Consider the following 60,948-nt stretch of genomic DNA (forward strand, 5'->3'; position numbering starts at 1 on the left):
ACGCCGAAGAGAAGAAACTGGGCACATGTGATATGATCAGAGTCCTGCTTTATGTCCATTATACATGAGAATAAGAAAATATAGAAAATACTAAACAGAGATGAAGAATGAAAAGCAACATAAAGTAAAGGGGGTAGCAGCTGCTCAGCTCCAGCCCCCACCCCACCACCCTCAAGGGAACATAGCCCAGTGACACAAGATCACGTCAACATGCCTGGCTGCTGGGCAGGCAGGGCTCAGCCACATCTAGGATGTGCTCTGACCGGGGCACCATTTCCACGCTCACAGATTAGAGTAGAGGAGGTGCTGGTGGGAAACTCAGGCAAACCTGTTGCTTTACAGGTGGAGGTATTGCAGCCCAGAGAGGGCACATGCCTTACCCAGGGCCACACAGCTGGAGCCCCCATGCCTCTCTTTCTCCACGTTCTGCTTCTGTGGCATTAAACTGATCCAAAGTTGTCATTTAGCTTTAAGTGTAATCGCACAGTCACTTTGTGGAGGTAAGTTGGGAACAAATTCGGGGACAGACAGCATGACACCCCCAGCTTCCCTCAGAGCCAGTGCCCCTCCCCCCACCCCTGGCAGTGCCCACTGGAAGGCCAGCAGGCTCCAGAGCTCCACTGGCAACTGGGGCTGAAGGAGCCTTGTGAGTCCAGGTAAGTTCTCGGGGTTTGCTCTGTGTTTCTCTTTCCAGCCTCAGCTTTTTCCAGGGTTTATTATCAGCAAAGGTGACAAGGCCCCTGATGGCAGGAAGCTGGCTGCGGGCTCAGGGTGCTGACCCTTAAGCCCTGGGGGCACCTCTTGGCCAGTAGTCCCTTTGAAACAGGGCAGCTGTCCCTGAGGAGGGAGCAGGCTGGGGAGGAGCTCTCAGTCCCCCACACCCTGGGACCCTTGCAGGAGGCCCTGTGTGAGGCAGGACTGCAGCCCTGCTGGCGGGACCGTCTTGGGCAGGTGACCTGGGCAATTCCCTGGTCTCCATGGTCCCTGCCATGCTCGCCACGTGTCCCCTGTCCCAACCCTGAAACCCCTTTAGGCCCCCGTCCTCCCTCCCTCAGTTCCATTCCAGCCCCTCCTCCACGGGGAAGGTGGGCTCCATGCCTGCATCCCTTCTGGGTCAGAAGACACCCACTGGGCTGCCTCGGGGCCACTCGGACCCCGGAATCCTCCCCAGCTCATCTCCACTCTGCCGCCCCCGCCCCAGTCCCAAGTGCATCCTCAGGGCTGTCAACACCCAGAGGGCCAGCAGGTGCCTCCTCTTTCAGCTCCTGCCCTTAAGAGGGGGCTTATCATCCGTCCATCCTCCACCCCCTCCCTGGGATGCCCTGAAAGGCTCCGCATCAGCATCCAGACACAACATCCTTGTCCATTTCCAATCCCTTCTTCCCAGCTTGGAAGCTGCTAACCACTCTCCCAGGCCAGAAAAATCCTCGCTCAGGTAGGACTATTGCTAGATCCTTCCAGACTCGCACCTGGATGGCAGCTTTAGAGTTTAAAAGCCAAATATATGTTAATTTATTCTGTGGTTCCCCCAGAATGCTCCACCTTGGAGTAATGCTGGGTTGGTGTCTTTTTTCCCAAATGGAGAAGAGTCACATGTTAAGGCAAAACTGGGGGGTGACGGGTGGGATTCAAACAGTTCTTATTTCCCATATCATCTTGTCCCCGCTGCCTTGCTCTTACGCCATGGCTTATCTCTGTTCACCCCTGAAGCTGCTGGGTCACCGGGTGGGGCTGGGTCACCTCAGATGGCAGCTCCTTCTAGTGATGGCTGCAGGGAGGAAAGGCCGGGACACATGTCTCTTCAGGTTGCTGTGGAAGGAGGCCATGGCCCTGAAGGTGTGTCCTGGGTCCCAGAGCCTGAGTTTTGGTCCTGGGCTCCCACCCACATGCCCTGCTGAAATGCTGGGCTGTAGAGCAAAGGGTTCAAACTCACAGCTGTGGCACTTTTATCTGGGGCTCCCACTTTCTAGCCATGCAATCTTAGGGAAGTGCTGAAGTCCCTGAGCCTTAGTTTTCTCATCTGTAAAACGTGGTTAGCAGTACAATCCACGATCCTTTTTCTGAAACACTTCAGGTCAGATATGATCCAGAATTCAGAATTTTTCAGCTTCAATCATGCAACATGGTGTATCTACTCTATAGGATATAACACCCCACCGGAGCCTAAAAGCACCTTGTAATCAAACACATTAGTGTTTCTGCCACCGAGCTTTTGAGCATGCATACTACGTGAAATAAATAAAAAACATAAATTATCTCACGTCTGTGCAGGTCAAATTTTGTTACCAAATGAATTTTTAAAAAATTCTTGTTCCATTTTCAGAGCCTTGAAGGGTTGGGACTGAAGATAAGGACCATCCTAAGCATCCTGTCTGCGTAGATAATGGCCCACAGCTCAATGAGATTAAACAAATGTTCATGGTTTGAGGCCAGACCAAACATGGCTGTGAGCTTTGGGATAAGACAAGTCTCCTGAGAAGGCCAAGGGTGATGGGTGGGGAGAATCATTCTGGAGTAGCTGTGCTGTTACCCAAGTGTCTGGGCCATTGGTTCAAACTCCACTGATCCTGAGCCTCAGCCGTCACAGGCCCCTGAGCCTTTTCCAGGAGTCTGACTCCAGAGCTGGATTTTTCACTGGCGGGTCCTCAGCAAAGACCACTGCCATATCGGGGACATAGACCTGCACGACCATCACGACCTCCACGTGATCGTCCGCAGCTCTTTGACCATCATGGGCTACTTTCTCAGCCTGCTGCAGCTGCTCTCCACCTGTGTGGCCGTCTCCCTGGTGGCCAGTGTGGGCACCTGGAGGTTGGGCCATGGGTGACTGGTCCATGTTTGGTGCTTCTGCTTCGTCGTGACCTTAACATCTTCATAGTTGGGTTACGTGGGCTCCAGTCCCGCCTCCACCTCTTCTGGGACAGCCTTCTCGTCACCTGTGCCTGCCATGCCACCCTCTTACGCCTCTTGGCCTCCATCGTCTTTGCCATCACCTACATCCAGTTCTTGCCTCACAGCCCCTTTTGGGACCACGCCATCGCTGCCACTGCATTCTCTTGGGCGGTTTCTGTGGCTCATGCCACCCAAGCGGCCTGGACCTGTGCCCTGACTGGTGAGTTCTCCTGCTATACGCTCACCTTGCCAGGCCTGCTCAACAGGCTGGAGATCTTCACGGCCTGTGTCATCTTCGCTTTCATCAGCAGCCCCCACCTGTATCGGCAGCAGCCGGCCCTGGTGTGATGCGTGGCCGTGTACCCCATCTGCTTCCTCCTGGCAGCCACGGCCATCTTGCTGAACTGGTGCAACTGGAACAACAGGCTTCCTATCCCCTCCCCCATTTTCCATTTGGGGCTGACCCTGCTCTCCGTCCTCCTCTACACCTCCGCTGTGGTCCTCTGGCCGCTCTACCAGTTCATCGAGAAGTTCGGCAGGCAGCCCCAGAGATCCAGTGATGTGAGTTGCCGTGATAGACTCACCTCCTATGTGTGCGTCTGGGAACCATGACTGCCTATGGCCATCTTGACAGCCATCAACCTGCTGATTTATGTGGTTGCCCTGGTGGATTTGGCCCGCCGGTTTTTTTATCAGGTTCTGAGGCTCTGCACAGGGCTTCCCGATTCCCTCTTGTCAATGGAAGTTTCTACACCGAGCTCTGACGTCCTCTGATATCATCTTCCTGGCTCCCTCTCTCCCTGCTCGCATCCTTCCCCATTCATCTCGCTCTCTTTTCTGTTTCCTCCCCTCCTTCCGCTCTGTCTCCATCCTGTTTTGTGTGGTTGCCCAGATCCTGTTTTGCCTTTTTCTCTTGCTGCTCTCATCTTTTCTACATTTTCTACTTTGGGGCCCCTTTTGGTCATCTTTGTTTTCTCGTCTCCTGTGTCCTGACCGCCTCTTCCCCTTTTCCTTCTTCTGACCCATCGGGACCCTGAACTTCTTCTTCCTCTGCCCACCGCCCCCCTCCCACCTCCTAAGGTGCTGACTCCACATCACACAGCCCTCTGTGCAGCTGTTCACACCCCGGGCCTCCGGAGGGGCCTCACAGCCAAAGCATGCCTGTGCCCCTGGCGGTGCCTTTGTTGGGGTGTGTGTGTGAAGATTTGGGGTGTGGGGTGGGCAGCTAGGCACTGGGCCTCCTTTCTTCCAGTGGAGGGGGGTGTACAGTGCACCTCCCCTTTAAGTTAAAAAAAAAAAAAAAAAAACCTCTGGAGGTCAATAATTTCCAGTGGGCGGGAGACTTAAAGCAGAGACTTGGACCACTAGGCCCCGCCTCGTGCTCAGCGCCACATGAGATTGGCTCCAGAATTTTTGCAGGCTTACTAAAACCCACTGCCTAGAGGCCATTTAGAGGAAGCAAAGGGTGGATGCCTTTCATTCCAGCTACTCTCAGAGGAATCAAAAAAGGAGCTAGTGAAGAACCGCAGGGTCTTGAAGACAACTGTCTGAAGTATTTGTGAGGGCCAGTGTTCAAAACACTGCTCTCCTGCCTCAGTGTTCAAAACAGCATGTCCGGGGCTTCCCTGGTGGCGCAGTAGTTAAGAATCCACCTGCCAATGCAGGGGACACGGGTTCGAGCCCTGGTCTGGGAAGATTCCACATGCCATGAAGCAACTAAGCCCGTGCACCACAACTACTGAAGCCCATGCGCCTAGAGCCCGCGAGCCACAACTACTGAGCCCGTGTGCCACAACTACTGAAGCCCACGTGCTTAGAGCCCGTGCTCCGCAACAAGAGAAGCCACTGCAATGAGAAGCCTGCGCACCGCAACAAAGAGTAGCCCCCGCTCACCACAACTAGTGAAAGCCCATGCGCAGCACCGAAGACCCAACACAGCCAAAAATAAAAACAAATAAATAAATAAATTTATTTTAAAAACACAAACAGCATGTCCTGCCTCTGCAGGGAAAAGAAAATGGCCACTGCCAGCCTTAAAGGTGATGTTAGGTTGGTTTTTTGCTGTTGTTTTACTTTTCTTTTCTTTTTTCTGGTCAGGAGGGCAAAAATTTGTGAATAGCCCTATTCCTAAAGGGGAAGTTTCTTTTCATTTTTTGGTTTTTTCAGAGGGGTGGCTTTGGAGAGTGGGGATCGCTTCTGCCGTAGTGAAAGGAATTGCATCGCTTGACTGGGTGGCGCACACAGAGGTGTGCTTTTGTGTGCCAGTTGCTTTCTCTGCTGCTTTGTGCTTCTCTGGGACTCGAATAAGGTGATCTATATGAATGTATAAATGTATATATATATATATCTTATTTCCAGGAGCTTCTGGTTTGCATCAGCCCCTGCTGTCAATCATAGAGAAAAGCCTCGTCCCTTCTCACATACGTAATGTAATTTTTTTTAACCTCAATATAAAGATGAACAAAACAAAACAAAAAAACCCCCAAATCAACAGATTCTAATTGACCCAAATTTGCCTAGATCTCACAAGAGGCCCAACAGATTTCCCTCCTCCCCCAAACCACCTTCTGTGGGAGCCCCTCCCACTGTCTCCACACCCGCACCTGAGCCAGAGCTTAGGGAGTGGCCCATCCCTGGGAAACTAGAGGTTGGGCCCCATCCCAATGCCCAACATCCTGTCCGCTAACTCTTCAAAGGCCTCTGTCAGCCCCTGGATGCCTCTCTTTAAAGGCGTGTGCCTGTCTGCCTGCTCAGTGTGCGTGTTTGCCTGTGTATGTGCATGTATATCTGTGTGCACGCCGGCATTGGCACCATCAGCCCTTTACAGTAACTGGTGGTTGTGACAACACCAAAGCCTTCTTCCTCTCCTGTTCTCAGCTGCAAAGCCTCAGCATCTTTTGAGTCACCAGGCCCAGAGGGGCCAGGCAAGCAGAGCTGTTGGGGGAGGGGCAGGGGAAGGACCCCCACTGCTGCCACTCACTCCTGTACTGGGGTGAAGCATGTGATCTTCACCTAGTGGCAGGTTAGGTGGAGGGGGAGGGCTCCCAGGAGGGGGTCCCCATGACAGGCAAATCTTAAGAAGCAATGCAATAAAATTCATATTTTAAGGCAAGACAAGAAAAATTTCAACATAAAAATTTTCTCTGCCCATTTGGGCCTCCTCCCTCCCTTCTGGTGTGCATTGTGCATCTGCATTATGTGTTAACCAAACCTCCCTGTGGGCAGAAATACCTGCTCCACCATAAAGAGCAATTTTCTTCTTCTGGCCTCAGCCATGTAACTCCTTAGAAGATAACACTACTTACTTATGAACTCATTAATGTCACTAGCTATATTATTTGCACTCTGCCTTTTTTACAAGATAATTGTTTCTTGCATTAACAAATGTGTGATTGAGCCTCTGATAAAAATAATGATGACCAGGTGAGTTGAAACGATTGACCTGATGTATAGTCTATAAGATCCATGATTGTAGTATTGTGACTCTAGATATGGGAAGAAGCAACAGGAGGGAACCATTTCCTGGAGCTAACAGACTAGTAAGACAGCTGGTCCAGAGGATTTTGGCTACTGTTACCAGGACTAGGTGAGTAACAACACCTTGAGTGCCCTGAAATGGGCATTCCTAGCGCCTTGGGACAAATTTGCGATGAAATGCCTCCCAAACCCTGGTCAAAATTAAGGCCGAAAGGGAGAGGATTGTGAAATAAAAAATGTTGCCCACCACCCAGTTCTACAAGAATCAAGTCATTAGCCACTGCAGTCGCTGACCTACAATCCACCCTGAAGGGAATTTAGGTCGGACATCAGGATGAGACACAGTGATCTGGGAATGCTGGCAGAACTGGCCGTCAGATAGCCAGAGTTTTTCAGGAGATATTCTTAATGAACCCAGTTTCTTGCATCTTCCCATACTTAGAAAAGCACTAAAACCATTAATTATGGTCTCTGGTCCTTTCGAAGAGCAATAACTTTGCCAAGATGTGTGACTGGTTGCATGTACTCCTTCCCCCAAATCACATACATGCTGGGCTCCTGCCTTACCTGTTCAGAACAGTTCTCAGAGCTTTCTGAAAGACTGTCTCTTGGGTCATATTCCTCAGGTTGGCTCAAATAAAATTTTCCGTTTCTTTCTTAGATTGACTATTGATTAATTTTTCAACAAAAGCTAGTATGCATTGACCTCCCCCTAGTCTGTGTGCAGGAATATCATATTCTTCTATTTTCCTGAATCAAATTGAACATAGCCCTGGGACCTCACTGCCCAGGAGGATGGAAAGGTCTCTGTGGTTTAGTAAAAGAATTGCCAAGATGGGCTTCCCTGGTGGCGCAGTGGTTGAGAATCTGCCTGCCAATGCAGGGGATACGGGTTCGAGCCCTGGTCTGGGAAGATCCCACATGCCACGGAGCAACTGGGCCCGTGAGCCACAACTACTGAGCCTGCGCATCTGGAGCCTGTGCTCCGCAACAAGAGAGGCCGCGATAGTGAGAGGCCCGCGCACTGCGATGAAGAGTGGCCCCCGCTTGCCACAACTAGAGAAAGCCCCCGCATAGAAACGAAGACCCAACACAGCCATAAATAAATAAATTAATTAATTAAAAAAAAAAAAAGAATTGCCAAGGATGTGCTCACCCGAGGCTCTCATTGTCCAAGCCTCGTGGTTCATGAGGGCAGCTACTCCATCCCTCTTATTTGGTGGGGGTTAAGGGTCATCTGTCACAATTCCAAGGCAAGGTCCAGTCTTCTCACTATGGACCTCAAAAGAAAATTTAAAGGTCCTCTGCTTACTTCAACCCTCTTGTCACAGAGATGGTGCAGCTGGACCCCAGGGAGGGGGCAGGATTTGTCCAGAGTCACCCCGTGTATGGCAGAGTCAAAGACAGGACCCAGGTTTCCTGGTTCCCAGGCCGGCTGCCTTTCCACTGCCCCACGCTGCCTCTTACAAGTGTGGCAGCAGCGTCCTCCAGGCTGGGCTTATGCCCCATCCACCCTAGTTCTGCCACAAACCTGCCACGTCACCCTGAGGAGGTCACTCACTGCTGGGTGAGTCAGTTTCCTCATCTCCAAGATGGGGGAGGGGGTTCCAGAGACCCCTGGTCCCCTCCCAACCCTGCCTCTTCCCGGTGCCCCTGGACTGTGCCAGTCTCGGAGACTCAGACGTGGAGGTGGAAGCCGGCTCCCTCCCCTCTGTCCACCATCTCTACTTGTTTCCCTCTTGGCTGCTGCATCCTGTTTATTGGTTACGTCCTTCCTGATTAGACAGACCCTCCTTCACCACCTCCTGCTTGGCAGTAAACATACTTCTCTTTCACAACATGAGTTTCCTCAGTACTTACCGGTGGTCAGACTGTCCAGTGATTCTTTTCAAAAACACAAACTGTTTCCAGGTGCCTCCACAGTCTGAGGTCCCCCAGATGCCCTTGTTCCTGCACATTGTTGACTTTCCACTTCTTCAGAGTCCAGCTCAGCAACCCAAACGCTCTCACCCTGTTTGGGGAGCTTGCGTTTCCTTTAGAGAACGCTAAGTCCTTTCTGCTGGGATACAGAGGGGCTGATCCCAAGCAGGGCAAGAGGAAACGGAAGTCCAGATTGAGAGAGAGGCAGATCCAGGGTCCTTAGCTGGGTCCACAGTCACACGTGGTCCTGCCTCTGGTGAAGTGGCACCACTGCCCTGGTCTGGTCCCCCTGGGGATGAACCGTGAGTAGTCTGGAGGGCAGAGCCCAAGAGATCTGGTTTCTAGTTCCAATTCTGCCCCAGGGTAACTCATGACCACAGATGAGTCTAGTCCCTGCTCTGAGCCTCAGTTTCCCACTCATGAGGTGAGCAGATTGGGCTAAAATCGTGGTCTGGAGTGCTAGGGTTCTGGTGAGGCAGTGGGGTAGCAAGTAGGGTGTTGGCCTCACCCAGCACCTTCTCTACCCTGAGCAGCCTGGCGCGAATCAAGCTCAGCCCAAGATCTCATTTCAAAATAAGATTGGACACAACCATTGCTCATCTTTAGGATGCTGGTTCATAAACCATGGTACAGACAGAAGAGGGAGTACTATACAGCTGGAAAAAATGAGGCTGCTCTCCAAATATTGATAAGGAAATATCTCCAGGATATACTGAGTAAGAACATTAAGACTCAGAATGATGTATAGTATGCTATTTTTATGTAACAAAATGGGGAGAAAAAAAATTAACCTATATAAACTTGACCTGCATCAAGGAGCACGGGAAGGACTCCCCTGAGTGCCGTGGAGCAGTTACCTGGTACTGATGGGAGAGGGGAGCTGAGGGGAGAGTGGATGGAGCCCCACGTAGAAGCCAGATTTCTCACTGTACGGCTTTTTAGAGCATTTTGATTTTGAAACATGTAAGGAAATTACTTTTTAAGACAACAAATTTTAAGTTTGAAAAATATACCATGTGGAGAAGAAGGGTCAGGGAAAGGATAGTTGGCCAGATGGTCTCCATATTCCCTGCAGCCTTGATGGACAGGCTGGGGGAGGAGCTGAAGGATACCCACACATGCCTGTCTGCAAAGGCAGAGGGATGGGAGGCCCCTTAGGTCCAGGGGTCTGGGGCAGGGGAGCTGTGGCACCCAAGCCCACCTGCTGGGTGGTCAGGGCCTCCTCCAGCCCTTTAGCACACACAGCTGATGGACAAGCCCCCCGGTTCCAAGGCTTAGGCCCTCTCCTAGCTCTCTGCCTGGCCTGGACTCCCTGTCTGCGGGGCAGCGGCCAGAGCCGCCCCACCCAGTGGGTAGAGCCTCCTCCACACAGGGATGACTCCAGCTGACGCCAGCCCCAGACTGTGGCCTGAGCCACGTCCAAAACAGAGTCCAGGGCACAGATGTTCCCATTTTCTGGCTCTGGACCAGCTTCTTGGAAAAATCACGGAGCCGGCCTTCCTCAATTTACCTTTGAGTGGAGAAAAGAGGGACCCTTTTCTCCTGCGGCCTCGGGCACCTGGCTCTCTGCCCTGGTTGGGGGCAGCAGTGCTGGCTGCCAACCCACGTGGCCCTTGTCTGTGTGGCTGGCTCCTGTCTGAAGGTCCCTGTGCAGAAGCGTGTGGGTGGAAAGAGGATGGCGAGGTTCCAATCAGCCCCTGCCTAAAGTCTCCACACTCCTTCTGGCATTTTCTGGCCGGCTTGCCAATAGGAAGTGGTCTGGCTGAGATGGGAGCGCTGCTGCAGGACCTCTGGGTGGGACACTGCAGTCACAGCAGGACACACAGGAGCAAGGAGATGACTCCTGGAACCAAGAGAAGAGGGAAAGGGCTCAGCATTTACCGAGGTTCTATTACCTGCTGAGCTTTGCAAGGAGACAGACCTGTATTCAAACCCAGGCTCTGTCAGGGAGTAGCTGTGTGACCTTGTTTAAATTACATAATGTACTCTCTGAGCCTCAGTTTCATCACCTATAAAATGGGGATGACAATAATAGTATCCCTGAAGATGAAATGAAATAGAGGTAATAAGTCACCTAATCAGACATTCTGTACGAAAAAGTATTGGCTACTCTATCCCTTTGGGTATAAATTTCAAGGTCAATGCCAAGCAGAGTTTAAGATCCAAACCCACATGATTGGGTTCAAATCCCAGCTCTGCCACTTACTACCTGTGTGATCTTCGGCCAGCTAACCTCTCTGTGCCTGTGAAAATGGGGACAGTGAGTACATAGTTCATAGGGCTGCTGGGAGGAAAAAATGAATCCAGAGCAGTGCTTGACCTGCAGCGAGCACAACACGTGTGACCTCATAATTGTGTCAACAACAGCCCAGCTGCAGCCCAAGTCCTGATGGACCCTTTCTTAGCTGACAAAACGTGCGAACTGTAATCTGAGGTCTCTTCCAGAGACAGCTGGGCTGGTGAGGGTTCATCCTAGTTGGCCTTTTCTGGGTCTGCTTCTGACCAGGGGTGGGGAAATGGGGGGTGGATGCTCAGGCCAAGCCCATCCCCTCACCTCCACTCCAACCAGCATCTGTGTCCCATAAACGGTCCAGCGCTTTGCCTGGAAGGAGAGTGAGCTTCCTCAGGAAACAAAGTTCTCCAAAACCACCCATCTGGGCAACCAGGCTGCTCATGGGGTGGGAGTGTGGGTCTCTCTGGGCCTCCTTCCCTCCTTACATTGGCCCTGACAAGACTTAGGGCCAATGACACCCTCTTAGCACTACTGCCAAGGGAAGTCACTCCCCTTGTCCCGGCTGCAGCCCGCCTGTCCCTTGGGCTCCCGGCTGCCCACTGCTACCAGCAGCACGGCATCCCTCAGGCCACCTGGTGACCGCAGTGGTCCAAGTCCGTGCTGAGCTGGGGCCAGCTGCCCATCAGCCCAGACCACTGCCTCCAGTAACACTCTTGTTGCTTGTCTGGGACCACTCCTTATGCAAAAAGAAAGAGCTTGTGGTTCTTTCTGGTGCTTTGGGCAGAAGGAGGCACTTCCAGAATATTCTGTTCCTGCACCCTGGCAGAGGCTGGCAGGGCCCCAGATCCCTCCATCATTTCTTTCACCCTCTGCCCCCTACAACAGCACCCTGGCACCCCAGCTTTCTTCTTCCCCCCAAACTCAGTTTAAGCTTTGTTCCTGTTGTCACCCGGAACTTGCTCGAATATAGGCACATAAAGACACCGTTTTCTATATCTTCAAGTAAATAGGGCAGGTCAGCCAGCAGCCCATTATTAGGAAGCCATAACTTTTGTCTTGAAGTAAGCCTGATATGTTATGAGTATATTATCATGGCCCTCTTATAAAATAGAATGCAAAACTCTACATTTACTTTCAAGTAAAACAGGAGACTTCAAAGATAAACACTAGAATATAGATCCACCAAGTAGGGGTATTGTCTCTTTTGTTCATTAATATAGTCTCAGTGCTGAGAAGAGGGCCTGGAACATGGCAGATGTTTGCTGACTGTATATAGCACAAGAGCACAGCCTGAGGATCCAGGCTGGACCTCCTGACCTATACATTCCAGCCCTTCTGCCTTTAGGGAAAATGTTTGAGAATCAGTGATTTGTGTGTTATTTCATTTCATCCTCCTAACAATTCCAAGGTACTGTGTGATGCACAGCTCCCTGCATGGACCCATTGAGAACCTGAATTCCCCACCGTATTTGAGGATGCCTCCCTCTTGTGAGTCTTGGTGAGAGACTGGGCCTCACCCTAATAAGAAACTTAAAAGGCCAGACAAATATTTGACCTGACCCGCAAGTGGGGCCTGGACACACACCTAAGGAACAGGCGACACACAGACACCAAGTCACATCAGAATTCCTTCTGCTGGGGCTTGAAGTAGCTAGCATCCAGTGTGTGCTTCCAATGGCCAAGGTGCCTGGACCAGCCTGCCCAGCACCACTCCTTCCTGCTCTGCGCCTGTTCTCAGGCTGGTCCCTCCTTAATAATTCTCCAAGCTACCCAGCATCCTTCTAGTATAGTTGTTCTCTGCTTAAGTTGCCAGAGAGGTTTTCTGCAGGGAGTAATCAAGAATCTTCATGTCTAAAAGCAAGTGCTATTATTTCCATTTTCTGGATGAGGAAACTGAGGCTTACAGTAGCATTGCTTGAGCTCAGTACTAATTGTGCCAGGCTGTGCTCTGGTCTCAGTTCAGGGATGGGGGGCAGGTTAGGCATGTAAGGGGAAAGGCCCTGAGATGACAAAGAGGAATTGGAAGAGTTCTCAGTGGCTGAAGGGAGGGAAGTGATTAGGCTGTAGAAGTAGAAAGGGCTCGGAGCGTACTGGGCTTTGGAGGTGACGCTTTGGAGTTTGTGTTTCATCCTAAGAGAAGCCGTCAAAGGTATCTTAGTTTTTCAGTCCAAAGAGAAATTGAGGGAAAGGATGGAAATAGAGGCATCAGCTGGAAGCTTATGGTAGGTGTCCAGGTGAGAGGGATGAGTGGATCACAAGTGCATCTTTGTTCAAGGCTACCTTTCACTGGGCAAGCCTCTGTGACCGCCCCTCCACATCATTGTCTCTGACCCTCACACTAACACTAGAAGGGTTATCATTACCCCCAGTCTACAGATCAGGAACCAGAACCTCAGCAGGGCTAGCGCTCAGGACCTCCCAGTCCGGAAACCACTGAGCAGGGCCTGGCCTCCAGCCCTCTGCCCACCAGGTCCCGCCCTTCCCTCGGCTGCACCTCGGGCCAGGCTCCTGGGGCTTCCAAATGGCAGGGGAGCTTCAGCCGTGGTCGCTGTCTTCCAGCCTTTTCCTTCCCTTAGAAGAAAGATGCCAGCTCACATAGAAAGAATTTTTATTAAAAGTCAGCCCCTCCTTTCCATAGACTCCAATGAGTCCCGAATGCAGTTAGCTCTGAACCACCAGGCCCTGCCAGCTCCCCATCAGCGCGAGTTCTTCCTCCAGACAGAGGGTCTTGGGTGGGGGTCCATCAAGCAGAACTGCTCCCGCCTCCACTGGAGGACACCTCGGGAGCAGGGCTGGGTCTGGCTGGCAGGGAGGGGTCTGTATCCCTCTCCCTCTGTCTGAGCCCTAAACACTGGGGGATGGGCAGGGCAATGAAGAGGTGAGGATGTCCAGTCTTGAGCGAGGGACCAGCTTAGTGCCCTAAACTCAGGTCCCCACCTGCATCCCCTGGGCTCCCCAGCACCTGGGAACAGAGGCCAGAGGTTCTGCCAGGAAACACAGCACATCGCTTGAACTCAGGGTGCTGGGCCCAGACCAGCGTTTGCCTTTTCCTCCACATCTCAGCAAAGCTACTCAAACCCTCTCAACCCCCAGCAGGAAAAGCATATGTTCTTTCCATATAGAGAAGAAATTGTTCCACGAGTGAGTAAGGTTCTTGGGCGCAGAGCCAGGCTCAGCCCGCAGCACGCTGGGCAGGAAGCAGGCAGCATTCGTACCACTCCTGGAACCAGACTGGGCTGCATCCTCACCTTGCAAGATCTTTGGATGCAGCCGGGCTCTGGGGAGCAGGGGTGGGACGTGTACCTGAAAACAGTTAGCAGGTCAGGGTAGAGAATTCTTTCCCTGCATAGAAGCTCTTTTCTCCATTCGGGCTGGGCTGTGGGCGGAGGAGAGAGGGAAGGAGGGAAGGAGGGAAGGAGGGAAGGCTACGGGGTTTGAGAGAGGCGGGCGCCCTTTCCAATCCCTTCCTCATTCCAGCTGCAAACAGGTCTGAGTCAGAGGTGACCCAGGTGAGCTCAGAGAGGCAGGGCCACTTTAGACTGTCCTTTCCAAACACCCCAGATTCCCCTTGATGCCTTCAGGGTGAGGGGCCAGGAGGTGATCGCGTCCCTGTGGCGTAGTTCATTCTGCCAGAGCCCCGTGAACGTACAGGTCTTTCCAAAGCCAGCCCTGGGCTGGAGGGCACTGCTGGTTCCCTGGGCTCAACTGAGTCCTGGTGTCTATTGGACTCATTTGTTAAGCATCCACTGAGAATGGGGCTGGGGAATTGGGCAGAGAAGGGACAGGGAGGCCAGTGTTGGGGTGGGTGGAGGGGCCGAGGGGAAATTGGTCAGGCTCCACATAAGGGAAAACATTGAAGAAATTGGGGATGTTTAACCTGGAAAGTCAGAGACTCAGGGTTGAGATGGGAGACATGAAGATGATGTGAAGATGGGTGACAGGTCACCATGTAGAAGTGACACTGGATTTATCCTGGTTGGAAGCTTCAGTGGGGAAGCCCTGCGTGTATAGATCAGGGACCTCAACCCTCCCTCTGAGCAGTGCTTAGGAGACAGTGAATCATCTGTCCTTGGACATATCCAGGCCAAGGGTCCATGGCCCCCAGGTGAAAGGAGTCAGGTGGAAGGTGGGAGGTGGAGTAGGGCTCAGGCCTCAACCTGGTGGCCTGTGGTCCAGAGACAGCCCTGAAGATGTTCCCATGGGCCAGGGTTTCTGCACAGCCAAGGTCAGCTGGGCCGAGTGGCAACCGCCCAGTGCAGCCGGGCCTGCGTTCTTAGTTCTGACAAATATCAGGCCTGAGTCACTTACTTGTTCCCAGAGGGGCCCCTTAGGCATTTGGGTTGTGAGCCCTGACCACACTCATCACCCTCCGTGTCTCTAGGTTCACCCGCAGGCCCACCTGGGGCAGGAAGGGAGGCGGCAGGACCTTCCCACGGGCTCAGGTGGGAGCACATGGCATGAGTGCCCAGCCATGACTATGATGCCAGATGGACCCCACCCGGCTCGAGACCCCCCACTGCCCGCTCCTCCTACCCATCCCCATGCTGCCATCCTGCCAGGGTCTATCATGATCTCAGGGATTGGTTGTTTCCACCCAGGACAGCAGAGTCACACATGGGGCCTCCTGCCCTGGAGCAGAGACAGTCCCCAGGGTGTTGAGGGACCAGAAAGGGCACCAGGGCAGGTGCTGTGTGAGCTGAGATGAGGGACAACATAAGGACGTGTGTCCTCCCCCTGGCCCAGGAGGACGGCCCAGGGCAGGATGCCAGCAGCAGTGGGGCAGAGGGAAGGTGAGGGGTGGATCGGGGGGCAAAGGGGACTGGACACTAACCGGGGGAAGCACAGTGGGGCAGCTAAAGGGATTGGGAAGAAGAGACCAGAAAGCAAGGTGGTGCTGAGAAGCACAGCTCTCCCTTCTCCCTCTTGACTGGGATGGACCCTGATCTGCGCTTTTCAGAACTGAGGGCAGAAGACCAGGAGGGAGTGGTCTTCATGGGGAGGAGATTCCAGCTGATGCCTGACCAGACTGGGGCAGATTTCACTGTGGCCCCATTTGTTTCCATGACAGCTATGGGAGTTGGGACTAATATCCCCATTTTACAGAGGAGGAGACTGAGGTGGGACTTGCCCAAGGATGAGTAGAGCCGCTAGGTAACAGCAGGGCTCCTGGGTGTGTCCCAGGTCTGCTCTCTGAGGCGCTGCTCTGGGCCACTGGGAGTAGGTCTGCTGAGCTCATAGAGGGAGACACTCAAGCCAGGTCAGCTGACTTAAGCTGGGGTCCCTCTGGAGCATCAACCCATGTGCTTCCCACGTGACTGTGCTTCCCTCCACCGAGAAGCTGGCTGTGCAGGAGGCAGGGAGCTCGTGCTTTGAGAAGCAACAGGTGACTATAATGTGCAGCCACGGATGAGCCACCGGCCTAGGGACTGAGCACCACCAGGCGGACACCTATCACCGGCCCAGCCTCGCCCCTTGGGAAGTGGTGTACAGCCATCTCCCTTGGCTGCCTGTTCATACAGAGAGAGGCCACAGCCTTGCAGGATGTGTCCTAAATAGCCCACTGCATGGAAGGGGGCTCCAGGTGAGGTTAAGAGCCCAAGGGATTCAAATCCAGGCCCATCCGATCCCAAACTCCAGTGCTTTACACTCAGACATCTTTACAATGGCAGCCTCCCATTTGCAACACTGACCTCTGGGCACCTGGTCTGGGAGGGCAGGGAGGTGCAGCCTGACCTCTCCGGTCTCTCTCCTGCCCTGGGTCTAGGGTTTAGGGTCTTGACTTCTGCTCTTATTATTTTTATGAACTTTGGAAGCTGGTGGAGGGGGGTGGTAGGGAGGACTGGCTGCCTGTCTGGCTGTGCGTGGCCACCAGGTGGAGCCCTTGGGCTGTCTCTCCCCCAGGCTGCCTTGCAGTCAGAACCAGTGGGAGGGACACTGGCAAGAGGTGTGAGGCGCTGGGTCTTTAACATGGTTAGGCGGCTGCTCCAAGGACCCTCTAGATGCCCTCGCTCAGCCACTGAGCTGAGGCTCAGAGGGGGCTGGGGGCTGTGGTACAGCCTGGCCTGGAAGGTGACCCCAGGCTCCCTGACTCCCAGCCCAAGGTTCCTTCCAGGGCTTCAGGCTTCCTTGAAAGGAGAGGCACCAGGATTCCCAGAGGAAAAGTTTTCCCAAAGGAAATCCCTAACCTGACTTCTTGCTTCTGGCTCTGGGGTGTGGATGCCCCCAGGGGAGAGAAAAGCTGGGGAGGCCCCCCTACCTCCCAGGTGGGCCCCCAAGGTGAGGGTCAGTCCCCAGAGGGCAGCGTGTGCTGTGGCCCTGGCCCCTCTCCCGGGCTCCCTGCCTCCTGCCCAGCCAGCTTCTCAGTGGAGGGAAGCACAGTCACGTGGGAAGCACATGGGTTGATGCTCTAGAGAGACCCCAGCTTCAGTCAGCCGACCTGGCTTGAGTGTCTCCCTCTGTGGGCTCAGGGCCCCCTGCCATCAAGGGGGCTGAGAAGGGGACTGAGATCCCATAGGCAGGGTGTCCAGCCCGGGGCTGGGGGTGGTGGGGGCCCATAAACAGCAGCATCACCACTGATCCTAATAAAACAGATGCTCCTGCTGCCCCTCTAGACTCCTGGCTTACCTGGGTCCCCACACACCTGGGGTTGATGCCTGCAAATGCTGGCTTTATTCACCGAGGTTCTGAAGGAGGGAAGCAGGGAAGGTGATGTTTGTTGAGTACCTGCTTTGTGACTAGTTCTGTGATCGGTGCTTCAAACACATCATCTTACACTGTCCTCCAGTGACCCTGCCTGGGGCTGCTTTATTTCCCATATTACCTTTAGGAAACCAAGCCTGGCTCCTGAGCTCAAGCTCTGTCCTCCCCAGCAGACCCGCTCCTGGTGGCCCAGAGCAGCGCCTCAGAGAGCAGACCTGGGACACACCCAGGAGCCCTGCTGTTACCTAGCGGCTCTACTCATCCCTGGGCAAGTCCCACCTCAGTCTCCTCCTCTGTAAAATGGGGATATTAGTCCCAACTCCCATAGCTGTCATGGAAACAAATGGGGCCATGGTGAAATCTGCCCCAGTCTGGTCAGGCATCAGCTGGAATCTCCTCCCCATGAAGACCACTCCCTCCTGGTCTTCTGCCCTCAGATTGAAAAGCGTAGGTCAGGGTCCATCCCAGGCAAGAAGGAGAAGGGATAGCTGGGCTTCTCAGCACCACCTTGCTTTCTGGTCTCTTCTTCCCAATCCCTTTAGCTGCCCCACTGTGCTTCCCCCGGTTAGTGTCCAGTCCCCTTTGCCCCCAGATCCACCCCTCACCTTCCCTCTGCCCCACTGCTGCTGGCATCCTGCCCTGGGCCATCTTCCTGGGCCAGGGGGAGGGCACACATCCTTATGTTGTCCCTCATCTCAGCTCACAGAGCACCTGTCCTGGTGCCCTTCCTGGTCCCTCAACACCCTGGGGACTGTCTCTGCTCCAGGGCAGGAGGCCCCATGTGTGACTCTGCTGTCCTGGGTGGAAACAACCAATCCCTGAGACCATGAGAGACCCTGGCAGGATGGCAGCGTGGGGATGGGTAGGAGGAGCGGGCAGTGGGGTGTCTCCAGCCGAGTGGGGTCCATCTGGCATCACAGTCATGGCCGGGCACTCATGCCATGTGCTCCCACCTGAGCCCGTGGGAAGGTCCTGCCGCCTCCCCTCCTGCCCCAGGTGGGCCTGCGGGTGAACCTAGAGAGGCGGAGGGTGATGAGTGTGGTCAGGGCTCACAACCCAAATGCCTAAGGAGCCCATCTGGGAACAAGTAAGTGACTCAGGCCTGATATTTGTCAGAACTAGGAACGCAGGCCCGGCTGCACTGGGCGGTTGCCACTCGGCCCAGCTGACCTTGGCTGTGCAGAAACCCTGGCCCATGGAAACATCTTCAGGGCTGTCTCTGGACCACAGGCCACCAGGTTGAGGCCTGAGCCCTACTCCACCTCCCACCTTCCACCTGACTCCTTTCACCTGGGGGCCATGGACCCTTGGCCTGGATATGTCCAAGGACAGATGATTCACTGTCTCCTAAGCATGCTCAGAGGGAGGGTTGAGGTCCCTAATCTATACACGCAAGGCTTCCCCACTGAAGCTTCCAACCAGGATAAATCCAGTGTCACTTCTACATGGTGACCTGTCACCCATCTTCACATCATCTTCATGTCTCCCATCTCAACCCTGAGTCTCCGACTTTCCAGGTTAAACATCCCCAATTTGTTCAATGTTTTCCCTTATGTGGAGCCTGACCAATTTCCCCTCGGCCCCTCCACCCACCCCAACACTGGCCTCCCCGTCCCTTCTCTGCCCAATTCCCCAGCCCCATTCTCAGTGGATGCTTAACAAATGAGTCCAATAGACACCAGGGCTCAGTTGAGCCCAGGGAACCAGCAGTGCCCTCCAGTCCAGGGCTGGCTTTGGAAAGACCTGTACGTTCACGGGGCTCTGGCAGAATGAACTACGCCACAGGGACATGATCACCTCCTGCCCCGTCACCCTGAAGGCATCAAGGGGAATCTGGGGTGTTTGGAAAGGACAGTCTAAAGTGGCCCTGCCTCTCTGAGCTCACCTGGGTCACCTCTGACTCAGACCTGTTTGCAGCTGGAATGAGGAAGGGATTGGAAAGGGCGCCCGCCTCTCTCAAACCCCGTAGCCTTCCCTCCTTCCCTCCTTCCCTCCTTCCCTCTCTCCTCCGCCCACAGCCCAGCCCGAATGGAGAAAAGAGCTTCTATGCAGGGAAAGAATTCTCTACCCTGACCTGCTAACTGTTTTCAGGTACACGTCCCACCCCTGCTCCCCAGAGCCCGGCCGCATCCAAAGATCTTGGGAGGTGAGGATGCAGCCCAGTCTGGTTCCAGGAGTGGTACGAATGCTGCCTGCTTCCTGCCCAGCGTGCTGCGGGCTGAGCCTGGCTCTGCGCCCAAGAACCTTACTCTCTCGTGGAACAATTTCTCCTCTATATGGAAAGAACATATGCTTTTCCTGCTGGGGGCTGAGAGGGTTTGAGTAGTTTTGCTGAGACGTGGAGGAAAAGGCAAACGCTGGTCTGGGCCCAGCACCCTGAGTTCAAGCGATGTGCTGTGTTTCCTGGCAGAACCTCTGGCCTCTGTTCCCAGGTGCTGGGGAGCCCAGGGGATGCAGGTGGGGACCTGAGTTTAGGGCACTAAGCTGGTCCCTCGCTCAAGACTGGACATCCTCACCTCTTCATTGCCCTGCCCATCCCCCAGTGTTCAGGGCTCGGACAGAGGGAGAGGGATACAGACCCCGCCCTGCCAGCCAGTCCCAACCCTGCTCCCGAGGTGTCCTCCAGTGGAGGCGGGAGCAGTTCTGCTTGACGGACCCCCACCCAAGACCCTCTGTCTGGAGGAAGAACTCGCGCTGATGGGGAGCTGGCAGGGCCTGGTGGTTCAGAGCTAACTGCATTCGGGACTCAACTAGAGTCTACCGAAAGGAGCGGTAGATTTTTAATAATTGGAAGCCCAGGAGACCATTTGGAAGGATACCAGAGACTGGCCGGAGGTGCAGCTGAGGGAAAGGCAAGACCTGGCTGGCCAAGGGCTGGAGGCCAGGCCCCAGTGCAATGGTTTCTGGGCTGGGAGGTCCTGAGTACTAGCCCTGCTGAGGTTCTGGTTCCTGATCTGTAGACTGGGGATAATAATAACCCTCTCAGGGTTAGTGTGAGGGTCAGAGACAATGAAGTGAAGGGCCAGGCAGAGAGGGGCGCCCAGTGAAAGGCAGCCTTGAACGAAGATGCACCACGGCTTTGCTTGGGGTGGGGGTGGGGATGGGGGCTGAGGACTGGTGGCCAGTGAGGGTGGGGGAGGGCACCAGGCCTGGAAATGCTTGGTGGAAGATGACACCTTTATCCCAGCTCTTTCATGCCTGTCCCTGAGGCTGTGATTGGAAAAAAACACTCCAACTACACAAATTGTGCCTCCTGGTGTATTGCTAGGACCCCGGGTTTTGCCAGTTTGGGCTGCTATAACAGAACACCCTAGGCTGGGCAGCTTAAATAACAGACATTTTCTTCTCACAGTTCTGGAGTCTGGGAAGTTCAAGATCAAAATGCCAGCAGATCCAGTGTGTGGGGAGGGCTGTCTGCCTGGTTTACAAGCAGCTGTCTTCCTGCTGTGTCCTCCCCGTGGTGGAGACAGAGAGATCATCTCTCCTATTTCTTCTTATAAGGGCACTAATCCCATTCATGTGGGCTCCACCCTCATGACCTAATTTCCTCCTAAAAGCCCCACCTCCAAATATCCTCACATTGGGAAGTTAGGCTTGAATGTATGAATTTTGGAGGGACACAAACATTCAGTTCACAGCACTCAGCATTAGGATAAAGTCACTACTGAGTTTGAAATTCTGGTGGAAAATCATTTCAACTCGGGTCCAGAGGCCAGGCCAAGAACCAAAAGGATCAGAATTTTTGGTCAGATTCTGCCAATAAAAAGCTCTTTGTCCTTAGGTAAAGCTCTTTGTCCTTTGGCATCTGCTATATGCCAGGCATACTGTAGCATCTCTCAGTTTAAAACAAAACAAGAGGCTCTGAGGTGGGAGCAGGAGAGGGGGCGTCAGCGTCGGGCCCAGAGGCTGGAGGCCAGACTCACCACACACACCGCTCTCTTTTGAAAGGGTAAGAAAAAGAAGAGGAAGAGAGAGAAACTACAGGAATCTACATCAGTTTTATGACGGCAGACATCCAGCTTCATTTGATGACACATCCAGCACCAAGCAGTCTTTCTGTCACATGATACTGAAACTCCCGCCAGGTGGAAGAGGTTATCTGTCTGCTGCTCACAAGCACGGAGACCCCAGACCGGTTGGAACCTAAAGTTTGATGATCTTGACTCCTGATTACCTCACCACCAGCCTATCAGAAGAATGTCCATGAGCGGATCACACACCCCCAAACCCCCCTCCCTCACCCTGTCTTTAAAAACTTTTCCCTGAAAGCCTTCGGGGAATTTGGGTCTTTTAAGCACTAGCTGTCCTGGCCTCCTTGCTTCATGCGCTTCAGTGAATGCTGCACTTTCCTTCATCGGAACCCAGGGTCAGTAGATTGGCTTTACAGCGCGTGGGCTGGCAGACCCAAGTTTGGTTCGGTAACATCTTCAGGTGAGAGCAGTTGATGTGCCGCGGTTTGGAATCATTAGCCTGGATCAGAATCACCTGAAGGGCTTGTTAAGTCCCAGAGTAATGGGTGTCACGTGCAGAGCCTTTGATTCAAAATAAATAGGTTGGGGGCGGAGCATTTGCTCTTCTAACAAGTTCCGCAGGGAGGACGGTGCTGCTGGTGCAAGGACCACGCTTAGAGAACAGCGGAACAAGAGAGGTTAGTGCTTATAAAGATTTCTATATTATCCAACTTCAGCTACTAGCAACCTAGGACCAATCTTGCTTTATGTATATCCCTACCCCATCCTCCTCAGCAAATTGTTTTGAAATGAATATCAGAAATTGTTATTTTGTTTGTAAATATATCAGTACTTATCTCTAAAATATAAGAACGTTATTTTCTTCATTGTTTTATGTTAATATATAGAAATGCGATTGATTTTTTGTGTTTATCTTGTATTGTGTGACCTCACAGGGCTCGCTTACTTGTTCTTGTTGTTTTCTTTTGGTGATTACTTGGGTTGGTCTACATAGATAATCATGGACACCTGCAAAGAGAGAGTTTTATTTTTTCCTTTGCTATCTTTGTGCCTTTTATGTCTTTTTTCTTGCCTATTGTAGTAGCTGGAACTTCCTGTAGTGAGGCGAATGAGAGTTGTGAGAGCCCGTCCTTGCCTTGCTTCCAGTTTTAGAGGGAAAGCTTTGTGTCTTTTGCTATTAAGTAGGATGTTGGTTTTTTTTTTTTTTTTTTTAAAGTGATTCTTTTTTTTTTTTTTTTTAGGATATCTTTTTTTTTTAATTTTTTATTATTATTATTATTTATTTTATTTTATTTATTTATGGCTGTGTTGGGTCTTCATTTCTGTGCGAGGGCTTTCTCTAGTTGTGGCAAGCGGAGACCACTCTTCATCGCCGTGTGCGGGTCCCTCACTATCGCGGCCTCTCGTTGCGGAGCACAGGTTCCAGACGCACAGGCTCAGCAATTGTGGCTCACGGGCCCAGTTGCTCCGTGGCATGTGGGATCTTCCCAGACCAGGGCTCGAACCCGTGTCCCCTGCATTGGCAGGCAGATTCTCAACCACTGCGCCACCAGGGAAGCCCAGGATGTTGGTTTTAGTGGGTTTTTTTGTTTGTTTTTTGTAGATTTTCTTTATCAAGTTGAGGTAATTCCTCTAACTTTCTGAGAGTTTTTATCATGCTGGATTTTCTCAAATAATTTTCTTTAGCATGTTGGAATTGTGGATTTAATTTGATTTTCAAATGTTAAATCAACTTTCCATAGTGGTTTTTTGCAGAGGGGTCCGTTTGTTTTTTTGTACTGTCTTTGGTGTCAGGATAATACTGGTCTCATAAAATGAGTTGGGAAAACTGCAAAGGAACCTTCAAATTTGGCCATGGCATGGTAATTAGTGACCGGAGAGCAATGTAAATGATTAGAACAAAACTTTCACTAAGCTTTGGAATTAACATGAGGTTGAATATTGTCACTGTCAATATTATGAAAATTATTTTTGTTAAAATGAGCCTAAGCTGGGACTGAGTGAGAGATTTTAGTAAATATAAGTGAGTTTGTATTGAAGAGAAGCAGCCAGTAAAGATGGAGACTGTGGAGTAACCCAGATTAAAGACAAGCACCTGGGAGTGCTAAGTGGAAAAGAACCAGATTTGTAGGTAGAAAGATGTTTGTGGTTTTTTATTGGTGTTGTGGGTTTGGCTCACGCTGGCTCAGGAGGGCCCACTGTTAAAATTTCAGGAAGTTTGCAAGACAGTTAACTTCACGTTGGTAGTTTAAAATTAACCAGAGTAGAAGTATTTACTCTATGGAAATTGGAAAATAGTACAAATCAGGATTTGAACTTCCCGTCACTGCCAGAGCCTGTTTTAAATATTTCCCAACATATCTCTGATTAGAAGACTCAGCTGATGGAAACACTATCAAATTAGATAAAACATTTAACATGAAGTTTACAACTGTAATTGTCTCTATATGATGGTAAATAAGTCTCTAAAATTTCACCTTTAAAAGCAACAAACTGGGGCTTCCCTGGTGGCGCAGTGGTTGAGAGTCTGCCTGCCAATGCAGGGGACACGGGTTCGAGTCCTGGTCTGGGAAGATCCCACATGCCGCGGAGCAACTGGGCCCGTGAGCCACAACTACTGAGCCTGCGCGTCTGGAGCCTGTTCTCCGCAACAAGAGAGGCCGCGATAGTGAGAGGCCCGCGCACCGCGATGAAGAGTGGCCCCTGCTTGCCACAACTAGAGGAAGCCCTCGCACAGAAACGAAGACCCAACACAGCCAAAAATAAATAAATAAATAAAATAAAATAAATTTTAAAAAATTAAAAAAAAAAAAAAAAAAAGCAACAAACTGATGTGTATGTACCAAACACATGCCAACTAAGTACTGGGAGGCTTGGGGAACTGGTATAAATTTTAGTGACATTTAGATATGTGGTTTAGGATTTGATTTCTTTGTGAAAGCATCATAAGGAAACAGAGCTATATGTATATTTTTAAATGCAAAAACTGTGTTAGATGATGCAAAAATTGGCTGTATGATTGATGCCAGTACTGCAAGTCAAAGAGCCTAGATAAAATTGTTTAATACAAGAAAGGAAAACAAATGTGGTATTTCTAAATAAAAATGTTTTATGTAATGTTATTTAAGATAGTTGTATATAATTGTACTAACAATTATCAGTTTTTTTTTTAAAGATTGATTGATTGATTGATTGCTATGTTGGGTCTTCGTTTCTGTGCTAGGGCTTTCTCTAGTTGCGGCAAGCGGGGGCCACTCTTCATCGCAGTGCGCGGGTCTCTCACTATCGTGGCCTTGTTGCGGAGCACAGGCTCCAGATGCGCAGGCTAAGTAGTTGTGGCTCACGGGCCTAGTTGCTCCGCGGCATGTGGGATCTTCCCAGACCAGGGCTCGAACCCATGTCCCCTGCATTGGAAGGCGGATTCTCAACCACTGCGCCACCAGGGAAGCCCTATCAGTAGATTTTTATTTCGTCTAAGTTCCTCAGTGTTCATATATTCAAACTAATGCAAAGACTTTTTAAAAAAATATTTAGATTTGGAAAATAAAGTATCACATTATTTTCAAGTTTCCTTTATAATTAGGAATGCATGCTGTATTGTACAAAAAGGATCATGAATAAATTGTATTTTTAAACCTGAAAAACAAAAAAACAAAAAAACAAGAGAAAACTCTCGATTCTACGCCCTCCCAGCTATTGTCCTTTGCACGCTTTCTCCACAAGCATCCTGAACACCATCTACACCCCCCCCCTCCATTTTCTCTCCTCTCATTTGCTCTAACCCCGACTCTGACTTCTGTTCCCACCTCTCCCACCTCTTCACCTCTCTGAGCCTGTCTCAGGCAAGCAGAATCTCGGAGACACTCTCCAGGCTTTACACCCCTCCAGCATGGCACTCTCAGGGGCCTCCTCAGAGAGTCGTTGTGGGGATGAAGTGACTTACCAGTGCCTGGCTCACAGCAAGTGCTCGAGAGACAGTAGCCAAAGTGTGATGATGAAGCTGTTCTTCACTCAGTACTTATTTGTGGAGCATCTCCTGTGTGCTGAGGGCTAGCTTGGGCCCTGGGGAGTCAAGGCGGAAGAAGAGCTGGCTGTCCCCCAGGCTGCTGGCTGGGTTTCCCTCTCTCCTCCTCACTCTCCTGTGAGATCCTTGAGGTCAGGGCTGCTCCACCACTCATCTCATTATTCCCAGAACTTGCCACAGGCCCTGGTGCTCTGCCAGGGAGTGAGGAGATGGATGGAGTGATGGAAGGGAGGAAGGACGGAGGGAAGAATCCATTCTCACCTGGCGCTGGAATAAGAGGTCTCGTGTCTGACCTAAACATCCTTTCCTCCTTAAGCTCCCCCACCTGACAGAGCTCCTCTCCTTCCCTCAGCGAGCACACATCACACAGCCCAGCGCAGCATGAGGACCAAGTAACACAGTGGCTGACATTTTTCAAGGGCTTGCTCGACACCAGGCACAGTTCTAGGTGCTTCACACGTATGATCTCATGTATAGAAGATGCTATTATTCTGCTCATTTATGACGAGGAAGCTGAGGTACAGGGAGGTTGAGTAACCTGACCAAAGTCATACAGAGATTAAGTGTTACGTCTGGGCCTGGAATCACATTAGGGGAGAAGATGCTTGGGAATTCCTCACCGTGGAGGGGAACTGACAAATCCAATCTCCTTCTGTAGCAGCCCAAGTCCCATCCCTGGCTTGGAGAGGAAAGTATCCCAGGACAATGGGTGAGTGCGGGTCAGCACTCAGGGAGCCTGGCTTTCAGCCCCAGACACTGGAAAAGGGAATTTAACCAATATTTATTGGCATCTGCTATGTGCAGTGCATTTTGTAGCTTCTCCTAGTTTAAAACAAAACAAAAGCAAACCCTCGATTCTACATCCTCCCAGCTATTGTCCTTTGCATGCTTTCTCCACAAGCATCCTGAACATGATCTACACACCCCTCTCTCCATTTCCCCTCCTCTCATTTGCTCTAAGCCCGGCTCTGACTTCTGTTCCCACCTCTCCATGGAAACCGCTCTCACCAGGTCACCAGTGAGCACCATGCTGGCAACTCAAGATGTACTTCCCTTCTCATCACTAGACCTCTCAGCATCATTCACCTGAGTCAGGAAACCCTTCTCTGGAGTAATTTTCCTCCTGCTGCTCAGCCTCTCCTCTGTCTTTCTCCTCCTCCTCCTCCTCCTCCTCCTCCTCTCCCATCGTCTGAGTGTCTCAGGTCCTCAGGACTTGGGCCCAGGCCACCTCTTCTTTGTGTGCCTTCTTGTCCTCGTCCAGTCCAGTGGCTTTAAGAGTCCACTCAGTCGACAAATGTTATTGTGCCCCGAGTGTGTGCCAGGCACTGTTCTAGGCACTGGACAGAGAGCAGAACAGAGCCAATAGTTCTGCCCTCATGGAGCTTACACTCTAGTACAGGAGATGGAGAATATGCAAACCATATATATTATATCAGGTCTCTGCGTGATAAATGCCATGAAAAAGGGAAAACAGGTGAAGAGAGGGTCATTGGAGTGTGGAGGGTGGGCAAGGCGGCTATTTATGTGGGTGGACAGGGCAGGCTGCTCTACTGATGTGACATTTAAGAAGATACTGAATGAAGTGAGTATGATGACAGTTCCCCTATTTGTGCTTCCAGAGCTGATCTCTGTTGAGATCCAGAGTCATATCCAGCTGCCTCCTGATCTCTGCCCCGGGATGTCTCAGGACACCTCACACTCACCATGTCCTATCCCATCTCTTGAATCGCCCTGCCCCCGACAACACACACTGATCCTTCCTCACCTTCCATCTCGGTCAGTGGCACCACTTTCACAGATGCTCTTCACAACACACTTGTGAATCCACCCACTCTTCTTCCTCTCTAGAGCCGCCACCTGGTCCAGATCCATCCATCCCCTCACCTGCACTCCTGCCATAAGCTTCTAGCTGATTCCTCTGTTTCCATTCTTTCCCTCAATGTCTGCTTTGGAATGAACTCAATCTAAGATAGTTGGACGGCTTCTCTTAGGATGAAACACAAACTCCGAAACATCACCGCCAAAGCCCTGCCAGCTCCGAGCCCTTTCTACCTCTACAGCCTAATCACTTCCCTCTCTCCAGCCACTGAGAGCTCTTCCAATTCCTCTTTGTTATCTCAGGGCCTTTCCCCTTACATGCCTAACCTGCCCCCCATCCCTGAACTGAGACCAGAGAACAGCCTGGCACATGGTAGTACTCTGCTCAGTCAATGCCACTCTAGACCTCAGTTTCCTCATCCAGAAAATGGAGATAATAGCATCTACTTTCAGACATGAAGGCTCTTGATTTCACGCTGCAGAAAACATCTCTGGTAACTTATGCAGAGAACAACTGTACGAGAAGGATGCTGCGTAGCTTGAAAAATTATTAGGGAGGGACCAGGCTCAGAACAGGCTCAGACCAGGAAGGAGGGCTGCTGGGCAGCCAGGGCACAGCCAAGGGCAGCTGGTTCAGGCACCGTGGCCATGGAAGCACACACTGGATGCCACTGCGGGCCCCAGCAGAAGGAATTCTGACCTGACCTGGTGTCTGTCTATCACTTCCTCCTTAGGTGTGTGTCCAGGTCCCACTTGTGTGGCAGGTCAAATATTTACCTGGCCTTTTAAGTTTCTTATTGAGGGTGAGGCCCAGTCTCTCACCAAGACTCACACGGTGGGGACATCCTCAAATATGGTGGGAAGTTCAGGTTCTCAGTGGTTCCGCTCCATGGAGGTGTCCATCACACAAGGCCATGGAGTGTTAGGGGGAGTAAATAGTATATAACATGACCCAGTGATTCTCAAGTGTTTCCCCTAAAGGCAGAAGGGATGGAATGTATCCAGGTCAGGAGGTCCAGCCTGGATCTTGAGACTGTAGGCTCGTGTAATGTTCATTCAGCAAACACCTCAATGTGACAGGCCCTCTTCTCAGCACTGGGAATATATCAGTGAACAAGGGAGAAGATACCTCTGCTTGGTGGATCTGTATTCTAGTGTTTATCTTTGAAGCCTCATGTTTTACTTGAAAGTGAATGTAGAGTTTTGCATTTTATTTTGTAACATGGACATAATAGTATACCCATAACATATCAGGGTTTGTTTCAATACGATAGTAATGGCTTCCTACTCATGGGCTACTGGCTGTGCTGCCCCATTTGCCTGAAGATACAGAAAACTGTATCTTTATGTGTCTATGTCTGAGCAAGTTCTGGTTGACACCCAGAACAAAGCTTCAAATGAGTGTGTGGGAGGGGAGAAGAGAAAGCTGGGGTGCCAGGGCCCTGTGGTAGGGGGGCAGAGAGTGAGAGAGATGATGAAGGACCTGGGGCCCTGCCAGCCTCTGCCAGTGTCCAGGAACAGAATATTCTGGAAGTGCCTCCTTCTGCCTGCTGCAGCAGAAAGAACCACAGGCTTTCTTTTAAGGGATTCGAACAAGGAATGATCCCAGACTAGCAGCAATGTGTTACTGGGGGCAGTGGTCTGGGCTGATGGGCAGCTGGCCCCAGCTCAGCACGGACTTGGACCACTGAGGTCACCAGGTGGCCTGAGGGATGCCATGCTGCTGGTAGCAGTGGGCAGCTGGGAGCCCAAGGGACAGGTGGGCTGCAGCCGGGACAAGGGGAGTGACTTCCCTTGGCAGTAGTGCTAAGAGGGTGTCATTGGCCCTGAGGCTTGTCAGGGCCAATGTAAGGAGGGAAGGAGGCCCAGAGAGACCCACACTCCCACCCCATGAGCAGCCTGGTTGCCCAGATGGGTGGTTTTGGAGAACTTTGTTTCCTGAGGAAGCTCACTCTCCTTCCAGGCAAAGCACTGGACCGTTTTATGGGAAACAAATGCTGGTTGGAGTGGAGGTGAGGGGATGGGCTTGGCCTGAGCATCCGCCCCCCATCTCCCCACCCCTGGTCAGAAGCAGACCCAGAAAAGACCAACTAGGACGAACCCTCACCAGCCCAGCCTGGTCCAGAAGAGACCTCAGATTACAGCTCGCACGTTTTGTCAGCTAAGAAAGGGGGTCCATCAGGACTTGGGCTGCAGCTGGGCTGTCGTTGACACAATTATAAGAGGTCACATGTGTCGTGCTCACTGCAGTCAAGCATTGCTCTAGATTCATTTGTTCCTCCCAGCAGCCCTATGAACTATGTACTTGCTGTCCCCATTTTCACAGGCACAGAGAGGTTAACTGGCCCAAGATCACACAGGTAGTAAGTGATCGAGCTGGGATTTGAACCCAGGCATGTGGCTTCAGGATCTTAAACCCTACTTGGTATTGACTTTGTACCTTATACCCAAGAAGAAGAGAGCAGCCAATATTGTTTCAGCACCAGCTATCTTACCATGTGATTTAATACCTAATTTCATTTCATCTTCAGGGATATTATTATTGTCATTCACATTTTATAGATGACGAAACTGAGACTCAGAGACTACATTGTGTATTCTGCTCACGGTCACAGAGCAACACCTGACAGAGCCTGGATATGAATACAAGTCTGTCTCACTACAAATCTCAGCACATAATAAAACCTCAGTAAATGCTGAGCCCTTTCCCTCTTCTCTTGGGTCCAGGAGTCATCTCCTGGCTCCTGTGTGTCCTGGTCTGGCTGCAGTGCCCCACCCAGAGGTCCTGCAGCAGCGATCCCATCTCAACCAGACCACTTCCTGTTGGCAAGCCAGCCAGAAAACTCCAGAGTGTGGAGACCTCAGACGGGCTGATGAAGCATGGCCGACTCTCCTCTGACCACATGCATCTCTACAGGCACCTTCGGACAGAAGCCAGCTGCACAGACAGGGCGACATGGATTGTCAGCCGGCAGCTGGTCCTGAGGAGGGCAGCCAGGAGCCCAAGGCCACAGGACAGAACAGACCCTCTTCTCTCCACTCAGAGGTGGATTGAGGAAAGCCAACTCCGTGATTTTTCCAAGAAGCTGTTCCAGAGCCAGAGAATGGGAACCTCTCCATCCTGGTCCTGTTCAGCAGCTCAGGCCACAGTCTAGGGCTGGCATCAGCTGGAGTCGTCCCTGCATAGAGCAGGTTCTGGCTGGCCAGCTGTTGAGGGCTGCCTCTGGCCGCTGCCCCAGGAGACAGCAAGCCCAGGCCAGGCAGGGTGCAAGGAAAGGGCTTGAGGCTTGGGCACTGGGGGGCTTCTCCAACAACTGTGTATGCTAAAAGGCAGCGGGAGGCCCTGGCCACTCAGCATGTGGGCTTGGGTGCCACAGAACCCCCTCCCCAGACCCCTGGGCCCAAGTCACCTCCCATCCCTCTGCCTTTGGAGATAGGCATATGCGGGCATCTCTTAGCTCCTCCCCCAGCCTGTCCATCAAGGTTGCAGGGAATATGGAGACCAACTGGCCAACTCTCCTTCCCCTGACCCTTCTTCTCCTAGTGGTATATTTTTCAAACTTAAATTTTATTTTCTTATAATGGTAATATATTTACGTGGCTCAAAATTAAAATGTCCTAAAAAGCCACACATTGAGAAACCTGGCCTCTGCCTGGGGCTCCATCCACTCTCCCCTCAGCTCCCCTCCCCGCCCAGGACCAGGTAACTCCCCACTGCATTCATGGGAGTCCTTCCCGCACTTCCTGATGCAAATCAAGCATATACAGGTATATTTACTTTTATTTCTCCCCCTTTTATTACATAAAAATAGCATACTAGACATTGTTTTGTATCTTACTGTTTTGAGTAAATATATCCTGGAGATATTTCCTTATCAATATTTGGAGAGCAGCCTCTTTTTTCCAGCTGTATAGTACTGCCTCTTCTGTCTGTACCTTTGTTTATGAACCAGCATCCTAAAGATGAGCACATCGTTGTATCCAATCTTATTTTCAAATGAGATCTTGGGCGGAGCTTGATTCGCGCCAGGCTGCTCGGGGTAGAGAAGGTGCTGGGTGAGGCCAACACCCTACTTGATACCCCACTGCCTCACCAGAACCCTAGCGCTCCAGACCACGATTTTAGCCCAATCTGCTCACCTCATGAGTGGGAAACTGAGGCTCAGAGCAGGGACTAGACTCATCTGTGGTCATGAGTTACGCTGGGGCAGAATTGGAACTAGAAACCAGATCTCTTGGGCTCTGCCCTCCAGACTACTCACGGTTCATCCCCAGGGGGACCAGACCAGGGCAGTGGCGCCACTTGACTGGAGTCAGAGCAGATGTGACTGTGGACCCAGCTGTGAACCCCAGATCTGCCTCTCTCTCGCTCTGGCCTTCCAACTCCTCTTTCATTATTTGCAATCAGCCCCTTTGTACTCCCAGCAGGAAAGAGCTCAGGGAAGAGGCAGGGTTGGGAGGGGACCAGGGGTCTCTGGCAGCCCCTCCCCCATCTTGGAGATGAGGAAACTGACTCACCCATCAGTGAGTGACCTCCTCAGGGTGACGTGGCAGGTTTGTGGCAGAACTAGGGTGGATGGGGCACAAGCCCAGCCTGGAGGACGCTGCTGCCGCACTTGTAACAGGCAGCGTGGGGCAGTGGAAAGGCCGCCAGCCTGGGAACCAGGAAACCTGTGTCCTGTCCTTGATTCTGCCAGACACAGGGTGACTCTGGACAAGTCCTGCCCTCTCCCTGGGGTCCAGCCGCACCTCCTCTATGGCAAGAGGGTTGCACTAAGCAGAGGACCTTTAAGCTTTCTTTTGAACGCCAAAGTGAGTGGACTCGACCTTGCCTTGGAATTGTGACAAATGACCCTTAACTTCCACCAAAAAGGAAGGATGGAGTGGCCACCCTCATGAACCGTGAGGCTTGAGTAATGGGCACCTCAGGTGAGCCCTTTCCTTGGCAATTCTTTTACTAAACCACAGAGGCATTGCCAACCTCCTGGGAAATGAGCTCCCAGGGTTGAGTTCAATTTCATTCAGGAAAATATAAGAATATGAGATTCTTGCACCCAGACTTGGGGAGGTCAATGCATACTTGCTTTTGTGGATTAAAAATTAGTCAATAGTCAACCTAAGAAAGAAATGGAAAATTTTATTCTAGCTAACCTGAGGATTGTAAATGGGGAGACAGTCTCTCAGGAAGCTCTGAGAACTGTTCTGAAGAGGTAAGGGGGGAGGCCAGTATGTATGTGACTTGGGGGAAGGGTTACACGCAACCAAGCACACAGCTTGGTAGAAGGTTACTGTTGTTTGCAAGGAGCAGATATCTTAGTTAACGGTTTTAGTGTTTTTCTAAGTATGGGAAGATGCAAGAAACTAGGTTCATAAAAATATCTGATGAAGGGCTTCCCTGGTGGCGCAGTGGTTGAGAATCTGCCTGCCAACGCAGGGGACACGGGTTCGAGCCCTGGTCTGGGAAGATCCCACATGCCGCGGAGCAACTAGGCCCGTGAGCCACAACTACTGAGCCTGCGCGTCTGGAGCCTGTGCTCCGCAACGAGAGGCCGCGATAGTGAGAGGCCCGCGCACCGCGATGAAGAGTGGCCCTCACTTGCCGCAACTAGAGAAAGCCCTCGCACAGAAACGAAGACCCAACACAGCCATAAATAAATAAACAAAATAAAAAAAAAAAAAAAAAAAAAAATATCTGATGAAAATGTCTAACTATCTGAGGGCCAGTTCTGCCAGTTTTCCCAGATCACAAAGTGTTTGATTCTGATACTTGTCCTGAATTCCCTTTAGGGTGGATTGTAGGTCAGTGACTGCAGTGGCAAATGACTTGATTCTTGTAGAGCTGGGAGGTGGGCAACACTCCTTTTTTTTTTTTTTTAATTAATTTAATTAATTTATTTTTTATACAGCAGGTTCTTATTAGTTATCTATTTTATACATATTAGTGTGTATATGTCAATCCCAACCTCCCAATTCATTCCACCACCCCCACCCCTCCACTGCTTTCCCCCCTTGGTGTCCATACATTTGTTCTCTACATCTGTGTCTCTATTTCTGCCTTGCAAACCAGTTCATCTGTACCATTTTTCTAGATTCCACATATATGCAGTAATATACGATATTTGTTTTTCTCTTTCTGACTTACTTCACTCTGTATGACAGTCTCTAGGTCCATCCACGTCACTACAAATGACCCAATTTCATTCCTTTTTATGGCTGAATAATATTCCATTGTGTATATGTACCACATCTTCTTTATCCATTCGTCTGTCGATGGGCATTTAGGTTGCTTCCATGACCTGGCTATTGTAAATAGTGCTGCAATGAACATTGGGGTGCATGTGTCTTTTTGAATTATGGTTTTCTCTGGGTATATGCCCAGTAGTGGGATTGCTGGGTCATATGGTAATTCTATTTTTAGTTTTTTAAGGGACATCCATAGTGTTCTCCATAGTGGCTGTATCAAATTACATTCGGTGGGCAACATTCTTTATTACACAATCCCCTCCATTTTGGTCTTAATTTTGACCAAGGTTTGAGAGGCATTTCCTGACCATTTTGTCCCAGGAATGCTGATTCCCAGGTCAGCTGAGGATTTCATTGATAGACCAGTCAATGTGCTATTACTCATCTAGTCCTGGTAACAGTAGCCAAGTGCCTCTGGACCACGTGTCTTACTAGTCTGTCAGCTCCAGGAAATGGTTCCCTCCTGTTGCTTCTTCCCATATCTAGAGTCACACTATTACAGTCATGGCTCTTATAGACTATACATCAGGTCAATCGTTTCAACTCACCTGGTCATCATTATTTTTATCGGAGGCTCAGTCACACATTTGTTAATGCGAGAAAAAATAATCTTGTAAAAAAGGCAGAGTGCAAATAATATAGCCTGTGACATTAATCAGATCATAAGTAAGTAGTGTTATCTTCTAAGGAGTTATGTGGCTGGGGCCAGAAAAAGAAAAATTCATCTTTACGGTGGAGCAGGTATTTCTGCCCTTGGGGAGGTCTGGTTAAGGCACAATGCAGATGCACAATGCACACCAGAAGGGAGGGAGGAGGCCCAAATGGGCAGAGAAAATTTTTATGTTGAAATTTTTCTTGTCTTGCCTTAAAATATGAATTTTATTTCATTGCTTCTTAAGATTTTTCTGCCATAGGTATCGCCTCCTGGGAGCCCTCCCCCTCCACCTAACCTGCCACTGGGTGAAGATCACATGCTTCACCCCAGGACTGGAGTGAGTGGCAGCAGTGAGGGTCCTTCCCCTGTTTCTCCCCCAGAGCTCTGCTTGCCTGGCCCCTCGGGCCCTGGTGACACAAGGATGCTGGGCTCTGAGCCTTTGTGGCTGAGCTTAATCGAGGACGAAGTCTTGGTGTGACTTCCAGGTCACCAGTTACTGCAAAGGGCTGCTGGTCTCAATGCACGCATGCACACAGACACATGCACGTGTGCCCACACACACACAGCATGCACACAGACACACACCTTTAAACAGAGGCATCCAGGAGCTGGCAGGGCCCCTTTAAGAGCTAGGGGACAGGATATTGGACATTGGGGTGGGGCCCGACCTCTCCTTTCCTAAGGCTGGGCCACTCCATAGGCTCTGGCTGAGGTGAGGGCAGGAGATGGTGGAATGATGGTGGCACAGAAAGGGCGGTTTGGGCGAGGAGGGAAATCAGCTGGGCTGCCTCTGAGCTCTAGGCAAATTTGAGGCAATTAGGATTTGGTGATTTTGTGGGGTTTGTGTTTTTTCTTTCTTTTTATTTAAAAGTTAAAAAAAAAAAAGAACATTATGGATTTGGGATAAGGGACAAGATTTTTTTCTATTACTGGAAGAAGGAGCTGATGGGAAACGGAAGTCCTGGGGAATTTTTTAAAAATTATATACATTTTATAGGTCACATTATTCATGAGTCCCAGAGGAGCAGAAAGCAAGAGGCACAGAGAAACACATTCAAGCAGTGCAGTTTGACTGTGGCCGCAGCAACGCCCACCCCCCAGCCCACCTGCCCAAGAAAATTTGAAAAGAAGCTTCCCCGTTACAAAAAGGATCACCCAGTAATTTTTGCCCTCCTGACCCTCATTTGCCCTCCTGGTCATCATTATTTTTTATCAGAGGCTCAGTCACACATTTGTTAATGCAAGAAACAATAATCTTGTAAAAAAGGCTGAGTACAAATAATAGAGCCTGTGACGTTAATCAGGTCATAAGTAAATAGTGTTATCTTCACCATTTTTCTGAAAAAAAGAAAAGAAGAATAAAACACCCAGGCTAATATCACTGTTAAGGCTGGCAGTGCCCGTTTTCTTCTCCCTGCAGAGGCAGGACATGCTGTTTTGAACACCGAGGCAGGAGGGTCACATTGCTGCCCCTCACAAACACTGCAGACATTTGTCTCCAAGACCCTGTGATTTTTTGCCAGGTCCTTTTTTTGATTCCCCATGAGAGTAGCTGGGTTGGAAGGCATACCAACTACCTTTAAGGTGACCTCTAGGCAGTGGGTTTTTATAAGCCTGGAAGAATTCTGGAGCCAGTCTCAGGTGGGGCTGAGCACCAGGTGGGGCCTTAGAATCTAAGGTCACTGCTTTAATCCTCCCGCCCACTGGAAATTACTGACATCCAGAGGGGTTTTTTTTTTAACTTAAAGGGGAGGTGCACTGTACACCCCCCTCTACTGGAAGAAAGGAGGCCCAGTGCCTAGCTGCCCACCCCACACCCCAAACCCGCACACACACACCCCAACGAAGGCACCGCCAGGGGCACAGGCATGCTTTGGCTGTGAGGCCCCTCCGGAGGCCCAGGGTGTGAACAGCTGCACAGAGGGCTGTGTGATGTGGAGTCAGCACCTTAGGAGGTGGGAGGGGGGCGGTGGGCAGAGGAGGAAGAAGCTCAGGGTCCCGATGGATCAGAAGAAGGAAAAGGGGAAGAGGCGGTCAGGACACAGGAGACGAGAAAACAAAGATGACCAAAAGGGGCCCCAAAGTAGAAAATGTAGAAAAGATGAGAGCAGCAAGAGAAAGAGGCAAAACAGGATCTGGGCAACCACACAAAACAGGACGGAGACAGAGCGGAAGGAGGGGAGGAAACAGCAAAGAGAGCGAGATGAATGGGGAAGGATGCGAGCAGGGAGAGAGGGGAGCCAGGAAGATGACATCAGAGCTCCGTGTAGAAACTTCCAGTTAGAAGAGGAATCTGGAGCCCCTGGGTTGATCCTTAGTCCCTACAAAAGCCTCTTGGGCCAAGTATGCCATGTCGGCTGCATAAATCAGCAGGTTGATGGCTGTCAAGATGGTCACAGCCAGTCGTTGGTCCCACATGCACACCAAGGAGGTGAGTCTGTCTCTGCAGCTCCCATTGCTGGACCGCTGGGGCTGGACACCAAACTTCTCATTGAACTTGTAGAGAAGCCAGAGGACCAGGCGGTGGTGTAGAAGAAGATGGAGAGCACAGTCTGCCCCGACAGGAAACGGGGAAAGCGGACAGGCAGCTTTTTATCTTCGTCGCAGTCAGACCCCTTCAACATGAAGTTCATGGCCCCCAGGAGGAAGCAGATGGGGTACACGGCCACATACCACACCAGGGCCGGCTGGGACTGGTACAGGTAGGGACTGCTGATGAAGACAAAAATGACACAGGCCACATAGTTCTCCAGCCTCCTGAGCATGCCTGGCAACGTGGGCACACAGTTAGATATATCGCCAGGCCAGACACAGACCCAGGCCACTTCAGTGGTGTAAAGCACAGCAGCCATGAAGGCGAATGTAGTGGCGGCGATGGTGTGGTCCCGGCTGGGCCTGGAGACAAGAACTGGATGTAGGTGATGCGGAAGATGATAGAGGCTGAGAGGCAGACGACGGCGAAGTAAACGGCGCGGGAATAGAGAAGCCGTCCCAGGAGCAAGGGAGGCGGGACCGGAGCCCACCAAACTCCACCATGAAGACGACGTGGGACATCTCGGTGTCTCGGTGAAGCAGAAGCACCGATGAACGTGCACCAGTTAATTACGTCACCCTTCAGAGTGTCCTCATTGGCCACCAGCAAGAAGGGCATGCAAGTGGAGAGCAGCTGCAGCAGGTGGAAGGGGAAACCCACGATGGGCACGGAGCCCAGGTCTGAGGATGAGCACGTGGTAATGGTGATGGTCAGGCAGGTCACCGTCACTGGTGGTGTAACCTTGCTTGTTTTACAGCCAAAGCCTTGTGAATAGTTAAACACAGCTCCGGGGTTTGATGGACTGCTTCCTGTTTTGCTTTGCCTGCTTTGCTCTGTCTTTGTTCTTCTTTCTCCAGAAATATATGACCACTGACCCCTAGAACACTGACCCTCTGATCTGGACAATGTAAGGACCAGACTCAAGTTTAAAAGCCAGCAAGGCGCCTCGTGGTTAATGTAAAGGTCTCCAAAAGAGAAGAGCAGGGCACCCCCAGCGCGCAGCCTGCAGCGTTTCCTGCTTCCCTTCTTGTATAAATCCGGCTGAAACTTGCATGTAAGGAGTTGGTTCTTTTGCGCAGTAAACCCCCTTCTACCCTGGCTGCCGGCTTCCTTAAGATAAAGCTACTTTTCTTCTACCCAACACTTATCTCTCAGTGTTGGCTTCTTCAGCGACAGCTGAGCCTGAGCTGGGTGACAATGTCGTGCAGCCGGGCAGGCGTCAGGTCCCCGAGGCTCCAGCCCCTCCACCTCGTCCTGGGGTGAGGAGGGGAGTGCAGCTGGGAAGGTCGGGGCGCCAGCTGCTTCTGGCCAGGATCTACAGGCATCTGCCAGCAGCTGCCGAACTTGTTCGTTTCCGGAACTTTCTCTGTCTTTCCCCACTCCTTGCCGACAGCCTGCTCCTGCTTTCTGTTGAGAGAAGGAAGCTGGCCTCTGAAGGAGCAGCCGAGCTCTTGAGTGAGTGCAGGGCTGTGCACCCCGGAGCCCCCTTCCCACCCATTTGGGCATATTCTTTGCCCTTTGGGACTTTGGAATCAGTTTGGACACTGCAGGAGTGGGTAGTGGCTTGTTTATGACTCTGCACCAGTATCTCCCCGAGGGAGAATTTGTTTGTTTTGAAATCTGTTCTGGGGAGCGAGTGAAGTGGGGTCTACATCCGTCCCTTCTAGAAGTCCACTAGGACATATCTTGGCAGCCTGGCAAAACTGTAGCTATGACCTTATAACCAAGAAAAAAAAATGTTTTTTTTTATTTTTTATTTTAATGCAGCCTGGCCCATGTATGTTTTCGATTCTGAAGAACAGTGACCCCTGAATGGGTCTCTAAATGACTCCACTATTTTGCAGTTAGAACTGTTTTGTCAAAGATCTGGTAAGTGGGAGGAAATTCCATGTGCAGGCCTTCCTGTTACTCCATAATAAGGGTTCTTCCAACAAGGGCACTAAATTAATGCCCTTAAAAAAAAGGGAAAGCTGCCCTTAAAAAAGGGAAACTACACTGTGAAAAGCCCACCCCCTTTACAGATGGGTCTTTGCAGGCAAGGGAGGAAGAAGACAGGGTCAGCTTCTTAGGGAACTGAATCCACCCCAGCTGCTATGGTTCCTATCCTGATGCCTGAAGCAGGGGCTGCCCGGGGTCCCTCCCCCCGGTCTCTGGAAGGAGGAAGAGTTCTAGTGCACCGGGCAGGGCCTCAGCGCCCTCACAGCATGCGGAAGAAACGAGGTCTGGAGTAGTCTCTCCCTTTAAGACCCCACAGGGCGCTCAGTTTGGCCAGAGTGTGTCCCCTACAGGGGGAAGCGGAGGGGTAGGGGGGTGGATTTCCACTAAGACAGTTCCCTGCAGGAGGTCTGAATGCACAAGGACAGCCAGTTGGCTGTTATTGGACTTATACTCCGTTTTCCACCTCAGACCTACTAAACTGTAAAAACGCCAATCCTCCATACTGAGATGATCCACAAAAGATGGTGGAGACGTTCATTAGTATTTTTTCAACTCACTGCCCAACATGGGCTGATGCACAGGCGTTGGTGACGATTATGTTGACAGCGATGAACGGCACCTTGTTCAAGGCAAAGCCCAACACTTGTCTCTCAGTATTTGGCTTCTTGATTGACGAGCCGCCGAGCCTGAGTTCGGTAACAGTGCCACAAGCTAAGGGGCCTCCAGAAGCTAAAAGAGGAAAGGAAGGACCTTCCCCTGGGGCGTCAGAGACAGCAAAGCCCTGCTGACAACTTGATTTCAAAATTCTGGCCTCCAAAGCTGTGAGAGAATAAATTTCTGTTGTTTTAAGCCACCAGGCTTGTGATAATTTGTTGCAGTAGCCCTAGGAGAACAAGATTAATTTCCAGAAATGAAAAATACAATCTTTGTCATATTTTTTTAAAAGTTTCCAGAAAAGCTTGCCGACCTCCTGCTCTAGAGCATATGGGCACATTGATCCAAGGGACCCCTTGTCATAATCCTGTGGTCACCCAGTGTCTGAGACTCACAGAGTATGATTCCCTGATTAGAGAAGGGTGGTCAGTCCAAATGCCCACAGGAGCTGGGAGGGAAGGAGATAAGTAAAGGAGATGGAGAGGACCAAGGGCCAGTGGAGAGGACCAGCTGCATCTGTCGGGGGATGGTAGAAAAGCACAATGCAGTGTGCATGACATGGTCTCATGATTATAATCGGGGGAAAAAAAATCTACAGATACGCCCTACAAACGTATGCATATATGTACACACATGTCTAAATATGGTTTCAGAGCACGTGAAATGTGTTGAAGGTTTTATCTGAGGTTGAGGATGTGGATGCTCCCTGGGTGGGGGGGTGGACGCGCCTGTGAGCAGGCAGGAAGCCTGGCCACGCCGAAGGGGGGAAACCAGGCATGTGAGATATGATCAGAGTCCTGCTTTATGTCACTTATACATGAGAATAAGAAAATATAGAAAATACTAAACAGAGATGAAGAATGAAAAACATTATAACGTAAAGGGCGTAGAAGCTGCTCAGCTCCAGCTACCCCCCGTCCTAGGAAACGCAGCGCAGTGACACCAGATCTCCTGACGCTTCAAAAGGAGCTGAAAATCTGGATTTTCATGTGACATTAAAACCTGCAGCTACCAAACACTTAGAGAAGAAATAATACCGATTTTACACCATCTCTTCCTGAAAACACTGGGAAGGAAAAACAAACACATCCCTGGGCCACCTCCAGTACGAATTGGCTTGCAACCCCTGATCTGAAGCAAATCAAGCCTGCGTGTGCTAATGTCCAGAGTGGGGTCAGGGCCTTCTGGGTCCTGTTTGAGGGGAACAGGCAGCTGGCATGAACTGAGCGGGCCATGTGCCAGGCCCTCTGATAAGCCCTTCTCATTCTTTCAGACATTTAATTGACACAAAGTCGGTATTAAGCCCAGTGCACAGATAGGGAAACTGAGACTCTGTGAAGTAACTTGCCCAGGATCATCCAGCTACGAAGTATCTCCTCCAGGCCCCACAGGCTCCCTGTAACTCTGAGTGTCCATCTCCCCTCCTCCTTCCTTCCTTTCTCCCAGCCATGACTTTCCCGGCTCACTGTCTTTCGAGTCCAGCATGCCCGGCTGCTGGGCAGGCAGGGCTCAGCCACATCTAGGATGTGCTCTGACCGGGGCACCATTTCCACGCTCACAGATTAGAGTGGAGGAGGGGCTTTTGGGGAAACTCAGGCAAACCTCTTGCTTTACAGGTGGGGAAACTGAGGCCCAGAGAGGGCACATGCCTTACCCAGGGCCACACAGCTGGAACCCCCATGCCTCTCCTTCTCCAAGCCCTCCCTCTGTGGCGTTAAATGCATCCAAAGCTGTCATTTAGCCTTAGGTGTAAATCGCAGGGTCAGTTTGGGAAGTAGTTGGGAAGAAACTCAGGGACAGAGTGACACCCCCAGCCTCCCTTAAATCCAGTGCCTCTTGCCCACACCCCACCTCTGGCAGTGCCCACTGGAAGGCCAGCAGGTTCCAGGGCTCCACTGGCAACTGGGGCTGAAGGAGCCTTGTGAGTCCAGGTAGGTTCTCGGGTTTGCTCTGTGTTTCTCTTTCCAGCCTCAGCTTTTTCCAGGGTTTATTATCAGCAAAGGTGACAAGGCCCCTGATGGCAGGAAGCTGGCTGCGGGCTCAGGGTGCTGACACTTAAACCCTGGGGGCGCCTCTCGGCCAATAGTCCCTTTGAAATAGGGCAGCTGTCCCTGAGGAGGGAGCAGGCTGGGGAGGAGCTCTCAGTCCCCCACACCCTGGGACCCTTGCAGGAGGCCCCTGTGTGAGGCAGGACTGCAGCCCTACTGGCGGGACCGTCTTGGGCAGGTGACCTGGGCAATTCCCTGGTCTCCATGGTCCCTGCCACGCTCGCCATGTGTCCCCTGTCCCAACCCTGAAACCCCTTTAGGCCCCCGTCCTCCCTCCCTCAGTTCCATTCCAGCCCCTCCTCCATGGGGAAGGTGGGCTCCATGCCTGCATCCCTTCTGGGTCAGAAGACACTTACTGGGCTGCCTCGGGGCCACTCGGACCCCGGAATCCTCCCCAGCTCATCTCCACTCTGCCGCCCCCGCCCCAGTCCCAAGTGCATCCTCAGGGCTGTCAACACCCAGAGGGCCAGCAGGTGCCTCCTCTTTCAGCTCCTGCCCTTAAGAGGGGGCTTATCATCCGTCCATCCTCCACCCCCTCCCTGGGATGCCCTGAAAGGCTCCGCATCAGCATCCAGACACAACATCCTTGTTCATTTCCAATCCCTCCTTCCCACCTTTGGAGCTGCTAACCAGTCTCCCAGGCCAGAAAAATCCTCGCTCAGGTAGGACTATTGCTAGATCCTTCCAGACTCGCACCTGGATGGCAGCTTTGGAACTTAACAGCCAAACCTATTATTTTGTTGTTTGGTTCCCCCGTGATGCTCCTTCTTGGAGTAATGCTGGGTTGGTGTCTTCTTTCCCAAATAGGGAAGAGTCACATGTTAAAGCAAAATTTGGGGGGAGGGGATTCAAAACAGTTCCTACTTCACATATCATCTTGTCCCCACTGCCTTGCTCTCACCCCATGGCTAATCCCTGTTCACCCCTGAAGCTGCCCTCCTCCAGGCGGGGCTGTGTCTCCTCAGATGGCAGCTCCTTCTAGTGATGGCTGCAGGGAGGAAAGGCCGGGACACATGTCTCTTCAGGTTGCAGTGGAAGGAGCCCATGGCCCTGAAGGCATGTCCTGGGTTCCCAGAGCCCAAGCTTTGGTCCTGGGCTCCCACCAACGGGCCCTGCTGAAATGCTGGGCTGTAGAGCAAAGGGTTCAAACCCATGGCTTTGGCATTTTTATCTGGGGTTCCCACTTCCTAACCATGCCACCTTAGAGAAGGGACTTAATTCCCTAAGCCTTAGTTTTGTCTCCTGTAAAATCGGGTTAAGTGGTACAATCCACAATCCATTTCTGAAACCCTTCGGATCAGATATGCTACAGAATTCACAATTTTGCAGCTTCAGACAGGTGACTTGGTACATATACTCTATATGACATAACATCCCACTGGGGTCTGAAAGCGCCTTGTAATCAAACACGTTAGTGTTTCTGCAACTGAACTTTTGAACATTCACACTAATGAATTAAACAAAGACCATAAATTGTCTCAGGTCCTTTCTGGTTAAACCTTGTTATCAAACAATTTTTTAAGTATTCTTTTCTATTTTCATTGACTTGGAGGGGTGGGATTGCAGATAAGGACCATTGTACCCTTTGTCTCTGAAGATAATGGCCCACAGCTCAAAGAGATAAAAAAAAATGTTCATGGGTTTGAGGCCAGACCCAGCCCAGCTGTGAGCTTTGTGATAAGACAGTCTCCTGACAAGGCCAAGGATGATGTGTGGGGAGAATCACTCTGGAGCGGCTGTGCTGTTACCCAAGTGTCTGAGCCATTGGTTCAAACTGCACACATCCTGAGCCTCAGCCACCACAGGCCCCCGAGCCTTCTCCAGGCGTGTGACTTAATCCCCTCCAGAGCCAGATCTTTCTCTGATGGGTCCTCAGCGAAGACCACTGCCATGCCTTTGAGGAGACCCTCTTGACCATGTCCACTACCACGCCCTCCGAATCACCGTCCTCCAGTCTGGGCTCCCCGTTTTGGATCCTGAGACTCTTCCGCTTCCTGCAGCTGCTCTCCACCTGTGTGGCCTTCTCCCTGGTGGCCCGCGTGGGCACCTGGAGCGAGGCCATAAGTAATTGGTACCTGTTCATCTGGTGCTTCTGCTTCGTCCTGACCCTCATCATCCTCATAGTTGAGTTATGTGGGCTCCAGTCCTGCTTCCCCCTCTGCTGGTACAACTTTTCCATCAACCATGCCTGCCACGCCACCCTCTTCTGCCTCTCGGCCTCCATCGTCTTTGCCATCACCTACGTCCAGTTCTTGCCTCAGGGCCCCACCCGGGACCACGCCATCGCTGCCACCGCATTCTCCTGCATCGCTGCTGTGGCTTATGCCACCGAAGTGGTCTGGACCTGGGCCTGTTACCTGCCAGGTGAGCTCACCAGTTTAATGGGTACCATGCATAGCCTGCTCAAGCTTCTGCAGAATTTCGTGGCCAGTGTCATCTTCGCCTTCATCTGCAGCCCCCACCTGTGCCAGCCCCAGCCGGCCCTGGTGTGGTGCGTGGCCGTGTACCCCATCTGCTTCCTCCTGGGGACCATAGCCCTCCTGCTGGGCTTGGTTGACTGCGACAATAGGCAGCCCATCTTCTGCATTTTCCTGTTGGGGCTGAGTCTGCTCTCCGTCCTCCTCTACGCCAGTGCCCTGGTCCTCTGGCCGCTGTACCAGTTCAGCAAGAAGTTCGATGGCCAGCCCCAGTGGTCCAGCGATGTGAGCTGCAGTGATGAGCTCCCCTCCACGATGTGCATCTACAACCAACAACTGGCTGTGGCCATCCTGACAGCCAGCAACCTCCTGACTTATGTGGCCGACACAGCGTACTGGGCCCGCCTCGTTTTTGTCAGGCACTGAGGATCATCCCAGGGGCTCCCAATTCCCACTTTTCTCTGAGTTCTTCTGTCCCCTGGTGTCCTCATCCTGTCACCTCTCTCCCTGCTCACATCCTTCCCCATTCATCTCACTCTCTTTCCTGTTTCCTTCCCTCCTTCCGCTCTGTCTCCTTCCTGTTTTGCGTGGTTGCCCAGATCCTGTTTTGCCTCTTTCTCTTGCTGCCCTCATCTTTTCTACATTTTCTGCTTTTTGGCCCTTTACTGGTCATCTTTGTTTTCTCGTCTCCTGTGTGCTGACTGCCTCTTCCCCTTTTCCTTCTTCTGATCCATCAGGACCCTGAGCTTCTTCCTCCTCTGCCCACCGCCCCCCTCCCACCTCCTAAGGTGCTGACTCCACATCACACAGCCCTCTGTGCAGCTGTTCACACCCCAGGCCTCCAGAGGGGCCTCACAGCCAAAGCATGCCTGTGCCCCTGGCAGTGCCTTCGTTGGTGTATGTGTATAGGTTTAGGGGGGGTGGCGTGGGTAGCTAGGGATTTGAACCCCTTTCTCCCAGTGGAGAAAAAAAAAAAATCTCTGGAGGCCAGTGATTTCCAGTGACAGGAGGATTAAAGCAGAGACCCTGGATCCCTAGGCCCTAGCTGTTACTCAGCCCCAGCTGAAATTGGCTCCAGAATTTTTGCAGGCTTACTTAAACCCACTGCCTAGAGACCTTCTTAGAGGAAGCCAGGGGTGGATGCCTTCCATCCCGACTACGCTCTGCGGAATCAAAAGAGGAGCTGGCAGAGAACTGCACGGTCTTGAAGACAACCGTCTACAGTGTTTGTGAGGGGCGGCGATGTGGCCCTCCTGCCTCAGAGTTCAAAACAGCACGTCCTGCCTCTGCGGGGAGAAGAACATGGCCACTGCCAGCCTTAAAGCTGATGTTAGCCTGGGTTTGTTTTTTTTTTCCTGGTTAGGAGGTCACAAATTACTGGGTGGCCTTATTCTGAAGGAAAGTTTCTTCTCATTTTATTTTTGGTGGAGTGGTTTGAATGGGGTGGAGACTGCTGCTGCCGTAGTCAAAGACGCTGCAGTGACTGCGTGTGGTGCACACACGTGTGTTTCTGTGTGCCAGTTGCTTCTTGCTGCTGCATCCTGCTTCTCTGGGACTCATGGATAATGGCATCTATATAAATGTGCATAATTTTTTAAAAGCTCCTGGAGTTTCTGGTCCCCATCAGCCCCTGCTGTCAATCACAGAGAGAAGCTTTGTCCCTTCTACCACATCTATAATGTTAGTTTTTAAACCTTTTAAAGATAAAAGTAAGAAAACCCACAAAATCCACAGATCCTAATCGCGCCAAATTTACCTAGAACTCAGACGCTGCCAAGCAGGTTTCCCTCCTCACCCAAAGCACCCTCTCAAGGCACCCCTCCCTCAGTCTCTCCCCCACCACGCCCCACCCCTCCAGCCTGCCCACCACCACCACCACCACAGCCAAATCCTAGGGAATGGCCCAGCCTTAGGAAAGGAGAGGTGCGCCCCACCCCAGTGCCCCGTATCTGGTCCCCTAGCTCTTAAAGGAGCCCTGCCAGCTCCTGGTGCCTCTCTTTAAAGGTGTGTGTTTGTGTGCATGCTGAGTGTGTGTGTGTGTGTGTGTGTGTGTGTGTGTGCCTCTGTGCTCCTGTGCATTCAGACCAGCAGCCCCTTACAGTAACTGGTGGTCAGAAACGCATCATAAGCCTTTTTCCTCTCTTACTCCCAGCCAGGATGTTCAGAGCCCAGCATCCTTGTGTCACCAGGGCCAGAGGGGCCAGGCAAGCAGAGATCTGGGGTAGAGGCAGGGGAAGGACCCCCCCACCACCAAGGCTGCCACTCACTCCAGTCCTGGGGTGAAGCATGAGTTCTTCACCCAGTGGCAGGTTGGGTGGATGGGGAGGGCTCCCAGGAGGTGGTCCCCATGGCAAGAAAATCTTAAGAAGTAATGAAGTAATATTGCTATTTTTAGGCAAGACCAGAAAAATTTAACATAAAAATTTTCTCTGCCCATTTGGCCTCCTCCCTCCCCTCTAGTGTGCATTGTGCATCTGCATTCTGTGTTAACCCGACCTCCCCAAGGGAAGAAATACCTGCTCCACCATAAAGATGAATTTTTCTTCTTCTGGTGCCAACCATGAACTCCTTAGAAGATAACAATGCTTACTTATGACTTTATTAATATCACTGGCTGTATTACCTGTATTCTGCCTATTTTACAAGGTTATTATTTCTTGCATTACCAAATGTGTAACTGAGCCTATGAGAAAAATAATGATGACCAAGTGAGTTGAAATGATTGACCTGATGTATAGTCTATAAGATCCATGATTGTAATAGTGTGACTCTAGATATGGGAAGAAGCAACAGGAGGGAACCATTTCCTGGAGCTAACAGACTAGTAAGACAGCTGGTCCAGAGGATTTTGGCTACTGTTAGCAGGACTAGGTGAGTAACAGCACCTTGAGTGCCTTGAAATGGGCATTCCTAGCGCCTTGGGACAAATCTGCAATGAAATGCTTCCCAAACCCTGGTCAAAATTAAGGCCGAAAGGGAGAGGATTGTGAAATAAAAATGTTGCCCACCACCCAGTTCTGCAAGAATCAAGTCATTAGCCACTGCAGTCGCTGACCTGCAATCCACCCTGAAAGGAATTCAGGGCTAAGATCGGGATGAGGCACTCTATGCTCTGGAAAAACTAGCAGAACTGGCCCTCAGTTAGATATTCGCAGGAGAAATTTTTTATGAACCCAGTTTCCTGCATCTTCCCATAGTTAGAAAAACAGGAACGCCAGTAACTAATGTATCTGTTCCTAGCAAATAACAGCGACCTTCTAACAAAATGTGTGCTTGATTGCATGCACCCCTCACCAAAATCAAATGCATACTGGCTACCTACCCCGTACCTCTTCGGAACAGTTCTTAGAGCTTTCTGAAAGACTGTGTCCCAAGTTATAATCCTCAGGTTGGTGGGAATAAAATTTCCATTTCTTTCTTAGATTGACTATTGATTAATTTTTTTTCATTGGGAAAGCAAGTGTACATTGATCCACAAGTCTTGGTGCAAGTAATTTCATATTCTTATATTTCCCAAATCAAATTGAACACAACCCTGGGACTTCACTTCCCAGGAGGATGGAAATGCCTCTGTGGTTTAGTACAAGAATTGCCCAGAATGGGCTCAGCTGAAGCACTCATTGTCCAAGTCTCATGGTTCATGAAAGCAGCTGCCCCATCCTTCCTCTTTGGTAGGGATTAAAGGTTACAATTTAATTTGTCACAGTTCCAAGGCAAGGTCCAGTACCCTCACTATGGAGCTCAAAAGAAAGTGTAAATGTCCTCTGCTTAGTCCAACCCTGTTGTCATAGAGGAAGTGCAGCTGGACCCCAGGGAGAGGGCAGGACTTGTCCAGAGTCACCCTGTGTCTGGCAGAATCAAAGACAGGACCCAGGTTTCCTGGTTCCCAGGCCTGCTGCCTTTCCACTGCCCCACGCTGCCTGTTACAAGTGCGGCAGCAGCGTCCTCCAGGCTGGGCTTGTGCCCCATCCACCCTAGTTCTGCCACAAACCTGCCACGTCACCCCGAGGAGGTCACTCACTGCTGGGTGAGTCAGTTTCCTCATCTCCAAGATGGGGGAGGGGCTGCCAGAGACCCCTGGTCCCCTCCCAACCCTGCCTCTTCCCTGAGCTCTTTCCTGCTGGGAGTACAAAGGGGCTGATTGCAAATAATGAAAGAGGAGTTGGAAGGCCAGAGCGAGAGAGAGGCAGATCTGGGGTTCACAGCTGGGTCCACAGTCACATCTGCTCTGACTCCAGTCAAGTGGCGCCACTGCCCTGGTCTGGTCCCCCTGGGGATGAACCGTGAGTAGTCTGGAGGGCAGAGCCCAAGAGATCTGGTTTCTAGTTCCAATTCTGCCCCAGCGTAACTCATGACCACAGATGAGTCTAGTCCCTGCTCTGAGCCTCAGTTTCCCACTCATGAGGTGAGCAGATTGGGCTAAAATCGTGGTCTGGAGCGCTAGGGTTCTGGTGAGGCAGTGGGGTATCAAGTAGGGTGTTGGCCTCACCCAGCACCTTCTCTACCCCGAGCAGCCTGGCGCGAATCAAGCTCCGCCCAAGATCTCATTTGAAAATAAGATTGGATACAACGATGTGCTCATCTTTAGGATGCTGGTTCATAAACAAAGGTACAGACAGAAGAGGCAGTACTATACAGCTGGAAAAAAGAGGATACTCTCAAAATAATGATGAGGAAATATATCCAAGGTATATTAAGTAAAAACAGTAAGATACAGAATGATGTCTAGTATGCTATTTGATGTAATGAAATGGGGAGAAATACAAATAAATACACCTGTATACAATTGGTTTGCATCAAGAAGCGCGGGAAGGACTCCCGTGAGTGCAGTGGAGCAGTTACCTGGTCCTGGTGGGGGAAGGGAGCTGAGGGGAGAGTGGATGGAGTCTCAGCGAGAAATGACGTTCCTCAATATATGTCTTTTTAGAGCATTTTGATTTTCAACCATGTTAATATATTACCTTTTTAAGAAAACAAAATTTAAGTATGAAGATATGCCAAGTGGAGAAGAAGGGTCAGGGGAGAGCTAGTTGGCCAGATGGTCTCCATATTCCGTGCAGCTTTGATGGACAGGCTGGGGGAGGAGCTAAGAGATGTCCGCACATCCCTGTCTCAAAAGGCAGAGGGATGAGAGGCACCTTGGGCGCAGGGGTCTGGGGAGGGAGAGCCATGGCCCCCAAGCCCACCTGCTGGGTGGCTAGCACCTCTCACAGCTCCTTAGCACACACAGTTGATGGAGAAGCCCCCGGTACCCAGTCCTCAGGCCCTTCCCTTGCTCCCTGCCTGGCCCGGGCTTGCTGTCTCCCAGGGCAGCGGCCTGAGGCTGCCCTCATCAGCCGGCCAGCCAGGGCCTCCTCCACACAGGGGTGACTCCAGGTCACACCAGCCCCAGACTGTGGCCTGCACTGCTTCCAGAACAGATTCCAGGGCATGAACATTCCCATTCTCTGGCTCTGGACCAGCTTCTTGGAAAAATCACGGAGCTGGCTTCTTCTCTCATGCTGCCTCGGGCACCTGGCTGCCCACCCCAGGGACACACCACTGGCTGCCAACCCATGTGGCCCTGGTCTGTGGCTGGTTCCTGTTCTTGGGTCTCTCTAGGGAGGTGGGTGGCCCGAAAGAGGGTGGCAAGGCTCCAGTCAGTCCCCGTGTGAGGTCTCCACGCTCTCTATGGCATTTTCTGTCTGGCTCACCAGGAGGCAGTGGTCTGGCTGGGATGGGGCACTGCAGCCAGAGCAGGACAGATGGTGTCCAGGAGATGATTCCTGGACCCAAGAGAAGAGGGAAGGGGCTCAGCATTTACTGAGGTACCATTATGAGCTGAGCTCTGCAGTGAGACAGACTTGTATTCAAATCCAGGTTCTGTCAGGGAGTAACTGTGTGACCTTGAGCAAATGATGTAATGTACTCTCTGAGCCTCAGTTTCATCACCTCTAAAACAGGGATGACAACAATAATATTTCTGAAGATGAAATGAAATAGAGGTTATAGTCACCTAGTCAGACTGTGGGTGCTGAGGAAATATTGGCTATTCTCTCCCTCTTGAGTATAACTTGCAAGGCCAACGCCAAGCAGAGTTTCAGATCCTGAACCCACATGGCTGGGTTCAAATCCCAGCTCTGCCACTTACTACCTGTGTGATCTTCGGCCAGCTAACCTCTCTGTGCCTGTGAAAATGGGGACAGTGAGTACATAGTTCATAGGGCTGCTGGGAGGAAAAAATGAATCCAGAGCAGTGCTTGACCTGCAGCGAGCACGACACGTGTGACCTCATAATTGTGTCAACAACAGCCCAGCTGCAGCCCAAGTCCTGATGGACCTTTTCTTAGCTGACAAAATGTGTGAGCTGTAATCTGAGGTCTCTTCCAGAGACAACTGGGCTGGTGAGGGTTTGTCCTAGTTGGTCTTTTCTGGGTCTGCTTCTGACCAGGGGTGGGGAGATGGGGGGCGGATGCTCAGGCCAAGCCCATCCCCTCACCTCCACTCCAACCAGCATCTGTGTCCCATAAACGGTCCAGCGCTTTGCCTGGAAGGAGAGTGAGCTTCCTCAGGAAACAAAGTTCTCCAAAACCACCCATCTGGGCAACCAGGCTGCTCATGGGGTGGGAGTGTGGGTCTCTCTGGGCCTCCTTCCCTCCTTACATTGACCCTGACAAGACTTAGGGCCAATGACACCCTCTTAGCACTACTGCCAAGGGCAGTCACTCCCCTTGTCCCGGCTGCAGCCCGCCTGTCCCTTGGGCTCCCAGCTGCCCACTGCTGCCAGCAGCACGACATCCCTCAGGCCACCTGGTGACCTCAGTGGTCCAAGTCCGTGCTGAGCTGGGGCCAGCTGCCCATCAGCCCTGACCACTGTGCCCCAGTAACACTCTTGTTGCTAGTCTGGGACCACTCCTTATGCAAATCCCTTAAAAGAAAGAGCTTGTGGTTCTTCTGGTGCTTCAGGCAGAAGGAGGCACTTCCAGAATATTCTCTTCTTGAACCCTGGCAGAGTCTGGCAGGGCCCCAGATCCCTCCATCATCTCTCACTATCTGCCCCCTTCCCAAGGGCCTTGGCACCCCAACTTTCTCTTCTCCCCTCCCACACATTCAATAAAGCTTTGTTCTTGGTGTCAACCAGAACTTGCTCAAATATAGGCACATAAAGACACAGTTGTCTGTATCTTCAAGCAAATAGGACAGCTCAGCCACCAGCCCATTAGTAGGAAGTCATTACTTTTGTATTGAAACAAGCCTGATATGTTATCGGTATATTATAAGGGTCCTATTATCAAATAGAATGCAAAACTTCACATTCACTTTCAAGTGAAACATGAGGCTTCAAATATAAACACTAGAATATAGATCCACCAAGCAGGGGTATCTTCTCCTTTGTTCACTGATGTATTCCCAGTGCTGAGAAGAGGGCCTGGCACATTGAGGTGTTTGTTGAATGAATATTACACGAGCTTACAGCCTCAGGATCCAGGCTGGACCTCCTGACCTGGATACATTCCATCCCTTCTGCCTTTAGGGGAAGTGTTTGAGAATCATTGGATCATGTTTTATCTCATTTAATCCTCCTAACAACCCCATGACCTTGTGTGATGTACACCTCCAAGGAGGGGTACCATTGAGAACCTGAACTCCCCCCATATTTGAAGATGCGTGAGTTTTGGTGAATGACCGGGCCTCACTGTCAATAAGAAACTTAAAAGGCCAGATAAACATTTGTCCTGCCCCACAAATGGGGCCTGGACACACACCTAAGGAGCAGGGGTCACACAGACACCAGGTCAGATCGGAATTCATTCGACTTGAGCCTACAGTGGCATCCAGTGTGTGCTTCCAGCAGCCACGGTGCCTGGACCAGCTGCCCTTGGCTGTGCCCTGGCTGCCCAGCAGCCCTTCTTCCTGGTCGGAGGGAGCCTGATCTAAGCATGGTCCCTCCCTAATAATTCTTGAAGCTACTTAGAATCCTTCTCGTACTGTTGTTCTTTGCTTAAGTTGCCAGAGATATTCTCTGCAGGGTGTAATCAAGAGCCTTCATGTCTAAACGCAAATGCTATTATCCCCATTTTCTGGATGAAGAAACTGAGGCTTAGAGTAGCATTGACTGAGCAGAGTACTACCACATGTCAGGCTGTGCTCTGGTCTCAGTTCAAGGGGTGGGAGGGGGTGCAGATTAGACCTGTAAGGGGGCAGTTTCAGTAAAACATGATCGAAAGTTACTCAAGGGGCCAGGGAAGGTGGAGTGTCTGGGGGTGGCAGGAGAGGCTTTACAGAGGAAGTGGCACAAGTTGAGACTTGGAGAGGAGGGGGAGGAATTTTCTAGGTGTATAGTGTTATGGGTGCGAGTGTTATTCTGGAGGCTGGAGTGAATGGTGAGGGAGACCATGACAGGAGGTGATGCAGGAGAAGAAGGTGGAGGCCACTTACTGAGGGGCCTGGCCTGCCTTATTAATGAGTTTGGATTTTGGAGCAGGCTGCCAGGTTGTAAGAAACAGAAATCGATGTTTGCTGATTTCATCAGAAAATTGATTTATTTGGAGAATATATGGTAACTTGAGGAAGTACTAAGGGTCTAGGCAGTGAGAACACCTGCTTTGTCAGAGTGCTGCTGATGGGATAAATGAGCAATATTTTGCAGGCTTGAATGAATCCACAGTGTTCAAACCTTTTGGATACAGGGACCAATTGGTGTAGCTTGAGCAGGCCAGAAACTCTTGATCCTTGATAATACCCATCAGGTCTGAGTACTATAGAGGAGTAGATCGCAAAGAAATGATGAAGTGTTATTTCTAAAAGAAAAAAAAAATTAAAATTATCCAAGTGTAGTGGATAGTTGTGTAACAACTATCCACTAGACTTGACTTTGAAAGATATTTTGAGCAGAAGAATAAGTTTTTGACTTTTAGGAAGACAAAGTGGAATAAGGAATGAAGGAAAGCAAGACTGTAAATAAGGTGCCAGTGGAAGAAAATTTAAATAAAATCCAGGAGAGTGATGATGAGGTCATGAGCAGTGAAGACAAGAATAACTCCAAATACCTCCTGCAGTTACTGAGAGTAACTGCAGGAGGTATTTGGAGAATGATTGGATATGGGGAGTGAAAGAGAGACAGAGGAGCTAAGGAAAGCCCTGGATTCTGGCTTAAGTGACTGGATGGGTGTATCAAGTCATGAAACCAAGAGAGAAGTACATGAGGAAGGTAAAATGGGGATTATGATTCTAGGTAGAATTGTGTGACTTGCTGAGTTTGAAGTGCCTGTGGATAGTCCAACTGGACAGGTTAGGAGTTTAAGAAAGAGGCTAGTGAGTCATTCCCTAAAGGGGTAATTGAAGTTATGGACATAAGTATAAATTCCCAGGGAGACTAGGCAGAGTGAGAAGCAGAGATGGCGGAGAAGAAAGTACGGAGGAAACAGTGATATTTAAGTGGCAAGCAGAAGAGGAATCTGTGAAGAAGTAGGCAGTGAGCTGGAAAGAATCAGGAGAGGTTCATGTCATAAAAAAAATAATAGAGAAGAGAGTGCCAGGAGGGTGTGGTCAACATGTTTAAATGCTGCAGAGATAAGCAGAGATCTCATAAGATAAGCACTGAAAAGGGTTCTTTGGATTTGACCATTTGAAGATCATTGAGAGCCTTGCTTAGAGCTTTTTCATGAAGTTCTCAGGACAGAAGCCAGTGTATTGGAGAGGGAGAAGGAGAAGGGAAGACAGTAAATATATGCTTCTCCTGGGGTAGCTACTGGCTGTAAGGGGAAGGAGAGCTATGGTCATAGCTCGAGAGGAACCAAGGGTCAGGGGAACCTAGATGATGAATTTGCAGAAGGCCATCTACTATTGCTTGACTTCAACCCAATGGAATATCCAAATACTGACTCAAGGTCCAAAAGGGAAAAATATTTTTTAATGCCCCCAACATGATAAAACATGAATCATGAGGATAGTGGATGAAATCGGTTAGTAAATAGTGAATATCTTTATTTGTTATCAAATAGTGTGAACATTCAGCTCTTTTTGGGTCAAAACAGGAAATAAAGAAGATGGTAAAGGTTGTTATTGTGGAGGAAACTGCTGCTACCACCTCAGAGTTATCCTTCTTGTTTTCTTCATCAACCCAATTCTGAGAGAAGTACATTAATGTTTCCAACTGTTATCACTGCTTTATGTATATCTCCTCATTATTCTCTCAGTTCTTATTTTATCCACACTGTGCAATATAGCAGCCAGTAGATATGTGTGGCTATTTAAATTTTTAACTAATTAAAATCAAATGGAATTAAAAATTCAACCCCTCAGTTTCACCAGCAACATTTCAAGCACTCTATACCCACATGTTGTTAGCAGCTACTGTATTGGACAGGGCAGGTACAGAACATTTCTATAATTGCAGAAATTTCTACTGGACTGCCTGCTGCATATATTCTAAGGCTATATTGTTAGATGCATATATGTTTGTGTTTGTTACATCGTCTTGATTGATGTTCATTTTATCAATTCATAAAATACCTCCTAGTTCCTTATGATGTTTGTTACCTCAAATTCTATTTGTCAGAATTTAAATTTGTAACCCAGGCTTTAGTTGATTTATATTTACCCAAAGTATCTTTCTCCACATTATTTCATTCCCTGCCACACCTGAAAATTACACAATCAACACAAACGTTTCAGGCTTTTGGCTACTCAAAGTGATAAGGGAATCACAGAAAAGGAGATTTTTGACACAAAATTGAGCCTACCAACTTTGTTGAAAGAGTCCACTACAAAATTCATGCTCGTTGATTCAAGTCAGTTTCATTTTCGTTTTTATTCAGCAACTTTTCTGCTTTTGTTGATTTCTTACTGAATTTCCCCAGGGGAATAGTGAGAAAATTACTGTTTCCTTAAATTCCATCAGTCCCTCTTGTAGGCTGAAAAATATTCCCCGGAGAGATTTCCATGTCAAATTCTTGTACCCTGTGAATGTTACTTTATTTGGGAAAAAGACCTTTGCCGATCTAATTAAGTTAAAGGTCTTGAGATAAGAAGCTAATCCTGGATTTCTGGGTGGGCCCTAAATTCGATCATAAGTATTCTTATCAAAGAGAGGCAGGACTTCACTGGTGGTCCAGTGGTTAAGAATCCACGCTCCCACTGCAGGGGACACCGGTTCAATCCCTGGTCGGGAACAAAGATCCCGCATGCGGAGCAGTGCAGCCAATAAATAAATAAATAAAACAAAGAGAGGCAGATGGAGGTTATAGACCAACACACACAAAGAAAGCTGTGCGAAGACGGAGGCAGAGACGGGAGTGACGCTGCCATAAGTCCTGGAACACCGTGGGATGCCAGCAGTGACCCTGAGCTAGAAGAGCAAGGGATAGATTCTTCCCCAGGGCCTCCAGAGGAGTGTGGCCCAGCTGACAGCAGGAGTTCAGATATCTGGCCTCCTGAACTGTGAGAGAATAACTTTCTGTCACTTTAAGCCATCAAGGTTATGGTAACTTGTTTCAGCAGCCTTAGGAGACTAATATATTCCCATAGCTCCTATATCTTCAGCTGAAAACCAGAACTACAGCTCTATTTCCTGCAATGGGATTTGTAATTTCTCAACTTCTCCCAACTATAGTTCAAAATATCTCTGATTCTCCACCTTTTCTAACCCTTCTTCTTTTGGTGTAGTCATAACTGTCCTTCCTTCTGTCCACGGTTAACTTCTGTATTTATGCTCTATCCCATCTCCTAAACTCCACAACCCTGGACCTTCAGTTACCCTCTCTGAATAGCATCACTTTGCTGTTGCTGTTTAAAAATAATTATAAAATATTTTAGATATTGAGAGGCATATAAATAATATAACAAACACTTGTGCACCTATCACCTAAAACAATTAATAATACAGTTGAAGCTCCCTGTGTTTCTCTTTCCAGTCCAATTTACCTATCTCTCCCATTGCATTTTATTTAAGTTCTTCTTCTAAAAATAATACCCAAACCATTTTTTTAAAGTAAGTAACATACCAAGGCTTACAATAGAAAACCAATGCTCCCCTGGCCAAATCCCCCCATCCTCAACAACTGCTACCCAAAGGTAAGCATTTTCAACTCACTTAATTCTCTTTTATGATAGTTACCTCTATATTTTAATATAGCATGCTTATATAGTTGTTTATTTCTTTTCCTATTTGGAATATTATTTCCTGACTCCTTCCTATGAAATGTAAAGGTAAGAAGTATGCACACCCTTTCTCTATCTTTTTTTTTTTAAGATTTTTTTTGATGTGGACATTTATAAACTCTTCATTGAATTTGTTACAATAGTGCTTCTGTTTTATATTTTGTGTTTTTTTTGGCCGGGAGGCATGTGGGATCTTAGCTCCCAGACCAGGGATCGAACCCACACCCCCTGCATTGGAAGGCAAAGTCTTAATCACTGGACCACCAGGGGAGTCCCCCCTTTCTCTATCTTCTCAAAATAGTTATATCATGATTTTGGAGGGTTAAATCAATGCTCAATGTTTATATTTGTATGACTACAGAAATATTGACAAAAGGGTGTATTTCTACTATTCTTGTACATTCTTTGTTTCTTAGCATTAATAATCATCTCATATTTTATTTTGCTTAGTTTTCTATGTGCCTGATATTGACTAACCAATAGAACTACAGATCTTTCGGTGTGGTTCCCTTTTTCATTTAGAGATATCCAGGTCTCCCTGGAATCCTGCTTCAGTCTGAGTTGTCTTTTCTCTGGGCTCAATATACACTGTCACCTGGAGACATCCCTTCCCCATCCTCCCCGGAGCAACCTTTGCCTGTCATACTGGTTCTTCTCTTTTTTTGGTTTCCTCCTGCATTTGGGTGGACCACATCCTCCAATAGCTTTTTTAACAAGAAATATGGCAGATAAGTTTTTGAAAGTGTAGAATTTTTACACAATCTTTATTTTGTCTTCATATTGGACCTGTAGTTTGGTTAGTTATGGCATTTTAGCAGGTAAATAATTTTCCTTCAGAATTTTGAGACATGACATCATTGTCTTCAAGCTTCCAGACTTAAGAAGTCTGATGTCTTTCTGACTCCTGGTCTTCAATGTGTACCTTATTACACTGCTTTGGCTGTCTAGGGTATTCTCTTTACACCCAGGGATTTAATTTCCACAGTAATGTGCCTTCCAGTAGGTCTTACTTTCGACCTCTTGCCAAGCATGCAGTGAGTCTTAGGAAATTCATACCCTTCAACTCTGAGAAATTTTCCTCCTCTGTTTTCTTTCTTCTCTCTAGAAATCCTAATTGTTAGATATGAAATTCCTAGATAGAGCGTCTAATTTTCTTATCTGTTCTGTCTTATTTTCTATCTCTAAACATCTCAGTCTATTTTCTGAAAGATGGACTAAACTTCGTCTCCCAATATTTTTATCGAATTTAAAATTTGTGCGATGGTATTTTTAATGGTGAGGAGCTCGTTTTGTTCTTTAAATATTCCATTTAAAATAACGTTATTATTCACAGTAGAACATTCCAAGTAGTGAGAGCTGCATTTGCAAAGGCTCTGAGATGACAAAGAGGAATTGGAAGAAGTTCTCAGCGGCTGGAGGGAGGGAGGGAGGTGATGAGTCTGGAGAGGTAGAAAGGGGTCTGAGCTTGCAGCGCTTTGGAGGTGACGTTTCGGCGTTTGTGTTTCATCCTAAGGGAGCAGAGAGAAGCCTTCGAAGGTCTCTTAGTTTGAGTTTACTCCAAGCAGAAATTGAGGGAAAGAATGGAGATAGAGGCATCAGCTGGAGGCTTATGGCAGGCGTCCAGGTGAGAGGGATGGATGGATCTGGACCAGGTGGTGACTCTAGAGAGGAAGAAGAGTGGGTGGATTCACAAGTGTGTTGTGAAGAGCATCTGTGAAAGTGGTGCCACTGACCGAGATGGAAGGTGAGGAAGGATCAGTGTGTGTTGTCAGGGGCAGGGCGATTCAAGAGATGGGATTGGACATGGTGAGTGTGAGGTGTCCTGAGACATCCAGGGGGAGAGATCAGGAGGCAGCTGGATATGACTCTGGATCTCAACAGAGATCAGCTCTGGAAGCACAAATAGGGGAACTGTCATCATACTCACTTCATTCAGTATCTTCTTAAATGTCACATCAGTAGAGCAGCCTGCCCTGTCCACCCACATAAATAGCCGCCTTGCCCACCCTCCACACTCCAATGACCCTCTCTTCACCTGTTTTCCCTTTTTCATGGCATTTATCACACAGACACCTGATATAACGTATATGGTTTGCATATTCTCCATCTCCTGTACTAGAGTGTAAGCTCCATGAGGGCAGAACTATTGGCTCTGTTCTGCTCTCTGTCCAGTGCCTAGAACAGTGCCTGGCACACACTCGGGGCACAATAACATTTGTCGACTGAGTGGACTCTTAAAGCCACTGGACTGGACGAGGACAAGAAGGCACACAAAGAAGAGGTGGCCTGGGCCCAAGTCCTGAGGACCTGAGACACTCAGACGATGGGAGAGGAGGAGGAGGAGGAGGAGGAGGAGGAGAAAGACAGAGGAGAGGCTGAGCAGCAGGAGGAAAATCACTCCAGAGAAGGGTTTCCTGACTCAGGTGAATGATGCTGAGAGGTCTAGTGATGAGAAGGGAAGTACATCTTGAGTTGCCAGCATAGTGCTCACTGGTGACCTGGTGAGAACGGTTTCCATGGAGAGGTGGGAACAGAAGTCAGAGCCGGGGTTAGAGCAAATGGGAGGAGGGGAAATGGAGAGAGGGATGTGTAGATCATGTTCAGGATGCTGTGGAGAAAGGGTGCAAAGGACAATAGCTGGGAGGATGTAGAATCGAGGGTTTGCTTTTGTTTTGTTTTAAACTAGTAGAAGCTACAACATGCACTGCACATAGCAGATGCCAATAAATATTGGTTAAATTCCCTTTTCCAGTGTCTGGGGCTGAAAGCCAGGCTCCCTGAGTGCTGACCCTCACTCACCCATTGTCCTGGGATACTTTCCTCTCCAAGCCAGGGATGGGACTTGTGCTGCTACAGAAGGAGATTGGATTTGTCAGTTCCCCTCCACGGTGAGGAATTCCCAAACATCTTCTCCCCTAATGTGATTCCAGGCCCAGACTTAACACTTAATCTCTGTATGACTTTGGTCAAGTTACTCAACCTCCCTGTACCTCAGCTTCTTCATCATAAATGAGCAGAATAATAGCATCTTCTATACATGAGATCATACGTGTGAAGCACCTAGAACTGTGCCTGGTGTCGAGCGAGCCCTTGAAAAATGTCAGCCACTGTGTTACTTGGTCCTCATGCTGCACTGGGCTGTGTGATGTGTGCTCACTGAGGGAAGGAGAGGAGCTCTGTCAGGTGGGGCAGCTTAAGGAGGAAAGGATGTTTAGGTCAGACACGAGACCTCTTATTCCAGTGCCAGGTGAGAATGGATTCTTCCCTCCGTCCTTCCTTCCTTCCATCACTCCATCCACCTCCTCACTCCCTGGCAGAGCACCAGGGCCTGTGGCAAGTTCTGGGAATAATGAGATGAGTGGTGGAGTAGCCCTGACCCCAAGGATCTCACAGGAGAGTGAGGAGGAGAGAGGGAAACCCAGGCAGCACGACCCCAGGTGTGTGGGGACCCAGGTAGGTCAGGAGTCTAGAGGGGCAGCGGGAGCAGCTGTTTTATTAGGATCAGTGGTGATGCTGCTGTTTGTGGGCCCCCACCACCCCCAGCCCCGGGCTGGACACCCTGCCTATGGGATCTCAGTCCCCTTCTCAGCCCCTTTGATGGCCGGGGACCTTGAGCCCACAGAGGGAGACACTCAAGCCAGGTCGGCTGACTGAAGCTGGGGTCTCTCTAGAGCATCAACCCATGTGCTTCCCACGTGACTGTGCTTCCCTCCACTGGGAAGCTGGCTGGGCAGGAGGCAGGGAGCCCGGGAGAGGGGCCAGGGCCACAGCACACGCTGCCCTCTGGGGACTGACCCTCACCTTGGGGGCCCACCTGGGAGGTAGGGGGGCCTCCCCAGCTTTCCTCTCCCCTGGGGGCATCCAAACCCCAGAGCCAGAAGCAAGAAGTCGGGTTAGGGATTTCCTTTGAGAAAACTTTTCCTCTGGGAATCCTGGTGCCTCTCCTTTCAAGGAAGCCTGAAGCCCTGGAAGGAACCTTGGGCTGGGAGTCAGGGAGCCTGGGGTCACCTTCCAGGCCAGGCTGTACCACAGCCCCCAGCCCCCTCTGAGCCTCAGCTCAGTGGCTGAGCGAGGGCATCTAGAGGGTCCTTGGAGCAGCCGCCTAACCATGTTAAAGACCCAGCGCCTCACACCTCTTGCCAGTGTCCCTCCCGCTGGTTCTGACTGCAAGGCAGCCTGGGAGCGAGACGGCCCAAGGGCTCCACCTGGTGGCCACGCACAGCCAAACACACAGCCTCACCCAGCAGCTTCCAGTGTTCATTCATTGATCTTAAGAGCAGAGGTCATGGGCTTCCCTGGTGGCGCAGTGGTTGAGAATCTGCCTGCTAATGCAGGAGACACGGGTTCGAGCCCTGGCCTGGGAGGATCCCACATGCCGCGGAGCGGCTGGGCCCGTGAGCCACGGCTGCTGAGCCTGCGCTTCTGGAGCCTGTGCCCCGCGACGGGAGGGGCCGCGATAGTGAAAGGCCCGCGCACCGCGATGAAGAGCGGTCCCCGCACCGCGATGAAGAGTGGCCCCCACTTGCCGCAACTGGAGAAAGCCCTCGCACGAACCAAAGACCCAGCACAGCCAAAAAAATAAAATAAATAAATAAATAAAAATTTAAAAAAAAAAAAAAAAGAGCAGAGGTCATGACCCTAAAACATGGGAGACAGGGCAGGAGAAAACCCAGAGAGATCAAGGTGCACCTCCCCCGCCCTTCCCAGACCAGGCTTTCAGAGTCAGTGGTGCAAATGGAAGGCACCGCCACTGTAAATCTGTCTGAGTGTAAAGCACTGGAGTTTGGGGTCGGACGGGCCTGGACTTTAATCCCTGGGGTTCTTAACCTCACCTGGAGTCCCTCACCCATGCAGTGGGCTATTTAGGGCACATCCTGCAGGACTGTGGCCCTCTGTCTGCATGAGCAGGCAGCCACGGGAGATGGCAGGGTCGAGGCTGGATCCGTGACAGGTGTCCACCTGGCGGTGCTCAGCCCTTAGGCCAGTGGCTCATCCATGGCTGCACATCACAGTCACCTGCCGCTTGGGCAGTGCTTCTCAAAGCATGGTCCCCGGACCAGCAGCAGAACATCAACAGGGAACTTGTTGGGAATGCAGATTCCTGGGTTCCACCCCAGACCTTCTGAATCAGAAACTCTGGGATGGGGACCAGCAGCCTCCAGGTGATGCTGGTGCCCGGTCCAGTGCGAAAACATGGTGCTTAGGTACTGGGGGGCGCTGAAAAAGTTCCTCTGGTGATTCAGATGTCTTAGGATTCAAAATCACCTGTGAAGGTCAAAATACTA

The 60,948-nt window shown here is 50.5% G+C and overlaps 1 protein-coding gene and 1 pseudogene across 1 annotated transcript; both read left to right on the top strand.

Annotated features, from left to right (window-relative positions):
* The first annotated feature begins 1,683 nt into the window (after positions 1 to 1,683).
* LOC103017991 (myeloid-associated differentiation marker-like) lies at positions 1,684 to 3,666 on the top strand (annotated as a pseudogene).
* Positions 3,667 to 43,021: 39,355 nt separating this feature from the next.
* On the top strand, positions 43,022 to 60,643 carry LOC103018829 (myeloid-associated differentiation marker-like). The gene is given in 3 exon segments (XM_028161915.2): positions 43,022 to 43,939; positions 43,941 to 44,003; positions 60,572 to 60,643. Coding segments are annotated over 3 exon segments (1,053 nt in total).
* Positions 60,644 to 60,948: the final 305 nt, after the last annotated feature.

Source organism: Balaenoptera acutorostrata, chromosome 3, assembly GCF_949987535.1.
Source record: "Balaenoptera acutorostrata chromosome 3, mBalAcu1.1, whole genome shotgun sequence".
Taxonomy (NCBI): Eukaryota; Metazoa; Chordata; class Mammalia; order Artiodactyla; family Balaenopteridae; genus Balaenoptera; species Balaenoptera acutorostrata.